The sequence below is a fragment of the Malus domestica genome, chromosome 05 (assembly GCF_042453785.1).
Source record: "Malus domestica chromosome 05, GDT2T_hap1".
NCBI lineage: Eukaryota > Viridiplantae > Streptophyta > Magnoliopsida > Rosales > Rosaceae > Malus > Malus domestica.
Genome location: NC_091665.1, coordinates 14288894 through 14360982, shown reverse-complemented (window position 1 = coordinate 14360982; position 72089 = coordinate 14288894). Strand labels below are relative to the sequence as shown.

General features: G+C 37.6%; 2 protein-coding genes and 1 long non-coding RNA gene across 9 annotated transcripts; 2 read left to right on the top strand and 1 right to left on the bottom strand.

Moving 5' to 3' along the window:
- Nucleotides 1–24035: 24035 nt before the first annotated feature.
- On the top strand, nt 24036–26115 carry LOC114823173 (uncharacterized). The gene is made up of 2 exons (XR_003771278.2): nt 24036–24878; nt 25751–26115. It is a non-coding gene; the product is annotated as an uncharacterized lncRNA (long non-coding RNA).
- A 117-nt stretch (nt 26116–26232) lies between these two features.
- LOC103407615 (cold-regulated 413 plasma membrane protein 1-like) lies at nt 26233–32946 on the bottom strand. Its single transcript, XM_029098583.2, has 4 exons — nt 32621–32946; nt 27094–27201; nt 26910–26980; nt 26233–26692 (listed from the first exon to the last, which is right to left on the bottom strand). Exons 1-4 carry the CDS (start codon nt 32797–32799, stop codon nt 26439–26441), a joined length of 612 nt encoding a protein of 203 aa, XP_028954416.1. The 5' UTR covers nt 32800–32946; the 3' UTR covers nt 26233–26438.
- A 115-nt stretch (nt 32947–33061) lies between these two features.
- LOC114823174 (uncharacterized) lies at nt 33062–64128 on the top strand. 7 transcript variants are annotated; one of them, XM_070822287.1, is made up of 9 exons: nt 33062–33449; nt 34258–34326; nt 34480–34566; nt 54153–54356; nt 59254–59327; nt 61763–61856; nt 62334–62363; nt 62778–62912; nt 63948–64128. In XM_070822287.1, exons 4-6 carry the CDS (start codon nt 54191–54193, stop codon nt 61844–61846), a joined length of 324 nt encoding a protein of 107 aa, XP_070678388.1. In that variant the 5' UTR covers nt 33062–33449; nt 34258–34326; nt 34480–34566; nt 54153–54190; the 3' UTR covers nt 61847–61856; nt 62334–62363; nt 62778–62912; nt 63948–64128. The 7 variants fall into 7 exon arrangements, 6 of the variants coding, with proteins under 6 accessions (XP_070678388.1, XP_070678387.1, XP_070678384.1 ...); XM_070822286.1 differs by having other exon boundaries at nt 62334–62482; nt 62774–62912; XM_070822283.1 differs by having other exon boundaries at nt 62334–62490; nt 62774–62912.
- Nucleotides 64129–72089: the final 7961 nt, after the last annotated feature.

Sequence of the window (72089 nt, the reverse complement as noted above, 5' to 3'; positions counted from 1 at the left end):
AAAGGATTAAAGAAGCAAAGAAGTGCATTTTGGAGCTTTTTGGAGCAACTTTGGGCTTGGAATAAATATCACATGCTTGGAGCTAAAGGAATGGATGAAATTGAAGACTTAAAGATGTATGGATTCCTAATTGAAAGAGGATTCCTAGAAGAATGAGGATTCCTACTTGAAGTAGGAGAGTTAAGCCAAGGTTTCCTATTTTGGTTTGACCTTTCCTAATCCTAAATGTCCCTAAGTTCCAGCAACATTGAAGGTCTCCTATGCACTTTAGGACACAAACCAAAGGGTCCTTGCACCATACAAGGCCTTGCCGCACCTTGTCTCCCTTTCCTCTTCCTTACCGTGCAAGGGAGCCATCTCTTTCCTATTTTCTGCCATAAATCACATTCCCTTTTCAATTAAAAGCCTTTCCCTTTCCTATTTCCCTTCAGCCACACCTCCCTTACCTTTTCCTTAGGATTTTCACTTTAATTCCTATTTCCCTTTATGTTTTGGTTTAATTTCTGTTACCTAAATTATTTCCTAGCCTTAAATACCCTAAAGTCTTTAAATAAACACCCTAGCCGTGTGAATCATTCACCATTCATCATCATCCACTTCCTTACACCCTAGCCGCATCTATACACCATCAGAAACCATACACAACATCCTTGTCGCAGCCTTCCATACATCCAAAACACCACCATACCTTTTCCCATCCATTCCTCCATACAAACCACCACTCAAACCTTCACCCAACCCTTGTGCCGCAACAAAGAGAAGAAGGAGGACCTTTGGACGTGCTTGCCATTCAAGTTGGATTGCTGGAGCATTTTTAGGTGTTTTCATTCTTTGTTTTCAATGTCTAAATTTATGTATCTTTGTTTTGCGATTATGAGGAACTAAGCCCTTCTTTGTTTTGCTTAACCATTTGAAGCTAAAATATAAGGGAGTTTCACCTAATAGTTACAAACTTATATTTCCAAGTAGTGGAGGTTGCTTATAAATGATCGTGTTAAGTGAATTCTTGGTAGGGGTATCATGCTCATCACAGTTACGAATGCCTCTTCAATACTTATAGTTTTCATGAAGCTTAATGATCTTTGATTGTACCTTTATTGTGCTTTTCACGTAGGGGACTTTTGGAGAATGTTTTGAATTGTTGTATATGATTTCCCATCCAATTCAATAACTTAAGGAGAACTTGAAGGTTAAAAAAAGTGCTGTCACGGTTAACCTGGGGTATTGAGTTTCATGGTCTATTGAAAGAAACAATTGGAAATCAATTTGAATGCAAGTGTGTCATGTGTGTAGAAGAACCCTCTAGCTAGCCCATCATCCCCCTAATTCAACCAATTTCGTGCAAATCTGTCTAGTTCTAGTTCTTGCTTTGTTTTACTTTATTTTCGTCCAAAACCAAATCCCCCTTTACTTTGTTGAGTCATATTAGTTAGAACTTGTTTTAGATTGTGTTTTTAAGTGTTTTGAATCAATATAAAACCAAAATTCGTCCAAAAAGTGTGTTAGAGTAAAAAACTGCCTAGTTGATGTTTTTAGGCAGTTTTGAATCTTTTCAGTTTGTTTTGAGTTCTTTGAGTCTAGTTAAGTGTTTTTAACCTAGTTTTATATATTTGAGTCAGTTTAGAGTATTTTAGCAATCCCTCATAATCCCCGGTTTAAGAACGATCCCTACTTATCCATACTACAATTGTCAACAAGAGGGTTTAATTTGCGTGTTAAGCTAATTTTCGCATCAGCATGGAACAGGTTGGATGGACGTTTTTGAAGTTAAAAGAGGCTAGGAATGTGCTACACATCTGGAGAAATTAAATAAAGACTTGGAAGATAAAGAATCAGCTAAGAAGAAGGAAACCTTATCTAACCTTATCTTATCCAACCTTATCTTATCATATCCTAATCTTATCCTACCTTATTTCCAGCTCCAAGGGGGACTCATTTTCATATTAAACCACATGTTATCTGGTTCTAGAAGCCTTAAGATTGTGCTGAACCACCCTATCCATTTCCCCCTAGGAATTTGCCGCACCTAGTCCTTTTCCTTCATGGAGTGGGTTGTGTTGTGCCTATCCTTCTCCTCTACAACTTTGGGCCACGCCAGCCTATATATATGCACGATATATGCCGCACCAAAGGAAGGAGAGAGAGCTTTAGAGAGAAATTCATAATAAAAAAAATATAAAGAGTGCTGCAGCTTTGCAAGGAAGGAAGGAGAATAAGAACTTTGTGCCGTGCCTTCCATACAAGGCCATTGGAGTGCTGGAGCATTGTTGGGTTCTTTCTATCCTTAGTTGATAGGAGCATATTTATGCGACTCAATTAGCTTGTTTCCTTGCATTTACATTGCTAGTACTTAGTAATTTTAGTATTTTAAGCTATTTTCGTGCAATTTCAGGTTTTAAGGACAAAGTATGCAAACATGTGCATTTTGGAGCCTTTTGGAGCAGTTTTGGGCATGGAATGGATAGCTTATGCTTGGAGCAAGGTGGATGGACGAAATTGAAGATCAAAGGAGGCTAGGAATGAATAATGAAATGAAGAAATGAAAATGAAGAACAAAGAGTTCAGAATTGGAAACCAAAGTTTCTATTCTTGGAGGTTTCCATTCTTGAAAGTTTCTATTCTTGGCTTGGAAGTTTCCTAATCCTTCCTCACCTATGTTTCAGCCACAAAAGGGTTTCAAAACATGTTAGGTTGCCTAATTACATATTTCTAGGCATTGCCACACCTTTCTCTCCTTTCTTACCTATTTTCTGACCCAAAATTGCATTCCCTTTTGTTTCAATTCTTGCTGCACAAGGGGAGAGGATTCTTACCTATTTTGTGCCTCAAAACACATTCCTAAATTTGTCCTACACTCTCTTCCAAATTTCCTTTCCTATTCTCTTTAATTCCTGCACCTTTCTTGCCTATTTTCCATTGATTTATGATTCCAAATTTAATAAATTCGTAGCCCTTCCTTTCCCTATAAATAAGACCCCTTTCTGACCATTCTAAGCACTCCACCCTTCACCATAACCAACCTATATCCATTCACCACCACAAATCACCACAAAAACCTTCACCCATCCCTTGTGCCGCAACAAAGAAGAAGGAAGGAGACCCTTGGACGTGCTTGCCATTCAAGACGTTGGATTGTTAGAGCGTTTCTAGGTGTTTTCATTCTTTGTTTTTAATGTCTAAATTTATGTATCTTTGTTTTGTGGACATGAGGAACTAAGCCCTTCTTGGGTAGGGGGCTATTCAAAACCATGATTATATTTGCATTATGAATTGATTACCTTCAGTTGTTATTTCATAAGTTGTGATTCAATTTGCTTAACTGTTTGATTGATAACTTATTCTTGTATGTTTATTAAGAGTGCACACTTAGTTTTCATGCAAGGATTTGAAGCTAAAATATAAGGGAGTTTCACCTAATAGTTACAAACTTATATTTGCAAGTAGTGGAGGTTGCTTATAAACGATCGTGTTAAGTGAATTCTTGGCAAAAGTTTCATGCTTTTCATAGTAACAATTGCCTCGTCAATGTTATAGTTTTCATGAAACTTAATGATCTTTGATTGTACCTTTATTGTGCTTTTCACGTAGGGGACTTTTAGAGGATGCTTTGAGTTGTTGTATGTGCTTTCCCATCCAATTCATTAACTTAAGGAGAACTTGAAGGTTAAAAAAGTGTTGTCACAGTTAACCTGGAGTATTGAGTTTCATGACTTATTGAGAGAAGCAATTGGAAATCAATTTGAATGCAAGTGTGTCATGTGTGGAGAAGAACTCCCTAGTTAACCCATCCCCCATCAATTCACCTAAATTTGTCTAAGAATCTGTTTAAATTGTTTTTGTTTTGCTTTACTTATTTTCGTCCAAAACCAACCCCCACTTTACTTTATTGAGTCATATTAGTTAGAACTTGTTTTAGATTGTGTTTTTAAGCGTTTTGAGTCAAGATATAATCAATTTTCGTCCAAAACTTGTGTTAGTAGCAGAAACTGCCTTAGTGTTGTTTTTAGGCAGTTTTGAGTCTTTTAAGTTTGTTTTAAGTCTTGTTAAGTGTTTTTAAGTTTATTATTGTGTTTCTAAGTCAGTTTAGAGTAGATTAGCAATCCCTCCTAATCCCCGGTCCAGAACGATCCCTACTTATCCATACTACAATTGTCAACAAGAGGGTTTAATTTGTGTGTTAAGTTATTTACGCATCATTAGTTTTAGTTCAATGTTTAAATTAGATTGGTTTCGTTTAATTGCAAACATGCATAACTAAATTTCTTTTTAGCTAGAGGTGAATTTGAAGCCATGATCATATGTTTCGTATGAATTGATTACATCAAGTTATTGTTTCATAAACCGTGAATGCAATTTACTTATCTGTTTTATTAAGAACTTGTTATTTGATGCGAAATAGATAAGCACACAAATTAAACCCTCTTTTTATCAAATTGTAGCAAAGATGTAAGTAGGGATCGTTCTAGACCGGGGATTAGGAGGGATTGCTAAACACTTGGAAACTGACTTAAAAACTCAAAAACAAAGTTTAAAACACTAAACTAGACTCAAAGAATGCAAAACTATAGGTTAAAACACTTAAACAAACCTAAAACTCAAAACAGCAACCTAATGACTCAAAACTGCCTAAAAACCACTTTCTGGGCAGTTTTGAGAACCTAACAAGAACTTGGACGAAATTGGGTGAAAACTTGAATCAAAACACTTAGAAACACAAATCAAAACACTTTCTAACTAATCTAAGACTTCAAAATAAAGGGGGATTTGTTTTGGACGAAAATTGAAAACAAAACAGAGACTTAAAACTAAACAGATTGTAAAACGTTTTTGGATGAAAAGGATGGATAAAAGGCTAGTTAGGAGGTTCTTCTCCACACATGTCACACTTGCACACAAAACGATTTTCAGTTGTTCTTCCAATAAATTATGAATACTCAACACCCCAAATTAACCGTGAATTGCACTAATTAACCCTCAGTTTTTCCACAAGTTATTAGGTTGGATGATTGCATACGACAACCCAAAACATTCCCTACAAGTTCCCTACATGAATTGCATAATAGAGATACAAGCACGAATCATTACGTTCTATGAAAAACATAAGCATTGACGAAGCATTTGTTACTATGAATTGCATGAAACTTATGCTAAGAATTCATTCAACGCGATCGTTTTCAAGCGACCTTCACTACTTGTGATTATAAGATTGTAACTACTAGGTGAAACTCCCTCATAATCTAGCATCATATTCATGCATGAAAACTAAGCGTGCACTCTCAATCAACATACACAAATAAATTATCAATCAAATAGATGAACGAATTAAATCCACAACTTATGAAATAACAACTGAATGTAATCAAATCATATTGCAAGCATGTACATGGTTTCGAATTACCCCCCAACTAAGGGGGTTTAGTTTCTCATACTCACAACACAAAATTTATTGAATTGAAACATCGAAGACATAAGAAAGATTACACCTAAAACGCCCAACAATTCCACTTTGAATTTCTGACTTCAAGCTCCTCTTTCTTCTTCTCCTTGCTGCGGCAGAGAGGGTTTAGGGTGTTTTTGGATGTGATTTTGGTTTTAGAAGGGAGTTAGGATGGTATGGTGGTGCGGCAAGGGGTATGGATGGTGTATGGAGGTGTAGAATGGTGGCTGGAAGGGTAGAATGGTTGCGGCAAGGAGGTATATGGGTGATGGTGGCTGCGGCAAGGTGGGGAAATAAGGTTGGAATAATTTCTGAATTGTGTCTAGAGATGATACCTGCGGCAAGGAGTAAAACACATATATATAGGCACCTAAAACCCTAAAGAAATCAGATTAGACCATGGGCTAGGGTTTAGGTGCGGCAAAGGCTTAAAGTCCATCAGAAACATAGGTTAAACAATCAGAAATTTGGTGAGAAAAAGGGCCTAGGGTGCGGCAAGGAGTGGGCTAGGGTTAGGGCTTCTAGAAAGCCTTGCAAGGCAAGGAAATTGGTGTTCTAGAAGGGGAGAGGTGCGGCCCAAACCCTAGGGGAGATAGAGTAGGCTTTAACTTGGCAGAAATTAAATGAAAAGGGCCTAGGGTGCGGCATAGGCTTAGGATCCACAAGGAATTAGGGTTTAGGTCATCTCAAAGCCCAAAGCCAAGAATAGAAACTCACGAAAATGGAAACCTCCAAGAATAGGAACTTCCAATTTTAGAAACTTTGGTTGCCAATTCCGACTTCTTTGTTCTTCACTTTTATTTCTTCATTTCTTAAGCTCCTTTGACCTTCAAACTTGTCCATTCCTCGTGCTCCATTAGCATACACAACATTTCGGCTCAATTTTGCTCCAAAAAGCTCCAAATTGCATCATTTCATGTAATATGTCCTTTAAACCTGAAAACACATGAAAGTAGATTAAAAGACTACTTTAACGAAGAGAACATAATGAAAATGCATAAAAACTAGCTAACTAAGGCGCATAAATATGCTCCTATCATTATTGTGTGTTTGATTAAGGGTGCACACTTAGTTTGCATGCAGGGATTTGATGCTAGAATATAAGGGAATTTCACCTAATCGTTATGAACTTATATTTACAAGTAGTAAAAGTCACAAGTCATGATTGTGTTAAGTAAATTCCTGGCAGAAGTATCATGCAATTCATAGTTATGAATGCCTTGTCAATGCTTATGATTTTCACAGAACTTAATGATCTTTGATATGTATCTCTATCATGTTGTTCATATAGGGAACTTGATAAGAATAATTTGGTTGCATCGCTGAATCCAATTCAATGAACTTAGGAAAATCTGAGAGTTAATTTGTGCAGTTCACAGTTAATTTAGGGTATTGTCATTCGTGGTTTATAGGAATAATAACTGGAAATCGATTTGTATGCATATGTTTCATGTGTGGAGAAGAATCCTCTAGCTAGCCTTTCACCCCTTAAGTTACCTTAGTTTCGTACCACCCTCACTTTGTTTCTGCAACCTACCTAGTTTTAGTTTAAAATTCGTCCAAACAAATCCCCCTTTAGCATTTCTTGTCAATTTAATTCAATTTTCTTCCAAAACACCCCTTAGTGATTGTTTTGTGTTATTTGAGTCAGTCTAGCTTAGTTTTGTGTATTTGAGTCTAGTTTTCAGTTTTTGAGTCAAGCTAGTGTAGATTAGCATCCCTCCTAATCCCCGGCCTAGAACGATCCCTACTTATGCATACTACAATTATCTAAAAGAGGGTTTAATTTGTGTGTTAATTTTTACCACATCACTAACCATTTGCAGGCAGTCAAAAGAATTCTACGATATCTAAAAGGTTCTTTAGGACAAGGCGTGCTGATGAAAAAGAACGACATAATGAGATTGTTGAATACAATGATGCCAATTGGATGGGTTGTAAAGCAGATAGGAAGTCCACTACTAGATATTGTACATTTGTTGGAGAAAATCTAGTCACTTCGAAGAGTAAGAAACAAAATGCAGTTGCTCGTTCAAGTGCGGAAGCTTAATATAGAGCTATGGTCTATAACCAGTAAGGTAATATGGTTTCGAGCTCTTCTTAATGACTTGGGATTTGGTTCACCACAACCCAAGAAATTATTCCGCGATAATCAAGCTGCCATACACATTGCCTCTACTACTATATTCCAATTGTCATTTTGTTTGGGAAAAAGTTCAAAACAATACCATCCAAACGATGTTTGTTAAAAGTGGGGAGCAACTAGCTGACATCTTAACCAAAGGCCTATTTAAGACTCAATTTCAAAACTTCCTCTTCTAGCTAGTCTACTTCAATATTCTTGCATCAGCTTAAGGGGAAGTGTTGGAATAATTATATTGTTCTTTGAATACATTTATAAGAGCATTTCTAAAGGAGATGTCAAATATAATATGTCAAAACTTTATTTGATGGCTAATGTGACCAATTGAATACAAATGTTAAATCTTCTTCTTTTGTAATGGATGTGTCAAATATTTATTTTATAATTATATTGGGCTCCGTAGTTACATCAACTATTAAAAAATAATTGAAATTGATTTTAAGTTTTTATTCTATTGGCTGTCAATGGGACCCAAAAATTAAGAAAATTTAAATATTTGACTCCTTTTTTTCTGTAAAAAAAATGCTATAAAGTAAGGAGTCAAATGACTTAACTGCCACACCACATATGGCATCTCCTTTGGAGAATACCTAAATGTCTTTAAGTCCTATTTGATATATTTGACATGGGATGTGATATCCACACACCCTATTTTACTTCTCACATACCTTTTTAATTTTCGACCGTCGGATCAAATGAATTAAAGAAGATCAACGGACATAAATTATCAATGGATGTGTGAAAAGTAATATAGGGTGTGTGGATAGCACAGCCCTTTGACATCTCTTTTGGAGATGATCTAAGGTAGTTGCATGGTGTAAATGTGTTGGGTTCCTAAGGGACTTTTCAAATTATGATCAATAAGAATAGCTAATCAACTATACCGTGGATGTAGGCTAATTAGCCGAACCACGTAAACTTGTGTCTTTGTTAGTTCTTACTATTTTTCCACATGAACCATATGTATTTACTCCTAGCCAGTGTATATTTGTTTTATTTCCTTGCTTCCAAGTAAGAATGCATGACTTTGGGAAAGCAATTATCCTCTTTTTTAGCCGAGACAACTAACGCGGACTTGTAACAAAGCAAGATATTAAAGTAATTTATTGCTTTGAATCCAGAGTGGTTAGGTGAGGTTGAATAAAGCAATTCCTCTTAGAAATACCTTATCTCTGATCTCGAAGCCACAAATGCTTGAATCTACATTGCTTAGCGTACAATTAAATGATGTTACCCATTAATTTGTGTAGCGAACTGATAAGAGCATATTTATGCGCCTTAGTTAGTTAGTTCTTATGCATTTATGTTGTGTTTTCTTAGTTAAGTTAGTCTTTTAAGCTAGTTTCATGTGTTTTCAGGTTTTAGAGACAAAGTGAGCAAAAGGATGCAATTTGGAGCATTTTGGAGCAAAATTGGGCTAAAATGGAGTTCATGCACATGAAGCACAAGGGATGGACGAATTTGAGGAATTGGTGAAGCTAGGAAGGCGTTTCAAAGTTGAAGAATTGAAGATACAAAGTTTCTTAGTTGAAGAAGGAAATGACTTGAATGAAGGATTCCTAAATGAATTGGGATTCCTAATCACTAAAGGAGTCCTAATTGAAGATGGATTCCTAGATATATGAAGTTTCCTACTCAAGCAAGGTTTCCTACATGAAGAAGAAGAATTAAAGCCAAAGAATCAGCTCAAGATAAGGAGTATTATCCAAAACCTCATCCATAACCTTATCTTAGCTTATCTTATCCAATCAAACCTTATCCTATCCTATCTTATCCTTATCCTAAACTATCCACATTCCAGCCACTTAGGAGGGTTTCTAATTAGATTAGGATGCTTAAAATGGGATTTCTAGATGACCTTATCTTATCCTATCAAGATGACACCTAAGAACCTTTCTAGAAGCCTAAAAATCTGCCTTGCATTATCCTTCTAGAACCCTAGATCCTTGCCGCACCTAATTCCTATTTCCCTTGGGATTTTTGGTTTCTAGAAGCCTTATCTTTTCACACTCTTTCTGCTGCACATTATCTCCCAATCCCTTTGGGTTTTTGACTTGTTTTCCTTATAGGATTGGATGTTATTATCCTATGCAATTTAGGCCTTTAAAACCTTGTCCTTTGCTACCTAGGAATGTGAATTTTCAGCCTATAAATACAAGGCCTTGCCGCACCTATTCATTCACCACCCTCTACCAGATTTTCACTACACCATTCACCATTCATACCTCTTGTGCCGTGAGTTTGCAAGGAGAAGAAGGAAGACAACTTGGAGCCGTGCATGCCATTCAAGGAGCTTGGATTGTGGAGCGTTTCTAGGTGTTTTCTATCTTTATGTCAATGTTTAAATTTATTTGTCTTTGTGTATTTGCGAACATGAGGAACTAATTTCTTTATAGTTAGAGGGGAATTCAAAGCCATGATCATATGTTTTATATGACTTGATTTCTTCCAATTATGATTTCATGAATCGTGAATGTGGTTTACTTATCTATTTGATTGATAACATGTTTATGTATGTTAATTGAGGGTCGACACTTAGGTTGCATGCATGAATTTGATGCTAGAGTATAAGGGAATTTCACCTAATCGTTATTAACTTATATTCATAAGTAGTAAAAGTCGCTAGTCACGATTGTGTTAAGTAAATCCTAGGCAAGAGTAACATGCGTATCCCATAGTTATGAATGCCTCGTCAATGCTTATGATTTCCATTGAACTTAATGATCTTTGATATGTGTCTCTATCATGCGTATTCCATAGTTAGGGTCCTTGATAAGAATAATTTGGTTGTAATGCGTATCCCATTCAATTCAATGAATCTAGGGAAATCTGAGAGTTAATTGGTCAATCTAGTTAATTTGGGGCATTGTCATTCATGGTTCGTTGAAAGAGTAATTGGAGATCGAGTCGTATGCATATGTTTCATGTGTGGAGAAGTGATAGGAGCATATTTATGCGCCTTAGTTAGCTAGTTCTTATGCATCTTTGTTATGTTTTCTTCGTTAAAGTAGTCTTTTAAGCTACTTTCTTGTGTTTTCAGGTTTAGCGGACGTATTACATGAAATGATGCAGTTTGGAGCTTTTGGAGCAGAAAGTGAGCTTGAAGTAAAAAGGACATGCTTGGAACGCAAGGTTGGGATGAAATTGAAGAGTTGAAGATTTGAGGTTTCCTACTTGAAGTAGGAAAGCTAAGCCTAAAAGTTTCCATTTTGGGTTGATCTTTCCTAAATCGGAATTGGCAACCAAAGTTTCTAAAGTTGGAAGTTTCTATTCTTGGAGGTTTCCATTTTCGTGAGTTTCTATTCTCGGTTTTGGGCTTTTGGATGACCCATCCTTAACTCTTGGACCTATGCCGTACCTAAACCCTAACCCTAGCCCATTGTTTCAGCCGCACCTAGGCCTTGTTCACATGCAAAAATCTGATTGGAAATCCCTAAGCCTATGCCGCACCTTTCCATCCAAAAAGCCCTATTTTACAAACCTTAACCCTAGCCCATTGTTCTAATCTGAATTGCTAGGGTTTTTAAGTGCCTATATATATATATTTCTACACCCTAGCCGCACATCTTCTTCCCTCTCCATAAAAATCAGAAAACCATATCCCTTTCCCCACCTTGCCGCAGCCACCATCACCCAAATCCCTTCCTTGCCGCAGCCATTCATCCATTCCAGCCACCATCCTCCACCTTTAGACACCATTCCACACCTCCATAACTCTTTCCCACACCTTGCCGCACCACCCTACCATCCTAACTCCATTCTAAAAAACCAAAAACACATCCAGAAACTCCATTCACGCCAGAACCTGTCCCTCACCTTTGCCGAGCCCAACCTTCACCCAACTCCATATTTTCTGACCCCAAACCTTCCTAGCCGTGCCCTACACCTATCCTAGACAGTTTTCCACCATTCTCCCTCATCCAAAACCATCCAAAAACCCCCTAACCCTCACTGCCGCAGCAAGGAGAAGAAGAAAGAGGAGCTTTCTGTGCAGATTTCAAAGTGGACTTCCTTGGCATTTTAGGTGTAATCTTTCTTATGTCTTCGATGTTTCAATTCAATAAACTTTGTGTTGTGAGTATGAGGAACTAAACCCCCTTAGTTGGGGGGTGATTCGAAACCATGTACATGCTTGCAATTTGATTCGATTACATTCAGTTGTTATTTCATAAGTTGTGGATTCAATTCGTTCATCTATTTGATTGATACTTATTTATGTATGTTGATTGAGAGTGCACGCTTAGTTTTCATGCATGAATATGATGCTAGATTATGAGGGAGTTTCACCTAATAGTTATAATCTTATAATCACAAGTAGTGAAGATCGCTTGAAAACGATCGCGTTGAATGAATTCTTAGCATAAGTTTCATGCAATTCATAGTAACAAATGCTTCGTCAATGCTTATGTTTTTCATAAAACGTACTGATTCTTGCTTGTATCTCTATTATGCAATTCATGTAGGGAACTTGTAGGGAATGTTTTGAGTTGTCGTATGCAATCATCCAACTTGATAAATTCTGGAAAAACTGAGGGTTAATTAGTGCAATTCACGGTTAACTTGGGGCGTTGAGTATTCATAGTTTATCGGAAGAACAACTGAAAATCGTTTTGTTTGCAAGTGTGACATGTGTGGAGAAGAACCTCCTAACTAGCCTTTTATCCATCCTTTTCACCAAAATCGTTTTTACAATCTGTGTTAATTAAAGTTTCTGTTTTGTTTTCAATTTCTGTCCAAAACTATTCCCCCTTTATTTTGAAGTCTTAGATTAGTTAGAAAGTGTTTTGATTTGTGTTTCTAGGTGTTTTGATTCAAGTTTTCAACCAATTTCGTCCAGATTAGTGTAAGTGCTCAAAACTGCCCAGAAAGTGGTTTTTAGGCAGTTTTGAGCCTTCTAGTTGCTGTTTTAAGTTTTAGGTTTGTTTAAGTGTTTTAACTTTTAGTTTTGCATTCTTTGAGTCTAGTTTAGTGTTTTTAACTTTGTTTTTGAGTGTTTAAGTCAGTTTCCAAGCGTTTAGCAATCCCTCCTAATCCCCGGTCTAGAACGATCCCTACTTACATCTTTACTACAATTTGACAAAAAGAGGGTTTAATTTGTGTGCTTAATATATTTCGCATCAAATTTTTGGCGCCGTTGCCGGGGATTAGCAATTTTGCTAATCCCTTGGATTGTTTTCGTTTCTTTTATTTCACTTTGTTTCTGACTTAATTTAAGTTTCTGACCTAATTTTTGTTTCTTGTTTCTTAGGTACTAATGTATGACTAGAAGCTCTCAACCGATTCGTACAAACATCTTGGATTTTGACGACGATTTTGAGAGGAAGTTAAGGAGAGCTAGGAACCAGCAAGAGCATCATCCAACCAGTTCCGAATCTGACCTTGAAGAAAACGTACAACAAGAGGAGGAGGAAGCCACGGCAGGGATATTTGAAGAAGTCCAAGGCATGGCCATGGACAATCGTACACTCAAGGAGCTTTCCGCCTCGGGTTTGGATAATGCCGCGCCCTTGTGCATTCAATACCCCATGGCTGCCCAAGGTAAGACAGATGAGTTTGAATTAAAGTCAAGTTTACTTCATCATATTCCTAAATACCATGGCTTGTCCATGGAAGATCCTAACAAACATTTGAAAGAATTTGAAGTAGTTTGCTCTAGTATGACTCCCGTCAATGTTGACGGAAATATCTTGAAGATGAAGGCTTTTCCATTCTCTTTGATGGATAAAGCCAAGGATTGGTTATATGAGTTAGCTCCCGGAACTGTCACATCGTGGGAAAGTATGAAGAGAGCGTTCTTGGAGAAGTTCTTTCCAACTTCTCGCATCATCCTCCTCCGCAAAAAGATAAGCGGAATTCAGCAAGAAGAAGGTGAGTCTTTTCCTACATATTATGAACGGTTTAAATCACTTGTTGCTTCTTGTCCACAGCATCAGATGAAGGAGGAGTTACTGTTGCAATACTTCTACGAGGGTCTCCTACCTCTAGAACGTCAAATGCTTGATGCTTCGGCGGGGGGAGCATTGGTGGACAAGACACCCATGGCTGCCAAGGTCTTGATTGCTAATAGAGCGTTGAACGCTCAACAGTACGAAGGTGTAGGCCAAAGAGGACCCCCACGGCACCAAGTACATGAGGTAAGTTCGACTTCCGATCTTCATTCACAATTGGCTAATCTTACTTCTCTTGTGTCTCAGATGGCCGAGGGCATGAAGATGCAAGGAACAACTGTATGTGGCGTATGTTCCATCCAAGGACATGTCTCTGAAAAATGTCCACAGTTGATTGAGAATGGCGGATGGGAGAGTGCGAATGCCATTGGGTTTCAAGGCCAAAATCAGTCAAGGCATGATCCATACTCCAACACGTATAATCCGGGGTGGCGAGACCATCCAAACTTCAAGTGGAGGGATCCCCAGCAACCTCAGAACCAAGGAGGCTTTAGGCAACAACCCCCGGGGTTCTTTCCCAAAACCTACGGCCCACCCCAAAATCAAGCCCAATCCGGCCCAAGTGCCTTAGGTACGTCTCTTGACAATGATGCACTTCTTAAGATACTAACTAAGTTGTCTAATGGGCAGGAAGATCAAGCTAAGGCTATGCAAAACCAAGATAAAAGGGTGGATCAACTTGAGAAACAAATTGGGCAGATTGCCGAGTTTGTAGGTAAGTTTCGAGATCCCGGACAACTCCCTAGTTCCACCATTCCAAATCCGAATGGAGGTTTCGAAAGTGCCAAAGCTATCACCCTAAGAAGTGGTAAGGAAGTTGGGGCAGGTCCTACACCAAAAACAGGTCATAATGAGGATGAACTTTTGGAAATGGAAGAGGAGGCATCAAAGCAGCCCACGGCAAAGGTGGTTCCACCTTTGCCGCAAGTCCCTAATGTCCCAAATCTGCCCAATTCGTCCCACAAAGGTAAGAATGTGTCCAATTCAGTTCATACTAATGTTTTCCCTTCAAATGTGCCTTTTCCTAGTAGGTTCATGCAAACGAAGAAAGAAGAGGCAGAAAAGGATATCCTTGAAACCTTTAGGAAAGTTCAAGTTAACATACCTTTGTTAGATGCAATCAAGCAAGTTCCGAGGTATGCTAAGTTCTTGAAGGAGTTGTGTACCACGAGGAAGAGGATGGCGACCAAGGAAGTGGTCAAGGTAGGTGAGAATGTGTCCGCCATCTTGCAACGCAAATTACCTCCCAAATGTAAAGATCCAGGTAGCTTTACCATTCCTTGTGTTATTGGGAACAATAGGTTTGAATCTGCCATGCTTGATTTAGGTGCTTCTATAAATGTTATGCCATATTCCATTTATGCATCTATGAACTTAGGAGCGTTGAAAAATGATGGGGTAATAATACAATTGGCCGATAGATCTAACGCCTATCCAAAGGGAGTTTTGGAAGATGTTCTTGTGCAGGTTAATCATTTAGTCTTCCCAGCGGATTTCTATGTCCTCGAAATGGATGAGTCGGACCATGCTCCTTCGTTGCCCATTCTACTTGGAAGGCCATTCATGAAGACGGCTCGGACAAAGATTGACGTGTATAGTGGAACTTTGTCCATGGAATTCGATGGGGAAGTTGTTAATTTTAATCTTTCTGATTCCATTAAATACCCTAGTGAGGACCATTCATGCTTTTCTATTGATATAATTGACTCTTTGGCGCAGGGATATCTCGACGATTTAAATAACGATGTGCTTGAAAAAGTCATTACACGAGGCATGGAACTCAAAACAAAGGGGGCAGATTGCATGCATGCTCACGGCATACATGGTTCATCCCATGCCGTGCCCCCTAGTGAGGAATTACTTGAAGTTGTGGCTGCCCTTGAGTCCTTACCTAAGCTTGATGGTAAGTATACTAACCGTGAGTCCATTCCCATTTCGACTAACAAATTGCTTCCATCTATAATTCAGGCACCTATCCTTGAACTCAAGCCTTTGCCAAGCCATCTGAAGTACATTTTCTTGGGAGAAAAGGAAACACTACCTGCCATCATTTCCTCTTCCCTCACGGCACAAGAGGAGGAGAAGTTGCTTCGCGTTTTGAAGGAGTTCAAATCTGCTCTAGGTTGGACATTGGCCGACATCAAAGGTATAAGCCCTACGACTTGTATGCATCACATATTTCTTGAGGAGGGGGCCAAACCAACTAGAGAGGCTCAACGCCGTCTCAACCCTCCGATGATGGAAGTAGTGAAAAAGGAGATCATAAAGCTTCTAGATTGTGGGGTTATCTATCCAATCTCGGATAGTAGGTGGGTTTCGCCGGTTCAATGCGTACCAAAGAAATCAGGAGTGACGGTGGTAGCTAATGCTGAGAATGAGCTTGTCCCTCAACGGATTCAAACCGGTTGGAGGGTGTGCATTGACTATAGGAAGCTAAACACCACAACGAGGAAGGACCACTTCCCATTGCCGTTCATTGACCAAATGCTCGAGAGGTTAGCGGGTTATGCTTTTTATTGTTTTCTTGATGGTTATTCTGGTTATAATCAAATTGTCATTTCACCCGAGGACCAAGAAAAAACCACTTTTACATGCCCGTTTGGTACGTTTGCATATCGTCGCATGCCTTTTGGTTTATGTAATGCACCTGCTACATTTCAAAGATGTATGATGAGCATATTTTCTGATCATGTAGAAAAGATAATTGAAGTGTTTATGGATGATTTTAGCGTATTTGGTGATTCGTTTGATAGTTGCTTGCATAATCTAAGTGTGATCCTAAAACGTTGTGTTGAAACTAACCTTGTACTTAATTGGGAAAAGTGTCATTTTATGGTTAAACAAGGTATCGTTTTAGGTCATATAATCTCTGAAAAGGGTATTGAGGTTGATAAGGCGAAAATAGATCTTGTACGTCACTTACCCTCTCCGACTTCGGTTAGAGAGGTTCGTTCGTTTCTTGGTCATGCAGGATTCTATCGTAGGTTTATCAAAGATTTCTCGAAGATAGCACAACCTCTTTGCCGACTCCTACAAAAAGAAGTGGCTTTTGAATTCACCAAGGAGTGCACTGCATCATTCAACCAACTCAAGGAGTTGTTGACCACGGCACCCATCATTGTTCCACCGGATTGGCGTCTACCTTTTGAGCTCATGTGTGATGCGTCCGACTATGCTCTAGGAGCTGTTTTAGGACAAAGAAAGGACAAGAGGCCGCATGTCATTTACTACGCCTCACGGACGTTGAACGATGCACAATTGAACTACTCCACTACGGAAAAAGAACTTCTTGCCGTTGTCTTTGCTTTAGATAAATTTCGATCATATTTAATTGGAACTAAAGTAATTGTTTTCACTGATCATGCAGCTCTGAAGTACTTGCTCACCAAAAAGGAAGCCAAGCCACGGCTAATTCGATGGATATTATTACTTCAAGAGTTCGACATAGAGATTCGGGACAAGAAGGGAAGTGAGAACGTGGTGGCTGACCACCTAAGCCGAATGGTGCATAATGAGGAGTTGGTGCCGATTTTGGAGACATTCCCCGATGAACAATTGCTGTCCATTAAGGTTAGTGCACCCTGGTATGCCGATATTGTTAATTTTTTGGTGTCAAAACGTATTCCAAGTGAGTTCACTAGGCACCAACGTGATAAACTTAGGCATGATGCACGGTTTTATGTGTGGGATGATCCGTACTTATGGAAATTTTGCCCCGATCAGATTATACGTCGTTGTGTGCACGATTCTGAATGTCATTCAATTTTGAGTTTTTGTCACACATATGCATGTGGAGGGCACTTTGGTACACAACGCACAGCCCTTAAGGTGTTACAATGTGGATTTTATTGGCCGAGTATTTTTAAAGATGCTAAAACTTTTTGCTTAACATGTGATAAATGCCAACGAATGGGTGGTATTAGTGCAAAGGACCAAATGCCGCAGGTTTCTATCCTAAATGTTGAAATTTTTGATGTTTGGGGTATTGATTTTATGGGTCCTTTTCCTTCTTCGTATGGCTTTACATATATTTTGCTTGCGGTTGATTATGTGTCAAAGTGGGTGGAAGCCAAGGCCACCCGGACTAATGATTCTAAGGTGGTTGCAGATTTTATTAGAACTAACATTTTTGCAAGGTTCGGAATGCCACGAGTGATCATTAGTGACGGAGGGTCACACTTTTGCAATCGGACTATTGAAGCGTTATTGAGGAAATACAGTGTCACCCATAAGGTTTCTACACCTTACCATCCTCAAACTAATGGGCAAGCCGAGGTTTCTAACCGTGAGATCAAGCAAATCCTAGAGAAGACCGTGGGGCCAACAAGGAAGGATTGGAGCTTACGGTTAGATGATGCACTTTGGGCGTATCGTACGGCGTACAAAACCCCCATTGGGATGTCCCCCTTCCGACTTGTCTATGGCAAGGCGTGCCATCTTCCTGTTGAATTGGAGCACAAAGCACTTTGGGCCATTAAGAAGTTTAACATGAACCTCGAGGAAGCAGGAAGTCAAAGGAGATTGCAATTGAATGAGCTTGATGAGATACGGCTTGAGGCGTACGATAATGCAAGCATTTACAAGCAAAAGACCAAAGCTTTCCATGACAACATGATCCGTGGGAAATCATTCTCAATTGGGCAGAAAGTGCTATTGTTCAATTCCCGTTTACGTTTGTTTCCCGGTAAGTTACGTTCTAAGTGGATTGGACCGTTTGTTATTACTAACATATCTTCTTATGGTGCCATCCAGATTCAAAGTCTCAAAACAGGTCATGAATTCCAAGTGAACGGACACCGTTTGAAGCCATATTATGAGAACTTTGTTGAACAAACTGTGGAGGATATTTCTTTGGGTGCCGTGGGCACAAATGGAGAATAAAAGGGCTTTTCGTCCGGCTGTACGACGTAAAAGAAAGCGCTACTTGGGAGGCAACCCATGCAATTCAACAAAGGAAGACCAAGGAATTACTTCAATTCCAGATTTGCGTTCCTAAACCCTTCTCTTTGTTGTTTATTTTGAATCTGCCTATTTAGTTGTTTTACTTGCTGTTTTATGTTTCTTTTTGTTTAGTGTGGTTTTATGCTTGAAACATTGAGGACAATGTTTGATTTAAGTGTGGGGGGGGGTAACTAAGTGTTTTAGATACAAATTCGTGGGATTTTATCACCCTAAACTTGAAGACTTGTTCCTTGCTGTTTTTAAGTGTTTTTGAGCAGTTTTGATGTGTTTTAGTGTGTTTTGAAGTAAAAATCCGAAAATTACATAAAAATTTGAAAAATTTGTTTTAAAAACCCAAAAAGAGTTGTTTTTGTGTTTGTTTGTGTCTTAGGGTACCTTCCAACACAATGATGAGGATTTGGTTTTTAAGTGCATGACTGTTAAAGAAAGTGACTAACATGGATGAAAGTTTGATTTACTCTTTGTTATGTTTAGTTGTGGTTATAACTTATGAATTCACATGCAATCATAAAAAAAAAAAAATCAGTTTTTGTAACATGCTTGAAGGAAGGAACTCAAACTAACGCTACAACCTTGTGAGACTTGAGCCTAAACGCTTATTTGGAGAGTTAAAATCTGTGCATTCTTTGTTTTCTAAGTCGTTGCATGATCTCATTATTCCTTGCTTGGTTGCTACTTAGAAGGCGTTTCATCATTTAGTTCCAAATGCTAGAACTCATGCCCATTTCATTCAAAGCATGTTATTGATTTGCATAACACATATTCAAGATGAAGTTGTGTAGTGACCACCACCTTAGCCAAAAAGCCGTGTGCCCTATGTCATTGTGATTTGTAGGTTTTAACCCCATTGAGCCTTGTTAGCCTTCGTTATTTGTTAACCCATGTTTTCCTCACCTAGCCTAGTTTAGGACCATCCAAACCCTTGTTCTTAAAGCATAGTAAAGCATGATTCAAATTGAATTCCTTTTGATTTATGTTGGCAGAAAATAAGTGTGGGGGAAGTGTTTTTCATGAGGAATTGTGTGCCAAAGGCACGGCAAAGAAAAGTTGAAGAAAAAAAATATGAAAAGTTTGAAAAAAAAAAAGAGTTGAAAAATTGAGAAAAAGAGTTCCAAAGTATTGTTTGTTGAAGTAAGGGTCCAAAACAATGAATTCGGCCCTAAGAAGTTGTTTAAGTATCCCCCTTGTGTGTTAAAGTTAATTTCTGCAATCTAAGTGAATTCTAAGTCTCAATTTCATTGCTTTGCTTACTATTGCTTGAAGAACGTTTGTTTTCCCTATCCTTTCTTTGTTAACCAATACCCCAAGCCCCATTACAACCCTTAACTTCTATCTTGAGTGTTATGTGTTTCAATTTGTGGAGTTTGAATTTGGTATGAGCATATGGTGTCACTGGTTCTCGCATCTAAGTAGTAGCATTCCATTCATGAGATCATATCAAAACAGGCTTCTTAACTCTAGAAATTGCGTTCTTTGTGATACATATATGTGAGCATTCGTTTTCATTTCTACATCAATCTTCTCACATATGACTAGTGTAGGGTGTGGAGTTAGAAAATCTGAGTGAAAATAGAGTGTATATCTTGTAAGGAATTGAGGGAATTCTCTAAGGCATGTTACTACATTCAAAGCATTGTTTTGATTGATTACTTGTGAATTAGTAAGTGGTGGCTTTAATTAAGTATGTGCTTGTGTAAAGATGACTCAAATTTGTGGGGATAACAATCTTTAACATGTCATGTGCATTGGAAATCCCTGAGGCAATTGTTGGAAGGTTTAGGTTTTGTTTTGGTTAGTTTGTTTCATTTTGTTTTCTTTCTTTTGTTTGTTTTGCTCGAGGACTAGCAAAAGCTAAGTGTGGGGGAATTTGATAGGAGCATATTTATGCGCCTTAGTTAGCTAGTTCTTATGCATCTTTGTTATGTTTTCTTCGTTAAAGTAGTCTTTTAAGCTACTTTCTTGTGTTTTCAGGTTTAGCGGACGTATTACATGAAATGATGCAGTTTGGAGCTTTTGGAGCAGAAAGTGAGCTTGAAGTAAAAAGGACATGCTTGGAACGCAAGGTTGGGATGAAATTGAAGAGTTGAAGATTTGAGGTTTCCTACTTGAAGTAGGAAAGCTAAGCCTAAAAGTTTCCATTTTGGGTTGATCTTTCCTAAATCGGAATTGGCAACCAAAGTTTCTAAAGTTGGAAGTTTCTATTCTTGGAGGTTTCCATTTTCGTGAGTTTCTATTCTCGGTTTTGGGCTTTTGGATGACCCATCCTTAACTCTTGGACCTATGCCGTACCTAAACCCTAACCCTAGCCCATTGTTTCAGCCGCACCTAGGCCTTGTTCACATGCAAAAATCTGATTGGAAATCCCTAAGCCTATGCCGCACCTTTCCATCCAAAAAGCCCTATTTTACAAACCTTAACCCTAGCCCATTGTTCTAATCTGAATTGCTAGGGTTTTTAAGTGCCTATATATATATATTTCTACACCCTAGCCGCACATCTTCTTCCCTCTCCATAAAAATCAGAAAACCATATCCCTTTCCCCACCTTGCCGCAGCCACCATCACCCAAATCCCTTCCTTGCCGCAGCCATTCATCCATTCCAGCCACCATCCTCCACCTTTAGACACCATTCCACACCTCCATAACTCTTTCCCACACCTTGCCGCACCACCCTACCATCCTAACTCCATTCTAAAAAACCAAAAACACATCTAGAAACTCCATTCACGCCAGAACCTGTCCCTCACCTTTGCCGAGCCCAACCTTCACCCAACTCCATATTTTCTGACCCCAAACCTTCCTAGCCGTGCCCTACACCTATCCTAGACAGTTTTCCACCATTCTCCCTCATCCAAAACCATCCAAAAACCCCCTAACCCTCACTGCCGCAGCAAGGAGAAGAAGAAAGAGGAGCTTTCTGTGCAGATTTCAAAGTGGACTTCCTTGGCATTTTAGGTGTAATCTTTCTTATGTCTTCGATGTTTCAATTCAATAAACTTTGTGTTGTGAGTATGAGGAACTAAACCCCCTTAGTTGGGGGGTGATTCGAAACCATGTACATGCTTGCAATTTGATTCGATTACATTCAGTTGTTATTTCATAAGTTGTGGATTCAATTCGTTCATCTATTTGATTGATACTTATTTATGTATGTTGATTGAGAGTGCACGCTTAGTTTTCATGCATGAATATGATGCTAGATTATGAGGGAGTTTCACCTAATAGTTATAATCTTATAATCACAAGTAGTGAAGATCGCTTGAAAACGATCGCGTTGAATGAATTCTTAGCATAAGTTTCATGCAATTCATAGTAACAAATGCTTCGTCAATGCTTATGTTTTTCATAAAACGTACTGATTCTTGCTTGTATCTCTATTATGCAATTCATGTAGGGAACTTGTAGGGAATGTTTTGAGTTGTCGTATGCAATCATCCAACTTGATAAATTCTGGAAAAACTGAGGGTTAATTAGTGCAATTCACGGTTAACTTGGGGCGTTGAGTATTCATAGTTTATCGGAAGAACAACTGAAAATCGTTTTGTTTGCAAGTGTGACATGTGTGGAGAAGAACCTCCTAACTAGCCTTTTATCCATCCTTTTCACCAAAATCGTTTTTACAATCTGTGTTAATTAAAGTTTCTGTTTTGTTTTCAATTTCTGTCCAAAACTATTCCCCCTTTATTTTGAAGTCTTAGATTAGTTAGAAAGTGTTTTGATTTGTGTTTCTAGGTGTTTTGATTCAAGTTTTCAACCAATTTCGTCCAGATTAGTGTAAGTGCTCAAAACTGCCCAGAAAGTGGTTTTTAGGCAGTTTTGAGCCTTCTAGTTGCTGTTTTAAGTTTTAGGTTTGTTTAAGTGTTTTAACTTTTAGTTTTGCATTCTTTGAGTCTAGTTTAGTGTTTTTAACTTTGTTTTTGAGTGTTTAAGTCAGTTTCCAAGCGTTTAGCAATCCCTCCTAATCCCCGGTCTAGAACGATCCCTACTTACATCTTTACTACAATTTGACAAAAAGAGGGTTTAATTTGTGTGCTTAATATATTTCGCATCAAGAAGGAACCTTCTAACTAGCCTTTCCCCATTCTATTTCATCAAAATCGTTTTCATTAAAGTTTGTTTTTAAAGTTTTTGTTTTAAAAGTTAAATTCGTCCAAAATCAATCCCCATTTACTTAGTTGAGTCATAGTAGTTAGAAATCACTTTAGTTTATGTTTTTAAGTGTCTTAGGTCAAGATAAAACCAATTTTCGTCCAAGATTGAGTCTAGTGTTCAAAACTGCCCAGATTGTGGTTTTAAGGCAGTTTTGAGTGTTTTTGGGCTGTTTTGAGTCTTTTGGTTTGTTTTGGTGTTTTAAAGTTTAGTTTTGCATTCTTTGAGTTTAGTTTAGTGTTTTAAACTTGTTTTTACGTATTTGAGTCTGTTTTCAAGTGATTTTGCAATCCCTCCTAATCCCCGATTTAGAACGATCCCTACTTACATACTTTGCTACAATTGATAAAAAGAGGGTTAATTTGAGTGTCAACATAATTTTCACATCACGAACCAATACGCCTACAACATTTTCTAATTTTGGTCTCGATTTGTCGGTTAATCCATCACCCTCATCGGCATTGTCAGATGCTGCCAGTATTCTCTGTTCTTTCGATTCAATTCATATTGGAGGTGTGGTTCTAATGCTTATGCTATGTATCACACACTATCTACACCGAAATAGACTCGAACAAAAGGATGAGTCGGCTGGAAACTAACTCGAATGACAATCAAGTGCAGTAGTATTCTCCCATCCGCAGAATCTCCCTTTTCCTTTTATTTGCCTTTCTTTTTTCGTAAAGAAAATTAAAAGGTTTACGTAGCATCTATTCCTCTTTCTTTTCTTCTTTTTCTTTTGCTTTATAAGTTAAAGCAATCTATTAATTGGTTCATATTCACTTCTTGTTTTTCTTTGGAAATTAAATGCAAATGTCAATGTATGAGTTTTGCACCATAGTTTTTGCTCAATACATAAAAATTAATGAAATGCCAATAGGGCAAAAATAAAGCAATGTATGAAAAGAAGAAAACAAAAAATAGTCTTGCAATATTCTTTAAAAAATTATATTTTTGAAGGCTAAACGTAGCCTAAGTTATTTAGGTCTCTATGACCGGAGATGACCTAACACCTAGGCTCTCGCATTTGGAAACAACATGAGGATTTGTAGGTTAGAGAAGGGTTGATGATTGTAGTATTGCAAATGAGACAGGAGTCTCATGGCATTACAAGAACACCAATAATGTTCTTTTTTTCGGTCGTGAATAATGATAGATATCATTTGCACACACAAAACTGACCATTTATTAGAGAATGTGAGCAAATGTGTCATTTTGTACAATATCATTGCCCCAAGAACAAATATTAGAACAAAAACTATCTTGCAACAACTAAATTGAGAAATGGCTAGTTTGTAAGAACTAGAAAAATGATGGTTTTGTTTTTGTTAACACAATAGCAACGCTTTCTATTGGTCTGTTAGCCAAAGCTTTTGCATAAATGAATCCCAGCCAAAACCAAAACCAAAATGAAAAACAAAAAGAAATAGGAAAAAGGAAAAAGGAAAAAGGAAAAGTAAAGTAGGCCGACAACTACTTTGGCTAAAGCTAGTAGGTAGGACTGTCCGATCCTTGCCTTGCGAAAGTTAGGTTTACCACCTCCTGGCATGGTTTGGGAGTTTTATTTGTTTAATTTCCTCCCGAGAATGCAAGCCTCTGCCGATGTCAATAAAGTGTGGAGTTATAGAAAGACGAGTGTGCGGGTGCAAAGCCAAGAGCTTGTGCATAGCACTAAAGAGTGCAAACATGTTGAGAGAAGCTCTTCCATCCGATCTGGTGATGACCAACAGAGGGGGAGAGAGAGAGATCAGCGTCGACGCTTCTCAAGCATTTGAGGAGTCGAGGACTTGTATATATCATTGCATTTTCTGAAAAAGTATGCATCCGGAACATGGTGTTTGGATAAACTTGGTAAGATCCTTCAATGTAAAGAATTTTCAAAGAAATGAAAAGTTCGGCAAATTTTTTACAAGGTGAATCGCGGAAGCACAAAAATCAAAAGAAAATTTTGCTACTTCTAAGGGATTCAGCTTGTGAAAAATAGATCAAATCTTTTGTTGCTTTGAATATTATTTACACTAAGGATATTAGCAAGTTCATTCAAACACCATGTTAAGGATGCATAATTTTCACAAAATACAATGATTCAAGTCCTTGACTCCTCAATTGCTTTGAGAAACTTTGATGGTGATATTTCTTTTCCTTTTGGAAGCTCACTATCATCTATGAAGGTTAATCACCTTCTGAACCAAATTGCTATACAGATGGTTTGTAAAGTTGTAGCGTGTATCGCCATGAATAGGTAATCTACTCCATATTGTTTGGTACGGTGGTGGTAACATATTGGTCTCTCTCTCTCTCTCTCTCTCTCTTTCTCTCTCTCTCTCTCTCTCTCTCTCTCTCTCTCTCCAATTCATGGTGATATGATGTATTCCGAGCATACACACACATAAATAGCTGAAAAAGGATTGATGGAACGAAGGCAATTTTGGCTTACCTTGGAACAAAGTTGAAAAAGTTTGAAGGGTGGATTGGTTGTTCCTTTACTTTTTGTTTTACTGGCTTACCTTCATGTATAAGTAGTATTGAGACCCTCCCACACATACATATATGTATCCCTACAACACAACTCTGATACATGTTATCCTATAAATTCATATGGACACAATATATCAGCAGTATTGAGAAAATCTCTTGATAAAAAGAACAAAAACACAATTGATTTCTGAGCAATATTTGAATACTTATGACCCTTTCTTAATTGCAATAGTTAGGCTGCAGCAAAACAGTAATTCGGTTGCTTGATTATGTTGGGAAAAAAAGTTATCAATCCTACGGAAACAGAGAAGTGAGAACAAACTGAACAAGATTCAGAAAAACAGATTAGTAAGTCATAGGCCACAACATAGAAGTTTGCTTGATACCTTTTATTTCCTCGATCATTATGCTGCTGTGTTAATATGTAATATATCTGGATGAAGGAAATTTATTAGAAGTAGAAAGCTGTGATGAAGGCAACTTAGTGTTTCCCAGGCTATTTGGGAGGATGCAGTTTATGAATATCACTGATTTCTATGTGAACCTTGATTGCATGTCCACATTGCAAAAACTTGATCTATCAGGAAGCAACTTTGTTAGCCTTCCCACCTGCAATAACAATTTGTTAACTTGCAGGAACTTTGTTGCGTGACCGCAAGCTGTGGTGCCCATGTAATGCCGGAGGATGAACACACAAAGAAGAGGTATCAGAGATAACGAAGGTGGTGAAGATAATGAAGGCCGACTGGCCGAGGTCCATGAGGATGAAGATTCTGCATTTTGTTATTTTTTTTTTCCAGGAGTGAAGCTTGAAGGTTGCTGTTTGGTTCCACCTTTGTGTTTCTGTTGGCGCTTTGCGTGTTCCCTCATCTAGGAGAGAAGGAAAGAAGAAAATAAGGAGTTGCAATCATGATTGAAGGTTGTAATTAAGTTGGCATTTGTTTCTTCTTTTGGTGGAAAAATAAGTTTCTTTGCAAAATAAATAGAATAGGATTAGACGAGATTATTCTCGATAACAATCAATTTAGGAGGCATAACACCCACCCTTCCCCGAAGAAAGGGGACCAATACTTCCCGGGAAAAAATGACTCAGTTTGATTATCCATAAACAAATATACTTTCGATAAGTGAGAAAGATGAACTGTATCTTCAACAAGGTCTATGCTCACGTTTTGATGATTACAAACCATACGATATGTACGGAAATACAACAAAAATATGAATTGTTGTAGGATTACACGAATGAATGACACAAAAAGGAACTCGTGAAAATGTAGAAACTCAAAAACACTCCACATGAATCATGATGCATGGTAGTAAAAGTCTATAAGATGTAAAGTACAATTGCCCAAACAGGGTAGACGAACAAAATGATTATGCCAACAGTGTTTGATATTCCGCCAGGTTTGGTGAAAGCATCTCTGAACCCACCGGCTGCCCGGATGTGTTCTTGAAGCAAATAACCTGCGATGAGAAGACATATTACAACACCAATCCAGTCGCCCCTCACAGTGTCCGCATATAAGCTAGGAGCAACCACTATAAGAAGAATCAACACAGCCGGCAATTCCAGCCACTCTGGAGGTTATCATCATAGTTTGTGACCACAATCAGTAAACAGAATGGGATTAGGATAATGTAACAACCATTTTGCTCACCAGCATTATCACTGTATTAATTGCCGTTGGACGAGTTTAAATTTAAAAATTTGCCTAAGCAGACTGATTAAATCAGTCATCCAACCGCGATGAAAGTGGTGGTAATGCTCACATTAGGAATTAAAACAATATTTCGCCTGGGAATCGTTTAGGGAAGAAAAGCCGTAAGACAACACCAACGAAAGCAATCCATTTTCCTACCTCTCCCCTGAGAAAATACAGATTTTTTAGCTATAGTCAGGGAGGGTTTAGGGAATAAAACGGACCGAAAACACAGATAACAGGAAATATGTAACTGCTGCACACAGTGTAGAAAGTCACCTGAAGATGTCGAACAATATCGAAGGAAGGGTGAAGAAAATGTAAGGGATCAATAGCCCTGTAAGAATGTTCGATTTCCAGTTTGTTCGATCCAAGATCAACAGATAGCTACAGCAATCACAGAAACAAATAGTTAAGCTTATGTATATTTTCTCGAATCAGTACAAGTGAAATTAAAATGCCACACAAAGAACAATTAACAAAATACAGAACAAACTAAATTAACATAATTTACATGAAAAAAATGAACATAAAATTGCTAAAATAAAAAAAATAAAAAATAAAAAAAGAGATCTAAATTATTGAAAACCAAAAAGAAAAAAAAAGGGGGTTCAATACAGGATCTGGAAACCCTGTTAGAGTTCTATGGAATTGCATAGTACAAAAAAAAACAAGAAGAAATCAATAAGATTTTGATTTCTATCAAGAACACAAAAGAAAAATGGAGATGCCAGGAAGATGAAGAGCTCTGTGTATTTTCTGATTTCATTCAGCTATGACTGAAATGATTAATTAGCTACAAACATAGAGTGGGGAAGATATATCCGTTTGAAGGCACACTACCACACCCATTACACAAACTCACGTGTATTTCACATGCTCACATATGAGTGAGATGTTATACCATGAGACACACATATATTTGGCCTATTAGCTTTGATTTAATCTCAGCCTTACATTTCAAAACTAAGAGAAAAAAGACTTTGAATCACAATGAACCAGAACACAACAAACACAAGGCAGCTGCAAGGCTTAAACATCAACACTCTCCTCTAAGCTGGCAGCTGACTTTACTCCTAGCATTTCTCTGAAATAGTTGAACTTCTCCTTTGGTAGTGCCTTTGTCAGGATATCTGCCATTTGTTCTTCAGATTTGCAATAAATAAGTTCAATCTCATTCTCTTGTATTGCATCTCTGATGAAATGAAATTTCCTGCTAATGTGTCTTGTTTTCTGATGAAACACAGGATTCTTGGCAATAGCTATTGCTGAAGTGTTATCACACATTAGCACAGTAGGTTCAACTTGTTCTTCTCCGAAGTCTTCCAACACAAATCTTAACCATTTGGCCTGAGATGTTGCTTCAGCAGCACTTACATATTCTGCTTCTGCAGTGGATAATGCCACTGTGTTTTGTTTAATTGATGCCCAAGAGAACACACCTGAGCCAAGATTGAAAGCATACCCTGATGTACTTTTCATGTCATCAATACTCCCAGCCCAGTCACTGTCACAATATCCAATAAGAACTGCTGACTTCCCTTTTACATATTCAATGCCAAAATCCATAGTACCTTGAATGTATCTCAGTACTCTTCTTGCTGTTCCCATATGTTTCTTAGTTGGACCATGCATGAATCTTGCCAAGAGACTAGTACCAAACATTATATCTGGTCTAGTGGCAGTAAGATACAGAAGACTTCCCACCAATTTCCTGTATTCAGACTCATCTGCAGCTTCACTCCCATCATTCTTGCATAACCTTTCATTTGCTGCCAGTGGTGTTACCACAGACTTACAACCTTGTAGTCCAAATTTCTCCAGCAGTTTCATTGCATATTTCTTTTGATGTATGAAGATGCTTTTCTTGGTTTGAACAATTCCCATACCAAGAAAATGATGTAGCAATCCCAAATCAGTCATCTCATAATGCTGCATCATGTCGTTTTTAAATCTGTCAAGCATTGTGTCACTACTTCCAGTGTACACAATATCATCAACATAGACAGAAACTATGAGAATCCCTGACCTTTCAACCTTAGTATATAAGGTGGCTTCATTAGGACTTCTTTTAAAACCTGCCTTGGTGAAGTAAGAATCAATTTCATCATACCAAGCTCTTGGAGCTTGTTTAAGGCCATATAATGCCTTACTTAACTTATACACTTTATCCTCATTGCCTTGTATGACAAATCCTTGAGGCTGATCAACATAAACTTCCTCTTTGAGTACACCATTAAGGAATGCAGATTTTACATCTAACTGGAATAGTTGCCATTCTTTCTGAGCTGCAAGTGCAATCAAAGTTCTTATGGTGTCAAGTCTAGCAACTGGTGCAAAGGTCTCATTAAAGTCAATGCCTGGCTTCTGTGAATAACCTTTTGCAACCAGTCTAGCTTTGTTTTTCTGAATGCTTCCATCAAGGTTCAGTTTTGTTTTGTATACCCACTTCACACCTATCACAGGTTTGCTAGATGGTCTATCTACCAGCATCCATGTATTATTCCTCTCAATCATGTCTAGCTCAGCTTGCATAGCTTTCATCCAAGACAAATCTAGGGCAGCCTCTTCATAATTCTCGGGTTCCATAATGCATACATTACACTGTGCAATGACTTCATTTAAGGATCTCCATTTCTTTGGAGTAGAATCATAGCTCTGTGATAGATCAATGTTTGAGCTTGGATCATCAGCATTAGTATTCAAATCATCTAGTGAAGTATCAGAAATAACTTCAGGGAATACACTGCCATCTTGAACATTTGATCCTTGAGTTAGATCAGATTCTGCCATATCAGTAGTGATCGATACACTGGACTGTTTTCCAGAGCTGTAATCCCAATCCCATCTAGCACTCTCATCAAATACTACATCTTTAGACAATATAATCTTACTAGTGATAGGATCAAATAATCTGTATCCTTTCTCACTGGTTCCATAACCCACAAACACACATTTGTGACTGTTGCACTCAAGTTTGTGTCTTAAATTCATGGGAACATGAACATAGCATACTGACCCAAAAATCTTCCAGTGTGCAATTCCAGGTTTTCTTCCACTATAGGATTCAAAAGGAGTCTTTTTATCCAAAGCCTTAGTGGGACATCTATTGAGGAGATACACTGCAGTGTGCACAGCTTCTGCCCAAAAATGGTATGGCATGCCCTTTTCATGTAACATAGATTTTGCCATCTCCACCACAGTTCTATTCTTTCTTTCTGACACACCATTCTGTTGTGGTGTGTATGACATGGTTAGTTGCCTTTGAATCCCAGAAACATTGCAATAGTCACTGAATTCAGAAGACAAGAACTCACCACCTCTATCACTTCTTAGATACTTGATTTTGTACCCACACTGCAATTCTGTCATTGCTTTGAACCTTTTGAAATACTCCAATGCCTCGGATTTGTACCTCAGAAAGTAGACCCATGTCATTCTCGTACAATCATCAGTGAACAGAATGAAGTACTTGTTTCCAGCATTTGAGGCAATTTGCATTGGACCACAGATATCAGTATGTATCAATTCAAGTGGAAATTTAGCTCTCCAAGCAGATTCTCTTGGAAACTCATCTCTATGTTGCTTGCCAAGCATACACCCTTCACAGACATTCTTGGAATTTTCCAAGTGAGGTAGCCCATGAACCATTTCTTGCTCCCTGAGTTGCAGCAAACTCCTTGTGTTTAAGTGCTCTAACCTCTTGTGCCAAATCTGAATGCAATGAGATACACTAGCTTTTAATGCTAGTGGTGTGGCAGGCATCATTGTTAAAGGAAAGCATCTGTTGCTAGTCATTTGAACCTTAGCAACCAGTCCATTCAAGTTCCAGCTATCAAAAATACAAACTGCATTACCACCAAATAGCAGATAGTAACCATGTTCCAACATTTGCCCCACACTTAGAAGATTTTCGTCCAAACCAGGCACTAGCATTACTTCTTGTATGTGCTTTCTTCCCATCTTGGTTTCAATGACTAGTGTGCCTATTCCTGCTACACTCACAACTTCACCAGTTCCCATTTTTACTTTTGCATTCAGATTTCTACTCACATTCACCAGCAAGCTTTCATTTCCTGTCATGTGGTTGCTACAACCACTGTCAATATACCAAGTGTTATTGACCTTCACCTGAGACACAGAGTTGCAAGCAAAAAATAATGTTCCCATATCATCAACCTGATTTGCATAGTTAGCCTTCTGCACCACTTTGTTCCCATTACAGTTTCTGACTTCATGACCAAATTTATTGCAATTTGTGCATTTAGATTTTCCTTCAAACCAGCACTTTCCATAGTGCAGTTTATCACAATGTTTGCAAGCTGTTTTGTTCGAATCATGAGAATTATTCTGCTTAGAGATAAAATTAGGCTTAGTATCCCACTTTTTCCCTTTGTTCTTCCAACTTTTCCCTGATTTCTGAGTACCAGAGAACCCACTGGGTTTTTGAAACTTAGACCCAACATTTAGGCTAGCAAATGCCTTTTCAGTGGAATGATCAGTATGCATATCAAGCCTTTGTTCATAACCCTTCAGAGAAGCAACCACTTCTTGGATTTCAAGTGTTTCAATATCCTTTGAGTGTTCAATCACAGCACAGATAGAGTCATAACTTCTAGGCAAGCTTATAAGTAATTTTTGAACAACCCTCTCCCTAGATAGTTCTTCACCATAACTCCTCATTTGATTCATGATGTCAAACAGTTTAGTAAGATATGCAGACAAAGATTCATCATCTCTCATCCTAGTATACTCAAACTCTCTGCGTAAACCTTGTAATTTCACATTTCTAACCTGTTTATCACCTCTGAATTCTTGCTGTAGGATATCCCAAGCTCCTTTGGAGGTTTCTTCATTAGAAATCCTGGGAAAAATTTGATCAGACACAGCTCCTTGAATCAACCCAAGGGCCTTAGCATCCTTCATTATGATCTCCGCAACGTTTGTTGACATTTGAGTAGCTGCATCCTTCTCCTTCTTTTCATCAGCTATCTCAACCACAGTCGATGACTCTGGGATAGTAAACCCAGTCTCTACAAGATCCCAAAGTCCATGAGACCTGAGAATGGTTCGCATTCTGATATTCCAGAATTCATAGTTCTCGCCATTGAAAATGGGAGTACGAAGTTCAGAACTCATTGATCCAGCCATGTTAGACACAGATCTTCGATTTGAAGATTTAAGAAACTCGATTCTTCAGCGATTCACTGAAGAACCCAGAAAACACAGATTCACGCCCAGATTAAAACGATGAACCAGGCTCTGAGGCCATGTTAGAGTTCTATGGAATTGCATAGTACAAAAAAAAACAAGAAGAAATCAATAAGATTTTGATTTCTATCAAGAACACAAAAGAAAAATGGAGATGCCAGGAAGATGAAGAGCTCTGTGTATTTTCTGATTTCATTCAGCTATGACTGAAATGATTAATTAGCTACAAACATAGAGTGGGGAAGATATATCCGTTTGAAGGCACACTACCACACCCATTACACAAACTCACGTGTATTTCACATGCTCACATATGAGTGAGATGTTATACCATGAGACACACATATATTTGGCCTATTAGCTTTGATTTAATCTCAGCCTTACATTTCAAAACTAAGAGAAAAAAGACTTTGAATCACAATGAACCAGAACACAACAAACACAAGGCAGCTGCAAGGCTTAAACATCAACAAACCCTACATCTCCAATAACTCACAATTACCCAGAAACATATTAGTTACCGTGAATTATGATAACTCCAAAACAAACCATAAACCATAACGTCCAATCCAAAACAAGGAGAGAGATGACATACATTGCAGCAAAAGAAGCAACCCATTTGAGAAAAGAAGTTCCAAATCCCAAGCTGCCGAGGCGGACGGCGTGGCCGGCAAGCTTCTTAGCAGCAGCACCGAGCACTTTGAAATCGTTGCTGATCAAATCGGCCGCGTCCGATTCAGTCATCATCTTCAAGTAACTCTGATTTATTGCCATCACCAAAACAGAGACAGAGACAGAGACGGAAAAAGAGTTTACTAGAAAAAGGCAGAGACAGTGTTAGGGACAATTGGATTTGACCTTATGTTACTGTATTTGTAAAGATCTAAAAATTCAATCTATACCAAAAGAGAAAAACGCCTGAATCACTGTTCATAAGCACAATGGATTTTTGATTTTGCCCCCGGTTATTTTGCTGTTATTTCGATTTTTCCAGTTTGCTTTGCTGTCAAACGGACAACAAAATGAGACACGTGAGTTTTCGCTATTTCTTCCCTCTCTCTCCTCGACTCGTTGTTCATCCTTTCCACGGCTTCAATCTTGCTCTCATGGTTTTAATCCCTTTTAATTTTCTTCTCTCGCGGTTTCGTTGCTTCCTTTCCACTGCTTCAATCTTTCTCCAACTGGCTGCAGACTCCATCAAACCCTAGAACGAGAAATCTTAAATCCACAACCCAAAACTCAGTCATATTTACCCAACGAAGGTAGATTAATAGAAGAAAGATTGCTCCATCAGAGCAGGCAAGATGGCTAGATGAGTATAATCCATTTAACTTGGTCAGACGACTGCTTTGACAAACATATGTTTGTGGATGAGATAGTCTACAAAAAGAGTAGGGAGGGCAACCCAGGAGGATGAATTAGAGGTAAATTGTACTAAAGTAGGTTACCCTCTTCATCTCCTCAAATAAATTTGATTATCTATCAATTTCCTTGAAATTATTTTTGGTTTCAAATTTATATCAATTGCTATGGTTTTGGAAGGGTGTATGGATTTGGGTAATTTTCATATTGTTTTGGGAGTTTGCCCACTTGAGGTAGAGCTTTTGTATACAGATTTGGGCTTTAGGCCAGAGTTAATCCAAATTGTTGAAGAGGAATTGGGGATTGATATCTGAAGGGGATGAATCTCTTCATTTTCCATTGCTCTCAACCTCCGACTGCAGAAGAAGCTCAAGTTCCTCCTCACTGACCCTCCACCTACCTCCATTGCTGCAAGCAAAGACTGTAACAAAAATCACAAACGCATAAGACGAAAAGAGAGAGCGAAAGCATGTCTAAACGTTAGGCCAACCTCGATCTCCTTCTTTCTTTTCAAAACGGGGTTTTGGAAACCCCTCTTGGTTCTCCTTCCCATTCGCCAGGTGTATATAAACCTCCCTAATTATTTGGGTTGCTCATTTTCTCTATCAATCTTGAAAAATCGACATGGGTATCTCTCAAGTCGAAAAGTTAATGGGTATCTCCCAAATCGTTGAAATGTTTGTTTAATGGGTATCTCTCAATTTCAGACTCACTAGGATAGTTTAGTTCTTGAGATCATGACTTTATACATGATTTAGATATCTTCTAATTTCTTGGTTTTGAATTAAATACACGTTCTTAAGTATATTTAAGTTACATGTTGCTAACCCAGTTAATTTTTTTATGCTCTATTTGCCTTCTCTATAACAGGTCTTGGATATTGATAAAGAACAAATGGTTGATTTACTGAGAAAAATAATAAATGAACAAAAACTAAAGGTATGAACCTCAGAGTGTTGTTTTTGGTAATTAGTTCTTGAATAATATGTAGTAACAATCTTAGTCGTTGAGTTTCATGTATGCAAATTTAGCCCTTTGTTTGAAATTTGGATTGTATGATTCAAATTTTATCGTATTTTGTTCAATTTCCAGCTTTGAACTCAGAGAAAGAGGTGGCTGTCATCGTTCAAATTCAATTTGAAATCATATTTCTTAGCATGTTGTTATATCACTGATCAGGTAAGGCTCAATTCTTTCGACATTGTCTTAATTATGGATTGCATCTATTGAATAATATTTGAGGCTAAGCTTAATACTAATCAATGTAGCTTCAAATTATTTTATTTTCAGTCTTCAAATTAAGACTAAAGATTTAACATCCTACAAGGTTCTTTGAATCATGTTGGTATTGGTTTTTGATGCGAAAATTAACTTAACACACAAATTAAACCCTTTTGTTGTCAAATTGTAGTATAAATGCAAGTAGGGATCGTTCTAAACTGGGGATTAGGAGGGCTTGCTAATAACCTCTAAACAGACTTAAAATATATAAATAAAGTTAAAAACACTAAACTAGACTCAAAGAATTCAAAACAAACTCAAAGAACTCAAAACAACTTAATAACACTCAAAACTGCCTAAAAACACAAATTGGGCAGATTTGGACTCTAAAACAACTTTGGAGGAATTTAGTGTTTTGACTTGAATCAAACCACTCAAAAACACAAACAAAACAGGAATTTAACACTTTGAAACAAGAAAGTAAAAGGGGGTTTTGTTTTTGTCTAATTTGAAGCAAAACAAGTAAACTAAAAACTCAAACAGAAAGTTGCACGAATTTGGTAAATTGGATGGTTGATGGGCTAGCTAGAGAGTCCTTCTCCACACATGACACACTTGCATACAAATTAATGTTCAGTTGTTTTTTCGATAAACTATAAATCTCAATGCCCCAGATTAACTGTGAATTGCACTAATTAACCCTCAGATTTTCCTATTTTCATTGAATTGGATGATTGCATGCGACAACCCAAATTATTCCTCACAAGTTCCCTACATGAATTGCATAATAGAGATATGAGCAAAGATCATTAAGTTCTATGAAAATCATAAGCATTGATGAGGCACTTGTAACTATGAATTGCATGAAACTTATGCCAAGAATTTACTTAACGCGATTGTGCACTACTTGTGAATATAAGTTCATAACGATTAGGTGAAACTCCCTTATATTCTAGCATCAAATTCATGCATACCAACTAAGTGTCGACCCTCAATTAACATACAAGAATAAGTTTTGAATCAAACAGTTTAAGTAAATTGCATTCACAATTTATGAAATCACAACTGAAAGTAATCAATTCATATTGCAAATATAGTCATGGTTTTGAAATTCCCCCTAACTAAATAGGGGTTTAGCCACTCATAGTTGCAACAAAATCAGAAAATAACAAAGTAGACATTAAAAGCAAGAATGAAGTACACCTAAAACGCTCCAATCTTCCAAGCTTGAAACGCCAAGGACCTTTGTTTTCACCACCTTGTTGTAGCACAAATGTCTCGGATGTGTATGGATATGTGGGAATGAATGGATGAAGATGGTATTTGTGTTTGTGAAGGTAGCTCTTTTTTGATGGATCAAGATTGTTCTTAGGAAGGGGAATGGTGGATGTATTTATAGGCTAAGGAGAGGACCACTTTAATTCCTTGCATGTGCAGTTTGTATGGGTGTGTGATGTCCATGTTTCCCTTTACATTTGCACACACATGACCTCCATCATTTCAACCACAAATCAACCCATTTTTCTGCCCATGTGTGTGTCTTTCCTTTGCCCATGTGTGTGTGTTTCCTTTGCATTTGCACACATGTTCTTCATTATTTTAGCCAACAATCCACCTATTTTCTGCTCATGCCAAGCCCTTCATGCTGTGCAGTTTGCATGTGTGTAGCTGTCCATGTTTCTCTTTTGCATGTGCCATGCCTTCTCTTTCTAGTTGTGCATTTCCACTTGCTCTAAAGCCAAATGAGTGCAATCATAACCCCATTTGCTGCTGAGTGTTGATGACAAAGCAAAACACCAAACAAGTGCCTTTACTTTCTCATTTTATTAGCCAAATCTACTTAGCCATTTTCTGAACCTTTTAGTTTTACAATGCCCACAACTTCTTCTAGAAAAATGATATTAACAATCCGTGAATTGCTCCAGAAAATAGACATCCGTAGCTTACCAAGAATATAAGGCTCATTTTCTCATTCATTCTGAGCTGTTCGTAACATGCTTCCAAAGTCAGCTAATCTGCACAGGCAGTTTTGATGAATTTGTTACTTAATATCTCACTTGTGCTACTTTTCTTTTCTTTGCTTGATAAATCACACAAAACACAAAAACATAATAAATAGCTCAAAAATATAAGGAACTAACTAAGAAAAGACAAGTGAATTTTATGTAAAATATATATAAATATGAGCTTAGCAAATACCTCCACACTTAGCTTTTGCTAGTCCTCGAGCAAAATAAAGAAAACAAAACACAACCTAAACCTTCCAATGTTTGCCTCAGGGATTTCCAACGCACATGACAAGTTAAAAATCATCATTCCCACAGATTTTAGTGAACTTAACACTTAAGCACATACTTAATCACAATCACCACTTACTAGTTCACATTTAACCAATTAAAACGATGTTTTGAATGTAGTAACATGCCTTAGAGAATTTACTCAATTCCTTACAAGATATTCTCTATTTTCACACACATTTTCTGACTACACACCCTACACTAGTTATATGTGAGAAGATTGATGTAAACATGAAAACAAACACTCACATATATGTATAACAAAGAGGGCAATTTTCTGGAGTTATTCAGCATGTTTAGATATGATCTCATGAATGGAACGCTACTACTTAGATGCGAGAATCAGTGACACCATATGCTCATACCAATTTCAAACTCCACAAATTGAAACACATAACACTCAAGATAGAAGTCAAGGGTTGTAACGGGGCTTGGGGTATTGGCTAATAAAGAAAGGATAGGAAAAACAAATGTTCTTAAAGCGATAGCAAGCAAAGTGATGCGAAAATTACTTGACACACAAATTAAACCCTCTTTTTGTCAATTGTAGTATAAGTATAAGTAGGGTATCGTTCTAGGCCGGGGATTAGGAGGGCTTGCTAAAACCTCTTAAAAACATAAAAAACAAAGTTAAAAATATTAAACAAGACTCAAGGACACAAAACTAGGCTAAAAACTCTAATAATTCGAAACACACTTAAAATGACTCAAAATAATAAAAACAATCAAAATAGACACTAGGAATTGAAATGGACGGAAATTGAATTAAAAGACTAAAAACAATGAAAACTAACTAAATAATATAATTTAATAATGGGGGTGATTGGTTTTGACGAGAAGTAAATTAAACTTAAATAAATTACAGAATTGACAAAAACATAAAAGTAAGGTAAAATGATAAATGACAGACTAGCTAGAGGGTTCTTCTCCACACATGACACATATGCAACCTAAATTGATTTTCAGTTGTTCTTTCAATAAATTGTAAATCTCAACGCCCCAAATTAACCGTGAATTGCACTAATTAACCCTCAGTTTTTCCACAAGTTATTGGGTTGGATGATTGCATACGACAACCCAAAACATTCCCTACAAGTTCCCTACATGAATTGCATAATAGAGATACAAGCAAGAATCATTAAGTTCTATGAAAAACATAAGCATTGACGAGGCACTCGTTACTATGATTTGCATGAAACTTATGCCAAGAATTTACTTAACACGATTGTGGATAACAACCTTCACTACTTGTGAATATAAGTTCATAACGATTAGGTGAAATTCACTTATATTCTAGCATCAAATTCATGCATGTAAATTAAGCATGCATTCTTAATCGACATACAAAAATAAGTTATCAATCAAGCAGTTAAGCAAATTAAATCACAACTTATAAATCACAACTGAAGGTAATCAATTCACATTACAAATATATTCATGGTTTTGAATTAACCTCTAGCCAAAATAAATTTAGTTACACATTATTATCAAATTAAACCAAAAGTAAAACATAAGTTGGAAAGATTTAACCGAGAGAGAAGGGTATTTCTGTCCGTGCCTTTGAACCCCTGCGAGCTGCTCTCTGTTCTCTGTCCTCCTCAGTCTCTCTGTGTTTCTGTTTCCTCTCTCTCCCGCCTATTTCTGCGCGCCCTCTGTCTCTCCAAGCAGCCTTCCCGAGCAGCAAAGCAGCTTTCTGTTTTTCGCTCTATCTCCAGCTCACGCTGCCCAAAGGCAGCTCTTTCCGTCTGCACTAAATCACGCTGCCAAGAGCAGCCAGAGCTCTTGGTTTCCCCCTTTTGTGCTGCGCAGGCAGCGTTTTATTTATTTTTCTTTTCCGCTGCACTAAGCAGCTTTTCTCCCCGTCAGTGCTCACCAACCCTATTCCATTTCAACATCCCATTATAAATATAAATATATATATTATATTTATATATTATATTTATATATATATATCTATATATTATAAATGTATATATATTATATATATATATATATATATATATATATATATATATATATATATTTTATGCTCTCCATTATTTTTCTCGTGGTCCACCCGTGTTCCACAATTTTCTGTTTACTATTTAAAACTAATTTGTGCCATTTTTATTTTCTTTGCATAACAAATCCTATAAACACGAAAATAACGTAAATAGCTCGAAAATATAAGAAACTAACTAAGAAAAGACGAGTGAATTTGAAGTAAAAATATATGTAAATATGATCCGATCAAATACCCCCACACTTAGCTTTTGCTAGTCCTCGAGCAAAACAAAGAAAACATGAAAAAGTACTAACATGAAAAACATTAGTTTCCCCCGATGTGACCCTCATAGAATTTCATTTGAGAACATAAATCATCAAGAACCATAGCTAGCACCAAAGAAGTTAATCCAAGTTCATCTTCCTTATTCAAATATTAGCAGTAATCTTTAAATCATCCTTGAAGTGTAGTGTGTGAGATAGCCATGCTAATGCAATTTCAAGTTTTATTTTTAAAATCATCATATGCAAACTAGCGACCTTCTCACTGGATATGCACTCAATCACACATGTGTTTAGTTTTAATGTGTTTCGCTCAAAGAAACAAATGTGAAATTTCTACCATAAGCTTGCATAAAGATCACTTCTCCACAGTCATAATTGCAAAACTTAAATCAAGAGGACTTTTATTGGATGTAATGAGGCTTAGGGATAGGGTTATTGAAACGAAAGAATAGGAAAACACAAATTCCAAGCTACATTGCAAGCAATTCTTTTGTTTAAATTTATAATAACTCAAGCTTTCCAACGATTCTTCTGAAACCTCCAATCACACCCTTAAACTGAAACTTTAAAAACATTCTTTTTTTTTTTTTTTTTTTTCTTTTCTTTTCTTTTCTTCGTATACAATCTTTCTTTTTCTTCTTCTTTTCTCTTTTTTTTTATACAAACATGAAATACCCCCACACTTATTTTTTTGCCAAACACCTTCAAAGTACTTTACAAACATTTCTCATAAGACAATCTCGCATTGCTCGCTTGGAAAGGGTAAGGAAAAAATGTTTCAGGTATAAGGGTAGACATATCTGGTGATAAGAAATAAAAGGTTCAACATACACGGCTCAAATTGGCAATCTAATGATATCATTTTTCTTTGGGAAACATGGTTATTTGGGCCATGGTGGTAAACCTAATGCCTCTATCATTTCCAAGTTCATGCAATCAATGATAAACATTTCGAAAGATCGTTACGCAAGTTCTAGAGATATATCTCACATAAGTTCATCACACATGAAAGAATAGGAGTGTATGAAAAATGCACACACTTTCAATAGGCTCAAAAACTCACATGGGATGTATATGGTCACTAAATTCACATATGAAGCTTTAAGTCATGCTTTAGTTTCACATCAACAAGGCTATGTGCATTTGGTTTTTCAAAGATGATCAAACATATACAAAACTAACAAGAGAATTAGGAACTTCATAAAACATATGTTAACTAAGTTCTTGATGATCATGGTTCAAATTTTATCCAGTTATATCATTGGGTCGGGAAACTAACAAAAATCTAATTCAAAACAATAAGGAAAACAAGACAATATTTTTTTTGATTTTTAAATTTTCCGATTTTTTTTTTTTTTTTTTTATAGAGAAAACAAAACTAAAAAATAAAAAGCAACAACACAGAAACAAATGAAACCAGTTCGAAGTTGAAGGTACAAAAAAAATTTCAATTTGGTCATTTTTACCCTTTACCCCCATACTTAAACTGGACATTGTCCCCAATGTCAGAAAACACAATAATGCAAAAATAAATAAAATAAACAAAATAATAAAAAACAAAATAAAGCAATTGGACTGAAAACTTCCCTAATTTGCAGTAAAATTAAGCGATGACCCCCCAAGCTAAAATTCTGCAATCAACTTCAAGGGTGGAAATAACCAAAAGTTCCTGCAAAGAAAAGAAATAATTCAGTTAAGGACGCAAGAAAATGTAGAAAAATGCAAACGAAAAATTGAAAATGAAAATAAAAGATAATGAATAGAACTAATAGGTGATCATTGGTTGCTTGTTGACTTTCCACAGCTTTCCTCTTGAACTGATTTGGAATTCTGAGCGAGGATTGCACAGTCTGCATTCTTCTCTGCTTGTTTCCTCTGCATGGCGGGCAGGCACAAGGTAGCTGTTTTGGTCTGATTCTTTCTTCAATCTTTCCAAGTGCCCACCTCTTGCTTTCTTTCTCCTTGTCCCTAGCTGAATTGTCTCCACATGCTTCGAGGTATCATTTTCACTTCCCTTACTGTCCCCCAGGCAGATGTGGTAGACGAAGAGAAAACACAAAATGATGAAGATGAGTACTCGAGAGCAAGGCTAGGTAAGCAATCAGGAAGGGGTTCCAGGCAGTTGGCTCCAGATCGAAAGATTTAAACCAAGTGCTGGCTGATTGCTTGCTTTCTCCTTGTCGGAAAACAAAGACAAGGAGAAGGACATGGAGAAAGCATGATATGAGATACTCTTGCTTTCAACCTTTATGATATGAAATACTTTTGCTCTGGATGGGTTGTTTGCAGGGGTATCCCAGGGAATGAGGAATACAGAGTGACTCGAGAGGGTTCTTTGGGAATGCATTCTCGGAGATGAAGAAGTGCTGAGAGGGTGTGCCTTTGCTGTGGAAGGCGAAGGTAAATACTTATAGGACTTTTCTTCACAACCGGAACTGTTCTCTCACTCATTGTCGGCAGCCGGTGGATGGATGAATAGTACAAATTACGCGCTTTCTGACAAAGCTGCCCGTAATTTCCGCAAAGCTGCCAGTTGCATGTGACAAGTGCTGACTAGGCTGAGAGAGACAGATGGTTGGAATCGGCACTTCGACAGACTGCCCGTGATTTTCGCAAAGCAATTTACGTGTGACAAGTGACGACACGTCTGGACAAATTGATCTTTTGAAATCCGGGGTTCGGCTCGTGGTTGCTGAGCAAGCCCAGCCTTTAAGAAATGAAACGCCTCTTTTGAGAAAAGAATCCGGCTTTTGAGAAAGGAGCCCCGACTCTTCGATTTGCGAGAGGACGCTTCTCTGAGGAGCGCCTCTCCGATTTCTTCTTTTTATAGAGGCGCTAATTGTGTTCCACAACGCACTTGAGCTCCCTCCAGTAAACACTCCCTTCTTGCACTTCCGAAATCTTAACCTGTCCGATCTCTTCTTTCTCAACACTTTCAGAAAATGTCTGGCCCTTCCGATCGCCGTTTTGACTTGAACCGTGGTGAAGAGGCAGCCCCGCCTTCACCAGACAACATATGGCGCCCATCCTTCATATCCCCTACCGGTCCCCTTACCGTGGGGGATTCGGTGATAAAAAATGACATGACCGCTGCGGTGGTGGCCCGGAACCTTGTCACCCCCAGAGATAACAGACTGCTCGCTAGACGGTCTGATGAATTGGCGGTTAAGGAGTCTCTGGCTCTTAGCGTGCAATGTGCTGGTTCCGTATCCAACATGGCCCAACGCCTATATGCCCGAACCCGTCACGTTGAATCCTTGGTGGCTGAAATACAGAGTCTCAAGCAAGAGATTAAAGGGCTCAAGCATGAGAATAAGGAATTGCACAAGCTCGCACACAGCTATGCCACCAGCATGAAGAGGAAGATTGACCAGATGCAGGACACCGATGGTCAAATTTTACTTGATCATCGGAGGTTTGTGGGTTTGTTCCAACAACATCTGCCTTCGTCTTCTGGAGCGGCACCGCGTAGTGAAGCTCCAACTGATCAACCTCTGCCGCCTCCTCATTCTGTGGCCCCGCCGACTGCTGAAGCCCCTCCGACTACTGAAGCACTACCCGACCAATGAATACTATTAGTTTACATCATTGTAAAATATTTGTACTTTTATGTTTTTTTTTTTTTTTTTTTTTTTTTTTTTTTTTATCATTAATTTTAAATTTTATCTTTTTTTTTTTTTTTTTTTTATTATTATTATTTTTTTTTATATATGTAAATTAATGTAAAGAGACTTTATCTACCCTAAACAAGATTCACACGCAAGTAAACTAACAGTTAATGAACTTAAACAAGGTAAAATAAATGCAGTAAAGAGAAGGGTTTAGGAATGCAAATCTGATCGGAAAAAGATTTGTTGAGCAATTTCAAAGTCTCCCTTCGTTGAATGCTTGGGTTGCCTCCCAAGAAGCGCTTGATTTAACGTCTTTAGCCGGACGAATCTTTCCTTTAAACTCCCCTCGGCTCCAAAGCATGGAATTTATCTTTTAATGGGAGGTGATACTTGAAATGATTCGGCAATGGTTTGAATTCACGAGTGGGTGCCTGAATCATCAAAATCAGAAAAATGTTAGTATAAATAAAAATTAAAATTGGAGAAGATGGCTTACTTTCTTTTTCCGGCACAAACTCAATGACAAACACCACATTTTTGAACATTTCCGGGACTTTGAACTTGGCCAGGTTTACTATGATGGTTGTGGCTTGTCCCGGGTCATCAAACTCAACGGCTTTGGGCTTGATTGTCTCATGCACAGCCCCTTGGATGTATTCTTGACATGCTTCCACCACTTCATTCTCTTGAATCATTTTTCTTGGGAAACAAAGGCCTTTGAAATATTCAACACGATCTAGGACCTGCTTTGTTGCACCAAGAATAGGAATATCATTAGAATGAAATGAAATGGGAACTTCCTCACCTGAGTTGGATGACATATGGACTTCCGGAGTTTGCCGCAAGAATTCTTCTAAACTGCCCAGGTCGTCCTCCTCATCTTCTGCTTGCAGCAGTAATTCATCCCTGTTCGGGCTGTGTTTGGATGGTTCTGGGACAACTTCATCCTCCATGTCACCTTCCAAAGTGATGGCTTCATCGATTTTAACTTCTGCCTTTGAATTTGCAATGGTTGAATTGGAGACATCACTTTGCTCTTGAATCTGTGCCATGAATTCCATAATCTGCCCAACATGCATATCCAATTCGTCCACTCTTCTGACTCGGTCTTGCATCTCCTGGTTTTGATTTTCTACTCCCTGATTCAAAGAGGTGAGTAAATTATTAAGTGTATCATTAACCAAGGATGTACCTGAATTAAATTGGGTTGAATGTTGTGGTGGCTGTGACGGTTCATATGGCCGCTGATAGAACTCTTCCGATGGCGGCAATTGTTCTTCTTTTTGTGAACCCTGTACCGAAGAAATTAATTCTTCAAGCATTTGATTATAATCCACGGGCATACTTTGATTCGATTGGAATTGTTGTGGGGGATGCTGTGGTGGCTGCATAGGTCTTGAATAGAACGCGTCTTCTTGCTGCCAATATCCACCTTGTTGGAATTGTTGAGGTTCTCCCCACATGTAATCTGAATTACCTCTCCAATCAGAATTGTAAGCATTGGAAAACATGTTGCCCCTTGATTGGTTATGACCTTGATATCCCCAAACATCTTCATTGGCAGAAAATTGAGGACCTTGATATCCTTGCCCATAGGGCACATCAAATGTAGGGACACTTGGCATTGTGGTCCGTTCGGCATTATGAGTTAATTGAGCAGTGAGCTGTGCCAATAGATCTTGAAAGCTAGTAGAATCCAGGTCTTGCTCCATTTGTACCTCAATTCAAAGAAAGAAAAATAAATCAAATATCAAAAGTAACATACACAAACACAAATAAACATAAGCAAAAACAAAAATAAAAGGATTAGCAAAGTTGCTAATCCCCGGCAACGGCGCCAAAATTTGATGCGAAAATTACTTGACACACAAATTAAACCCTCTTTTTGTCAATTGTAGTATAAGTATAAGTAGGGTATCGTTCTAGGCCGGGGATTAGGAGGGCTTGCTAAAACCTCTTAAAAACATAAAAAACAAAGTTAAAAATATTAAACAAGACTCAAGGACACAAAACTAGGCTAAAAACTCTAATAATTCGAAACACACTTAAAATGACTCAAAATAATAAAAACAATCAAAATAGACACTAGGAATTGAAATGGACGGAAATTGAATTAAAAGACTAAAAACAATGAAAACTAACTAAATAATATAATTTAATAATGGGGGTGATTGGTTTTGACGAGAAGTAAATTAAACTTAAATAAATTACAGAATTGACAAAAACATAAAAGTAAGGTAAAATGATAAATGACAGACTAGCTAGAGGGTTCTTCTCCACACATGACACATATGCAACCTAAATTGATTTTCAGTTGTTCTTTCAATAAATTGTAAATCTCAACGCCCCAAATTAACCGTGAATTGCACTAATTAACCCTCAGTTTTTCCACAAGTTATTGGGTTGGATGATTGCATACGACAACCCAAAACATTCCCTACAAGTTCCCTACATGAATTGCATAATAGAGATACAAGCAAGAATCATTAAGTTCTATGAAAAACATAAGCATTGACGAGGCACTCGTTACTATGATTTGCATGAAACTTATGCCAAGAATTTACTTAACACGATTGTGGATAACAACCTTCACTACTTGTGAATATAAGTTCATAACGATTAGGTGAAATTCACTTATATTCTAGCATCAAATTCATGCATGTAAATTAAGCATGCATTCTTAATCGACATACAAAAATAAGTTATCAATCAAGCAGTTAAGCAAATTAAATCACAACTTATAAATCACAACTGAAGGTAATCAATTCACATTACAAATATATTCATGGTTTTGAATTAACCTCTAGCCAAAATAAATTTAGTTACACATTATTATCAAATTAAACCAAAAGTAAAACATAAGTTGGAAAGATTTAACCGAGAGAGAAGGGTATTTCTGTCCGTGCCTTTGAACCCCTGCGAGCTGCTCTCTGTTCTCTGTCCTCCTCAGTCTCTCTGTGTTTCTGTTTCCTCTCTCTCCCGCCTATTTCTGCGCGCCCTCTGTCTCTCCAAGCAGCCTTCCCGAGCAGCAAAGCAGCTTTCTGTTTTTCGCTCTATCTCCAGCTCACGCTGCCCAAAGGCAGCTCTTTCCGTCTGCACTAAATCACGCTGCCAAGAGCAGCCAGAGCTCTTGGTTTCCCCCTTTTGTGCTGCGCAGGCAGCGTTTTATTTATTTTTCTTTTCCGCTGCACTAAGCAGCTTTTCTCCCCGTCAGTGCTCACCAACCCTATTCCATTTCAACATCCCATTATAAATATAAATATATATATTATATTTATATATTATATTTATATATATATATCTATATATTATAAATGTATATATATTATATATATATATATATATATATATATATATATATATTTTATGCTCTCCATTATTTTTCTCGTGGTCCACCCGTGTTCCACAATTTTCTGTTTACTATTTAAAACTAATTTGTGCCATTTTTATTTTCTTTGCATAACAAATCCTATAAACACGAAAATAACGTAAATAGCTCGAAAATATAAGAAACTAACTAAGAAAAGACGAGTGAATTTGAAGTAAAAATATATGTAAATATGATCCGATCACAAAGCAATGAAATAGACACTTTGGAATTCACTTTAGAATGCAGAATCAACTTTTAAATACAAAGGAAAGATTCATGCAACACTTAGGGCTCTTTTTCACAACTTTTCTTTTTTTCATTCTATTTTCCACGAATGTTTTTTTTTTCCTTTTTCTTTTCTACCCGTGCCTTATTAAGGACTTTGGCACACACACACACACAAGAATCACTTCCCCCACACTTGTTTTTTTTCAAAAGTTCAACAAAAGAAATTCCTTCTAAATTATGTTTTACTATGCTTCAAGAACAAGGGTATGGATGGTCCTAATCTAGGCTAGGTGAGGATATTGTGGGTTAACAAAGAACATAGGCTACACAAGGCTCAATGGGGTTAAACTTAAACACATAATGAAATAGGGCACGACAATTTGGCTGTGGTGGTCACTACACAACTTCATCTTGAATATGTATTATGCAAATCAATAACATGCTTTGAATGAAATAGGCATGAGTTCTAGCATTTGGAACTAACTGATGAAATGCCTTCTAAGTAGCAACCAAGCAAAGAATAATGAGATCATGCAACGACTTTAGAAAACAATGATGCACAGATTATTAACTCTCCAAATAAACGTTTAGGCTCAAGTCTCACAAGGTTGTAGCGTACATTTGAGTTCCTTCTTTCAAGCATGTTACAAAACTGATTTTTCCTTTATGATTGCATGTGAATTCATAAATTATAACCACAACCAAGCATACACCAAAGAGTAAATCAAATCCTCATCATTGTGTTGGAAGGTACCCTAAGACACAAATAAATATACAAAAACAACTATTTTTAGGTTTTTCAAAACAATTTTTCAAATTTTTATGAGATTTTCGGATTTTTATGTCAAAACACACTGAAACACTCCAAAACAGCTTAAAAACACTTAAAACAGCAAGGAACAACACTAGAAGTAATGGGTGATAAACTCCTACGAATTTCATGCAAAGAATTTCATGCAAAACAATGGTTACCCCCCCCCCCCCACACTTAAATCAAGCATTGTCTTCAATGTTTCAAGCATAAACTCACACAAACAAACAACGAATAAACATGACAAGTATGGCAAAGTAAAAATTAGACAGAGTAGAGTTTAAGAACGCAAATCTGGTTTTGGAGATAGATGATCTTGTTATCTTTCCACAGCTTTGATCTCGAACTGGTTTGGAATTCTGAGCGAGGAATATGAGAGTTCCTTGGTTTCAAATCAGACTCCTTCTGCTGGGTTGATTTGGTTGTGCAGTCTGCATTTTTCTCTGCTTGTTTCTTCTGCACGGCGGGCAGGCACGAGGTAGAGGTGTTGGTCTATTTCTTTCTTCAATCTTTCCAAGTGCCCACCTCTTGCTTTCTTTCTCCTTGTCCCTAGTTGAGGATGAATTAGTACCTTGTCTCCACATGCTTCGAGGTATCATTTTCACTTCCCTTATCTGTTCCCCAGGCAGATGTGGTAGACGAAGAGGAAGCATAAGATGTTGAAGATGAGTACTCGAGAGCAGGGCTAGGTAAGCAATCAGGAAGGGGTTCCAGGCAGTCGATTCCAGATCGGAAGATTGATACCAAGTGCTGGCTGATTGCTCTCTTTCTCCTTGTCCTGCAAATGAAAACAACGACAAGGAGAAGGACAGGGAGAAAGCATGATATGAGATACTCTTGCTTTCAACCTTCATGATATGAAATACTTTTGCTTTGGATTAGTTGTTTGCAAAGGTACCCCAAGGAATAAGGAACACTGAGTGACTCGAGAGGCTTTGTTGGGAAGACATTCTCGGAGATGACGGAATGTTATGTATGTCTGCCTTGCTATGGAGGGTGAAGGCCGACATTTATAGGAAATAATAACCGGTACTATTTTTTCACTCTTGTCGGCAACCGTTGGATGATTGAACAGTAAACTTCACGTGCTTTCTACTTCACCAGAAATATTCGACAGAGTGCTCGTGATTTCAGTAAAGCTGAGCGTGCATATGACAGATGTTGACACGTCTGGATAAAGCAGATGCCTCTTCGATATCTGGAATCGGCGCTTCGACAAACTGCATGTGATTTTCGCAAAGCTGAGCATGCATGTGAGAGATACTAACACGTCTGGAAAAGCAGATGGCTCTCTGATTTTTGAGCTTGCCTCTTCGAGTTTTGAGCTTGCCTCTTCGAGTTCTGAGCTCCGTCGAGTGCAGAGGTTGCATGTGACGAGTGCGGACAAATCTAGAACAGAGGATGGCCCGTGGTTTTTGGGCAAGCCTAACTTTTGAGAAAGCTAGCGCCTCTTCGATTTTTGAATTGGCCTCTTTGAATTCTGAGCTCGCCTCTTCGATATCTGAAATCCCGTTGAGTGTTGATTTTTATGGAAGCACGCAATTCATTTCAAAGCACACTTGAATTTGCGCTTGTATAAACTCCCTTCTTGCACTTCTAATATCTTGACTTGTCCGACCTCTTCTTTCTTCAACACCTTTGAAAATGTCTGGCCCTTCCGACCGTCGTTTTAACTTGAACCTTGGTGAAGAGGCTGCCATGCCTTCTCCAGACAATATATGGCGCCCATCCTTCATATCCCCTACCGGTCCTCTTACCGTTGGGGATTCGGTGATGAAGAATGACATGACTGCTGCGGTGGTGGCCCGGAACCTTGTCACTCCTAAAGATAACAGACTGCTTTCCAAACGGTCTGATGAGCTAGCTGTTAAGGATTCTCTGGCTCTCAGTGTGCAGTGTGCCGGTTCTGTGTCCAATATGGCCCAACGCCTATTTGCTCGAACCTGTCAAGTTGAATCATTGGCGGCTGAAGTGATGAGTCTCAAACAGGAGATTAGAGGGCTCAAGCATGAGAATAAATAGTTGCATAAGCTCGCACACAACTATGCCATAAACATGAAGAGGAAAATTGACCAGATGCAGGAATCTGATGGTCAGATTTTACTTGATCATCAGAGATTTGTGGGGTTGTTCCAACAACATTTGCCTTCGTCTTCTGGGGCTGTAACGTGTAATGAAGCTCCAAATGATCAACCTCTGATGCCTCCTCCTTCTAGGGCTCCGCCGACTACTGAGACTTCTCCTAAGCAGCCTTTGTGAAGGCTCCCTCTTCTATTTATTTGCTTAATGTTCATTTTTTTTTTATGAATGTAAAAATACCTTGCATAACTGTCAGTGTTTCAAAAATAAACCCACACCAAAAACAATTAAACAAGCAACAAATAAAAATGACAATCATGGCAAAATAAAACTACAGACAAGGGAAGGTTTGTAGAAACGCAAAACTGATTGTGGAGCAATTCAAAAATCTTCCTTATTTGAATACATAAGTTGCCTCCCAAGAAGCGCTCGCTTTAATGTCTTCCAGCCGAACGATACCTCCATTTAAGCTTGTACAGGGCCCACGGCATGGACGGGTACATTCTCCACGACATGCTCCTCAAAGTGTGATGTGAAAATTAACTTGACACACAAATTAAACCCTATGGATGACAATTGTAGTATATGAGCAAATAGGGATCGTTCTAGACCGGGGATTAACTAGGGATGCTAATCAATGTGAAACTGACTCAAGAACATAAAAACATAATGTAGAACACTAAACTAGACTCAATTAATGCAAAACTAGAGTTTAAAACACCTAAACAAACCAAAAACTCAAAACAGCAACTAAAAGACTCAAAACTGCCTCAAAACCACTTTCTGGGCAGTTTTGAGTACCTAACACTAATTTGGACGAAATTGGACTAAAACTTGACTCAAGACACTTAAAAACACAAACTAAATTGATTTCTAACTAATCTAACACTTTAAAATAAATGGGGGATTGATTTGGACGAAATTAAAACTTTAAAACTTAACCTTGAAAACAAATGTAAAGCAAAACAGATTGTGATGAAATAGAATGATGAGAAACTAGTTAGAGGGTTCCTTATTCACACATGAACATATGCATATAATTTGATTCCCAGTTATGACTTCAACAAACAATGAATGACAATGCTTCAAGTTAATTAGGTTCGCTTAAATTAACTTTCAGATTTCCCTAGATTCATTGGATTGAATGGGATACGCATTACAACCAAATTATTCCTCATCAAAGCCCCTAACTATGGAATACGCATGATAGAGACATTCAACAAAGATCATTAAGTTCAACGGAAATCAAAAACATCGACTAGGCATTCATAACTATGGAATACGCATGTTAATCCAACCTAGGGTTTACTTAAACACAATCGTGACTAGCGATCTTTACTACTCATGAATATAAGTTCATAACGATTAGGTGAAATTCCCTTATATCCTAGCATCAAGTTTAGGCATGCAAATTAAGTGTCGACCCTCAACCCACATACATAAACAAGTTCTTAATCAAAACAGAAAAGTAAACCACATATAAAGTTCATGAATTCATAACTGGAGTAAATCAAATCATAACCAACATATGTCCATGGCTTCAAATTCGCCTCTAACTAAAAAGAAATTAGTTCCACATAAACATGAAAACAGAAACAAGAGAAGAAAGAACTCCAAACACTCCACTAATGGCAGATTGCATGTGCAAGGTTTCTCCCTCCTTTGGACTGCACGGCACTACTTCTTTCTCCTTCAATGGTGGCTGCACGAGGTGGTAATGGTGGTGGAAAGGTGCGGCTAGGGTTGTAGAAGTCTGAAATATGGGAGTTTGGGGGTGGAAGGCTGCGGCAATGACTTAAAACTAGGGAGAATGATGTTGGTGGTTGCGGCCAAGGCTTAGGGTAAATTTCTGGAGTGAATAGTTGATATGGGAGGTGGTAGGTTCGGCCAAAAGCTTTAAATGAGTATATATAGGCACTTAAAAACCCTAGCAATCAGATTAGGGTTTCTAGAAACCCAAATCCAACAGAAAATAGGTTAAAACAATCAGATTTTGTATGGGAAAAGGCCTAGGGTTCGGCTGGTTTAGTGGGCTAGGGTTAAGGCTTCTAGAATGCCTTGCAAGGCAAGGAAATCAAGTATTCTAGAACCCTAGGTGAGGCAAAGATTAGGGAGATCAGATTAGGCAATGGGCTAGGGTTTAGGTGCGGCAAAGGGTCCAAATCTGAAAGGGATTGGGCTTATGGTGCGGCATTGTCCAAGAAGGTAAGGAGGATAGGTCATCTAGAAGCTCAAAGCCAAGAATAGAAACTCTCACAAATGGAAACCTCCAAGAATAGAAACTTCCAACTTTAGAAACTTTGGTTTCTAATTCTGAATTCTTACACTTCACTTTCATTTATTCATTTCTTAAGCTCCTATGACCTTTAAACTCGTCCATTCCTTGTGCTCCAAGCATGTACTTTCCAATCTAAGCTCCATTTTGCTCCAAAAGGCTCCAATTTGCATCCTTTTATGTCATATGCCCTTTAAGCCTGAAAACACATGAAAGTAGCTCAAAAGACTACTTTAACGAAGAAAACATAACGAAAATGCATAAGAACTAGCTAACTAAGGCGCATAAATATGCTCCTATCAAAGTGCTCACACATTGAATCCTTGTACGGAACGGGATAGTAGTCCTTTGATAGGAGCATATTTATGCACCTTAGTTAGCTAGTTTTTATGCATTTTCGTTATGTTTTCTTAGTTTAAGTAGCCTTTTAAGCTAGTTTCATGTGTTTTCAGGTTTTAAGGGTATATTACATAAAAATATGCAATTTGGAGCTTTTTGGAGCAAAAGTGAGCTTAGAGTGAAGAGCACATGCTTGGAACAAAAGGTTTGGACGAAATTGAAGATTTGAAAATTTGAGGATTCCTAGTCCAAGAATGAGTCCTAATTGAAGAAGGATTCCTAATCAATGAAGGAGTCCTAATTGAAAAAGGATTCCTAATCAACGAGGGATTCCTAGTTGAAGATGGATTCCTAGAAGAATGAAGATTCCTACTCAAACAAGGTTTCCTACTTGAAGTAGGAAAGTTAAGCCTAAAAGTTTCTACTTTGGGTTGATCTTTCCTAAACCAAAATGGCCTTGAGTTTCAGCAGCATTAGAAGGTTCCTAAGTGTTGGAAGACACAAAGAAGGGTTTTAGAATATTTCCTCATCCTTGCCGTGGGTTAGGGCCTATTTCCTCTTGGTTTTGGGTTTCTGGAAGCCCTAACCACATTCCCTAAATCTGCCGCACCTATCCCCTTTCTAGAACTTGTTTTCCTTGCCTTGCAAGGCTTTCTAGAAGCCCTATATCACCGTATCCATACCTGCCGCACCTTGTGGACCTTTTCCCCTTTTAATTCTGATTTCTAGGCCTTTTTCCTTGTGGATTTGGGTTATTCAAGTCCATATCTGATTTATCTAGGGTTTTAAATGCCTATATATACTCATAAACCCCCTTGGCCGAATTGACCACCTCCCATATTCATTCTACACGCCAGAAACCCTAGTTCTAAATCTGCCGCAGCCATCCCCATCCATTCTCCATATTTTCTAACCCTAAACACCATTGCCGCAACTTCCCCTCCATCCTAAACACTACTACCTTATTCCATACCCATTCATCCATATACCTAAGTCCCTAAATCTGTCCCTAGACCCTTTGCCGCAGCAAGAAGGAGGAGGAGGAGAAGCCTTGGAATGTTCATGCCATTCAAGTCTGAGTTGCTGGAAGTTTTAGGTGTTTCCTTTCCTTTGATTTCAATGTTTAATTTCTATACTCTTTGTTTTGTGCGTATGAGGAACTAAACCCCCCCTTGGCTAGGGGGGATTCGAAACCATGTTTATGCTTGCTATATGATTTGATTACTTCTAATTGCGTTTCATAAGTTGTGAATTCAATTTGCTTATCTACAAGAATTAAAACTGATTTGTGTATGTTGGTTGAGAGTGCACGCTTAATTTTCATGCATAAGTTTGATGCTAGGATATAAGGGAATTTCACCTAATCGTTATGAACTTATATTCACAAGTAGTAAAGGTTGTTGATCACAATTGCATTAAGTAAATTCTTGGCATAAGTTTCATGCGCTTTCATAGTTACGAGTGCCTCATCAATACTTATGATTTCCATTGAACGTAATGATCTTTGATTGTATCTTTATCATGCGCTTTCATGTAAAGAACTTTTGAGGAATAATTTGATTGCGATGCGCTTTTTCCGTCCAATTCATTGACATAAGGGAAATCTGAAAGTTAATTTAAGCGGACCTAATTAACTTGGAGTGTTGAGTATTCAGGGTTTATTGAATTGCAATTAGAAATCGTTTTGTATGCAAGTGTGACATGTGTGGAGAAGAACCCCTTAGCTAGCTTTCCATCCATTCAGTTTTATTAATTTCGTTTTACAATCTGTTTGGTTTGCTTGGTTTCTGTTTTGTCTTAATTTTCGTCAAAATCAATTCCCCATTTATTTTAAAGTGTTAGATTAGTTAGAAATCAATTTAGTTTGTGTGTTTTAAGTGTCTTGAGTCAAAGTATAGTCTAATTTCGTCCAAATTAGTGTTAGGTGCTCAAAACTGCCCAGTAAGTGTTTTTAAGGCAGTTTGGAGTGTTTATTTGTTGTTTTGAGTCTTTTGGTTTATTTTGGTGTTTTAGAGTTTAGTTTTGCATTCTTTGAGTCTAGTTTAGTGTTTTAAACTTTGTTTTTATGTTTTTGAGTCTGTTTTAAGTGATTTAGCAATCCCTCATAATCCTCGGCCTAGAACGATCCCTACTTACATTCCATACTACAATTGATAAAAAGAGGGTTTAATTTGTGTGCTTATATATTTCGCATCATCCTTCCTGATTTTGGTGTGTTGCTTCCAACAATCGATGTAACCTTCCCTACTACCTTGCATTCGATTAGGTACCTGCACCATAGAAGGTAACAACCTATTAGTTGAAATGGGAATAGAAATTGGGTTAGGTGACGTACCAATGTGCCGCAATGAAGTGGCAGCACTATCAACAAATGCACAAGGATTGCTCTCGGTCAGAATTGGGGTTTTGAAAGGTGTGGTTGTGCACTCCTTGTTGTTCACTCCAATTTCCTCCTTGATGGTGGTTCGAGGTACTTTCTTTTTTATTAGTGTTGAACGTTTCTGCCCTATATTTTCAATCACATCTATGGCACAACAAAAACGAACATCATTAGTATTCTCAACAGATTCAGGAATATTAAAGCTAATCATATCACCACCAAATGCCATAGTTACTGATCCTTTGGCTACATCAATCTTGGTTTTAGCCGTTTTCATGAATGGCCGTCCAAGGAGGATGGGCAATGTAGGGGAGTGGTCCGACTCGTCCATTTCAAGCACGTAGAAATCCGCCGGAAAGATTAAGTGATTGACCTGCACTAAAACATCTTCCAAAACTCCCTTTGGATAGGCATTAGAACGATCGGCCAATTGTATAATCACACCATCATTTTTTAATTCGCCTAAGTGCATAGATTGAATAAGGCATGATATTTTTAGATGCACCTAAGTCTAACATGCCCGATTCAAAACGAGTATTACCAATTACACAAGGAATGGTAAAACTTCCCGGATCCTTGCATTTAGTGGGCAATTTATGTTGTAAAACAGCTGAGACATTTTCACTTACCTTGACAACTTCCTTGCTCGAAATTCTCTTCCTAGTTGTGCAAAGTTCTTTTAAAAACTTGGCATACCTTGGAACTTGCTTAATTGCATCCAAAAGTGGTATATTAACTTGAACTTTTCTAAACGTTTCCAAAATATCATTTTCAGCCTCCTCCTTCTTTGATTGCATAAACCTACGAGGAAAGGGTACATTTGGAGGAACAACATTAGAATTAATCAAAATTGGAACTTCCTTACCTTTGTTGGCCGAATTGGATGGTTTAGGAGCTTTTGGGGCCTGCGGCAAAGGTGTTTCCACCCTTTCTGTTGGGGTGCTTTGCTCCTCCTCTTCAATTATCAACTCTTCAACCTCATTGGAACGTGTGAATTGGACGGTTAGGGATCAGATTCAACTTGTTTTCCACTTTGCAAACTTATGGCTTTTGCAGATTCGAATCCTCCTTTCGGGTTGACAACGGTTGAATTAGGCAACTTACCTTGCTCTCTGAATTGTCCTACAAACTCCGCAATCTGCCCAATTTGCTTCTCCATTTGGTGCACCCTTTTTTCTTAGTTTTGCATTGCTTTGGCTTCATTTTCTTGCCCCTGAGACAAATTGGTGAGTAACTTAAGAAGTGTCTCATTATCTAAAGATGTACCTGAGGTATTTTGGGCAGGTTGTTGTGGGACTTGTGTTGGTGTGTATTGCTTGGTATAGAAGCCCGGAGGTTGCTGCCTAAAGCCTCCTTGTTGTTGGGGTTGTTGGGGCTCCCTCCACCTGAAATTTGGATGGTCTCTCCAACCTGGATTGTACGTATTAGAATATAGATCATTCCTTGGCTGGTTTTGGCCTTGAAATCCAATTGCATTGGCACTTTCCCATCCACCATTTTCAATCAATTGCGGGCACTTTTCAGAGGCATGTCCTTGGATAGAACACACACCACATACATTTGGTTCTTTCATCCTCATTTCTTCGGCCATCTGAGACACAATGGAAGTAAGATTAGCTAATTGCAATTGAATGTCTGATGTGAAACTTACCTCATTCACATGTTGTCGTGGGGTGTCCCTTTGACCAACGCCTTTATATTGTTGAGCATTCAATGCTCGGTTAGCAATTAAAGTCTTGGCAGCCATGGGTGTTTTGTCCACCAAAGCTCCTCCCGCTGAGGCGTCTAGCATTTGGCGTTCAATTGGTAGAAGCACTTCGTAGAAATATTGAAGAAGAAGCTCCTCTTTCATCTGGTGTTGTGGACATGAAGCAACAAGGGTTTTAAAACGCTCATAGTAAGTGGGAAATGATTCACCTTGGTTTTGCTGAATGCCACTAATCCTTTTACGTAGTAAAATGACTCGAGAGGTTGGGAAAAACTTCTCCAAAAATGCCCGTTTCATACTCTCCCATGATGTGATAGTTCCGGGGGCTAGCTCATACAACCAATCTTTAGCCTTTTCTAAGAGAGAAAATGGAAAAGCCTTCATTTTAGAATGCTCCCATCAACGTTCACAGGGGTCATGCTCGAGCAAACAACCTCAAACTCCTTCAAGTGTTTATTAGGATCTTCCATGGACATCCCGTGGAACTTAGGAATGTGATGCAACAAACTTGATTTCAATTCGAACTCGTCCATCTTCCCTAGGGCAGCCATGGGGTATTGGATGCATAGGGGAGCGACATTGTCCAATCATGAAGCAGAAAGCTCCATGATTGTTCGATTGTCTGCTGCCATGTTGGGATCTTCCTCTACAACTTATGTCGTGGGCTCCTCTTGCTTTTCCACTTTGTCTTCTCCAATATCTGGTGCATATTGAGATGGTTGGGGTTCTTGTTGATTCCTTGCTCGTCTCAAAGTTCGTTCAAAATCGTCGTCAAAGTCACGGATGTGCTTATGAATAGGTTGAGAACTTCGAGTCATAAACCACCTAAAACAAGAAAACAAGTAAAGTCATTAACTAGGAACAAAAACACATGAAAATAAACAAAAAGAAATAACAAGGGATTAGCAAAATTGCTAATCCCCGGCAACGGCGCCAAAAATTTGATGCGAAAATTAACTTAACACACAAATTAAACCCTTTTGTTGTCAAATTGTAGTGTAAATGCAAGTAGGGATCATTCTAAACCGGGGATTAGGAGGGCTTGCTAATAACCTCTAAACTGACTTAAAAATATATAAAGAAAGTTAAAAACACTAAACTAGACTCAAAGAATTCAAAACAAACTCAAAGAACTCAAAACAACTTAATAACACTCAAAACTGCCTAAAAACACAAATTGGGCAGATTTGGACTCTAAAACAACTTTGGACGAATTTAGTGTTTTGACTTGAATCAAAACACTCAAAAACACAAACAAAACAGGAATTTAACACTTTGAAACAAGAAAGTAAAAGGGGGTTTTGTTTTTATCTAATTTGAAGCAAAACAAGTAAACTAAAAACTCAAACAGAAAGTTGCACAAATTTGGTAAATTGGATGGTTGATGGGCTAGCTAGAGAGTCATTCTCCACACATGACACACTTGCATACAAATTGATGTTCAGTTGTTCTTTCGATAAACCATAAATCTCAATGCCCCAGATTAACTGTGAATTGCACTAATTAACCCTCAGATTTTCTTATTTTCATTGAATTGGATGATTGCATGCGACAACCCAAATTATTCCTCACAAGTTCCCTACATGAATTGCATAATAGAGATACGAGCAAAGATCATTAAGTTCTATGAAAATCATAAGCATTGACGAGGCACTTGTAACTATGAATTGCATGAAACTTATGCCAAGAATTTACTTAACGCGATTGTGACTAGCAACCTTCACTACTTGTGAATATAAGTTCATAACGATTAGGTGAAACTCTCTTATATTTTAGCATCAAATTCATGCATGCCAACTAAGTGTTGACCCTCAATTAACATACAAGAATAAGTTTTGAATCAAACAGTTTAAGTAAATTGCATTCACAATTTATGAAATCACAACTAAAAGTAATCAATTCATATTGCAAATATAGTCATGGTTTTGAAATACCCCCTAACTAAATAGGGGTTTAGCCACTCATAGTTGCAACAAAATCAGAAAATAACAAAGTAGACATTAAAAGAAAGAATGAAGTACACCTAAAACGCTCAAATCTTCCAAGCTTGAAACGCCAAGGACCTTTGTTTTCACCACCTTGTTGTAGCACAAATGTCTAGGATGTGTATGGATATGTGGGAATGAATGGATGAAGATGGTATTTGTGTTTGTGAATGTAGCTCTTTTTTTATGGATCAAGATTGTTCTTAGGAAGGGAAATGGTGGATGTATTTATAGGCTAAGGAGAGGACCACTTCAATTCCTTGCAAGTGCAGTTTGTATGGGTGTGTGATGTCCATGTTTCCCTTTACATTTGCACACACATGACCTCCATCATTTCAGCCACAAATCAACCCATTTTTTGCCCATGTGTGTGTCTTTCCTTAGCCCATGTGTGTGTGTTTCCTTTGCATTTGCACACACATGTTCTTCATTATTTCAGCCAACAATCCACCCATTTTCTGCCCATGCCAAGCCCTCCATGTTGTGTAGTTTGCATGTGTGTAGTTGTTCATGTTTCTCTTTTGCATGTGCCATGCCTTCTCTTTCTAGCTGTGCATTTCCACTTGCTCCAAAGCCAAATGAGTGCAATCATAACCCCATTTGCTGCTGAGTGTTGATGACAAAACAAAACACCAAACAAGTGCCTTTACTTTCTAATTTTATTAGCCAAATCTGCTTAGCTCTTTTCTGAACCCTTCAGTGTTACAATGCCCATAACTTCTTCTAGAAACATGATATTAACAATCTGTGAATTGCTCCAGAAAGTAGACATTCGTAGCTTTCCAAGCATATAAGGCTCATTTTCTCATTCATTCTGAGCTGTTCGTAACATGCTTCCAAAGTCAGCGAATCTGCACAGGCAGTTTTGACGAATTTCTTACTTAATATCTCACTTGTGCTACTTTTATTTTCTTTGCTTGATAAATCACACAAAACACAAAAACATAGTAAATAGCTCAAAAATATAAGGAACTAACTAAGAAAAGACAAGTGAATTTTATGTAAAATATATATAAATATGAGCTTATCAGTTTTTGGTATTGAATTTTAGTTTTGAATGTGATTTTTATGAAAGAGAATAAAACTAGCCATTCCATCATTAATAATTTGTATCAAACTCGCCATTTCATAAGACTCGAACCTCAGAACTGTATGAAAAAAGAATAAAACTATACCATACCATTTTATTTATGTTTGATTAAATTGGTTATTATTACTAATAGTTATGTTTTGTCCATATTGTATCTTTCATTTTAACTTCCCTAAACTTTCTTCTACTTTCCCTTTCTTACAGGGTTTTATTTAAGACAAAATTATACATCCCAACACAAAGGGAGAGAGGAGGCAAAGGTTGGCATTGTTGATAATGTAAGTGAGTTTGAAAATAGGATTTCTAATAGTTTGTGATGCGAAATATATAAGCACACAAATTAAACCCTCTTTTTACCAATTGTAGCAAAGTATGTAAGTAGGGATCGTTCTAAACCGGGGATTAGGAGGGATTGCTAAACACTTGAAAACTGACTTAAAAACGTAAAAACAAAGTTTAAAACACTAAATTAGACTCAAAGAATGCAAAACTAAAATTTAAAACACTAAAACAAACCAAAAGACTCAAAATAGCAACCAAAAGACTCAAAACTGCCTTAAAAACACTTTCTGGGCAGTTTTGAACTCTAACACAAATCTGAACGAAATTGGGTTATAACTTGTATCCAAACATTTAAAAACACAAACCAAAACACTTTCTAACTAATCTAGGCCTTCAAAATAAAGGAGAGATTGGTTTTGACGAAATTGAAAACAAAACAAAAACTTTGTAATTAAAACAGATTGTAAGACGAATTGGAAGTTTAAATGGATGATGGATTAGTTAGAGGCTCTTTCTCCACACATGACACGTATTCAAACGACTCGATTTCCAGTTATTCCTTCATAGAATTATGAACGACATTGCCCCAAATTAACCGTGACATCACTAGCTAACTCTCAAATTTCCCTTGTATTATTGGATTGGATGGCATCATTCGACAACCCAAAGCATTCTTCAAAGGTCCCCTACATGACATCATAATAGAGATACGATCAAAGATCATTACGTTCAATGAAAACCATAAGCAATGACAAAGCACTTGCAACTATGACATCATGTCACTCATGCTAGGAATTGAACTTAACACGATTGTGACTAGCAACCTTCACTACATTTGAATATAAGTTTGTAACGATTATGTGAAACATCCTTATACTCTAGCATCAGATTTATGCATGCCAATTAAGTGTCGACCCCTAATTAACAAACACAAATAAGTTATTAATCAAATAGTTAAGCCAATTGTATTCACGATTCAAGAATTCATAACTGAAATTTATCAAATCAAATTGCACACATAGTCATGGCTTTGAAATCACCCCTAACCAATAGGGGTTTTAGCCACTCATGTTCATAGCAAAACGAAAGGGAAAGAAATTACACATTGAAATCATAAAACGAATTACACCTAGAATGCACCAACAATGAAGCTCGGACATCCAAGGATCCTTCCTTCTTCCTTCTTGCTGTAACACACAAGTGGGTGACTGTATGGATTGTGTTTAGGGTCAGAAGTTATGGAGATTCGTGAAGAATGGGCACGGCAAAGGGAGGTTGGATGGTTTCTTCGTGAATGGGAGTGAATGAATTGTTGTGGATGGATATAGGTTGGTTATGGTGAAGGGTGGAGTGCTTAGAATGGTCAGAAATGGGTCTTATTTATAGGGAAAGGAAGGGCTACGAATTTATTAAATTTGGAATCATAAATCAATGGGAAATAGGCAAGAAAGGTGCAGAAATTAAAGAGAATAGGAAAGGAAATTCGGAAGAGAGTGTAGGACAGATTTAGGAATGTGTTTTGAGGCACAAAATAGGTAAGAATCCTCTCCCCTTGTGCAGCAAGAATTGAAACAAAAGGGAATGTAATTTTGGGTCAGAAATAGGTAAGAAAGAATCAGAAATTAAAGAGAAATAGGTAACAAAGATGTGGCACAATATAGGAAAGGTACTTAAGGTCAGAAATTAAAAGGGAAAGAGGATGTATGGTGCGGTAAGGGACAAGGGAGAAAGGGAAAGGTGTTTTTGGTTCAGAAATTAGGGAAACATGGCAAGGGAAATTGTTGCACAAGAGGAGACAAGGAGGAAACACAAAGGGGACAAGGTGCCACCTTTGTAGGAGGTGCTGAAATTGTGTCTTCTAAGCTTCCAAACTGACTTCTAACATCCTTTAGGCCTTCAATTTCGTCAATCAATATTACTCCAAGCATAAGCTATTCAATTCATGCCCAAAACTGCTCCAAAAGGCTCCACAATGCATCTTTTTGCATACTTTGTCCTTAGAACCTGAAATTGCACGAAAATAGCTTAAAATACTAAAATTACCAAGTACTAGCAACGTAAATGCAAGGAAACAAGCTAATTAAGTCGCATAAATATGCTCCTATCAGTTTGCTAGCTGTAAAGTTATTTTTTCGTCTCCCATAAGGTTCAACTTTTTATATACACATTCACGCTTTCTCCATTTCTCTTTTCAACTACTGAAGCAAAGAGATATTTTATGTCTACCAAATTCATAAAATCAATAATGTTTTACACAATTCTTTCAAACGGTTAATTGTTGTGCTATATCAAATTAGTCGGAGAGTTGAAGATAGAAAATTTAACCGTGTCAATAATTCATCGTGTTCAATTTTCATGCTTTGCCATTCTTATCCACTTTATTACTTCTTTTGATGTAATCTGAATTATATTTTTTTTTCATCTTCATCAGGCACTTCTCTTTGGAAAGAAGCATGTTTGGTATTCAATCCACCATTTAAATGGGAAAGAGGAAGTTCCCCCGTCACATGGTTAAAGCTGTAGAGGTAAATGATTGTTTTTTCTTGGATTAAGTTTTTGGTACTTTATCTTATGTCTAATGGCTTTTGTTGCTGTTTGTTTGCGTTAACTAATATTTTTGAATCCCTGGTAGTATTTTTATATTCTTTTGGAAAGAGATAATGCTATTGCATCCTGTGTTTTTTTCTCAAATAAATCCATGCTTTGTTAATTGTTAGCTTTCCTTTGGTCACTAAAATATGCCACCTTAATTAATTAAGGTCTCTTGCTGCTGTTTTTGTGATAATATTACCATGTTTATTTCATCTTCTTTTTTTTTTCATTACACTTTGACTTCATGTTACTTTTTACAATTGGTCCTTACTTGACTAAGCCATAGTAAATTGTCCATAATTCACCTATATACACTCTCGACTTTGATGATTACTCAAAAGAAATTTGTGATTAATTTTATTTAATTGTTTTTATTTAATTTAATCTGTAATTTTTTTTAAAATATGCAGGGGGAGTTGAAAGTCAAGAGGAGGGGGAAAACACATATTAAGTTTCTGATTGTTTGATTTCAGATGCTGATTGTCTTTCTCTTTTCCTTTTCCTTTTGTTTATAAAGAATCAAATTGTTTCAGTTGCTAACAGTGTGGATCAAGTTGTGGTAAAAAGGTCATCCGCTTATATCATGATTTAATATGTGAACAATTTAGATATTCCGTTAATTGACATTTCAATTGAATTTTACTTTCATATAATTTGCTTCACATAATGTAAAAACTATTTTAATGGTTTCAATAGGATGATATAGAACAACTATATTCATTTTTTATTTTTTTTTTGCAGCTCATGAAATACTTTCTCGAGCCTTGAACCAATAAAAAAGTGAAACACAGAAGTTCTATATTACATGTTAGTTTTAATCCATTACTAAAAATCTTTTTTTTTTTTTCAGGAAATAAACTTTATTAAGATAAAGAGGACTTAACAATGACATGAAAAGCTAAGAATGAACAGTCGAATATTGAGTTGAATCCACTGCTACCACCCAACAAATCCAAGTGTTGAAATTTCAATTATTGTTCTTCGAGGAGGTAAAGTTGCTATCTTTCTATACAATATGTTGGATTTTTTATTTGCAGTATTTTTTTTTCTCTGTTGGAAACATTGGTATTTCTGTTAGTTGTTGATGGGTAGCTTGAATTTTGTTCAAGTCGTAGTAATTTCCATACAAGTTTACATTTTTGTGTGGAATTGGTGCTACTTTTGGTGTTTGTGCGGTGTTATTTTGATTGGTTGTTGGCTGAAACTTGGTTCCTTTGATTTTGTTATGGTGAAATTGTTTCCCTCTCTTTGCTTGATAAAATCATGTGTTTTGGATTATGGTGCTTATTTTGGTTCTTATCTTTGACTGTTGGTGATATAACATTATAAGCTTTAGGTAGGAGGTCATGTATTCTAAAAGATAACCGAGTACATCCTAAGAGCTGCATCCCTTGGTTTATGAATTTGTTGCTTGATTACTGAGGTTTATTTTTCAGTGCTCTTTGCTTGGTTCTCACATTTGAATCATCTCACCAAATCATTATATAGATTTTCGCTTGAAATTTTAGCTTTGGAATAGGTAGGTAGCGATCTCTGCTTGACTTTGTCAATTGAGTCACATCACCTAATCATTGGAGACTTCTTTTCCTTTGATCGGAAAAATCATTGGAGAGTAGTATTTGCTATTGAAATTAGCTTTGGAATGTAGTGCTGCTCTGCATTTGTAATAGGTGAAAACTGACGAGTGCCAAGTAGGATTGTGTAAACTTGGATAAGTTTTAGAGTTATGTCATACCACATATCGAATGAGTAGTATGTGCTGGTGAATTTATTATGTTAAAAGCTTAAAATTTTCCATTCTAGCCTAATTGAATTTTCTTCTATTTTAAATTCGATATAAATGCTTAAGACCACTCCAGTTTCATGTGTTTCGTCTAAATTATGATTATTATTATGACTTTCTACATGATTTAGCTATCTTCTAATTTCTTGCTTTTAAATTTATTATACTTTCTTAACTAAATTTAAGTTACGTGTTGGTAGCCCCATTGACATTTATACTCCATTTGCCTTCTCCATAACAGGCCTTGGACATTGGTAAAGAACAAATGGTTGATTTGCTGAGGAAGTATGAATCACTAGAACTAAAGACATGAGCCTCAGTGTTGTAATATATTGTACAAACATGTATCTTTTGTTTTTTTAATTGATTATAAAGATGTAAATATGTTTTGATATAGAAGTAAATATATTTTATACGTTTAACATGGTTTTAGACCCGCGGCATCGCGCGGGCTAAGTTGCTTGTAAAGAACTAAAACACTGTTGGTGCCACGTGGTCGAGCAGCTGCACCAATAATATATATATATATGTTTTTTGGTGAACTGGATACTTCATTACCAGGGTAAAGATGACGAAATTACAGAGAAAACCTGCACAGAGGCAAGCAAACAACTTAAACCAAATAAAATCGAGTAGTGTAAGGAGGTACAAGAATACTCGACGCCGCATCTAATACTAACAACGTCACCTATACGCTACCAAAATAAGACCTAAGGGGGGCAAGGTAGCCCATCATTACATAGGACATGAGCAAGGGAGGATGGAGGTCGATTGATCCAAATGAAGTCGCACATCTCCCTACATCGATGCGACGCCAATTGGTCAGCTCCGCCATATTGGCTGATCTTGGGATCCTAGACCAGCGATAGTCTTGGAAAGACTCCCATTTTTGTTAGCGTATTTCTAAGGCAAGAAATTAATTCTGACAAGTCGGACTCAATGATAATTGAAGTCCATCCTAAGGAGATACCCAACTCACATCCATGTAGAATAACCAATGCCTCAACCATTGCCGCACATGGAGCCTTGATGTTGTATTTGCAAGCTGCCAGGAACCTTCCATTCGAATCTCGTGCCACCACACCTGCAAAACCAGATGTCGTTGTCGCCACCCTACTGGCGTCCCACGTTGATTTTTACGAACTCCGGGCAAGGTTGATGCGTAAAATAACTAAACACACAAATTAAACCCTCTTTTGTCAAATTGTAGTAAAGATGTAAGTAGGGATCGTTCTAAACCGGGGATTAGGAGGGATTGCTAAACTCTTGAAAACTAACTCAATAATGTAAAAACAAAGTTTAAAACACTAAACTAGACTCAAAGAATGTAAAATTAAAAGTTAAAACACCAAAACAAAGCAAAGGAACCAAAACAGCAAATAAACACTCAAAACTGCCTTAGAAGCACAATCTGGGCAGTTTTGAGTACTAACACAAATTTGGACGAATATATGTTATAACTTGACTCAAAACACTTAAAAACACAAATCAAAACACTTTCTAACTAATCTAAGACTTCAAAATAAAGGGGGATTAGTTTTGGACGAAAATTGAAAACAAAACAGAAACTTTAAAACAAAACAGATTGTAAAACGTTTCGGATGAAAAGGATGGATAAAAGGCTAGTTAGGAGGTTCTTCTCCACACATGACACACTTGCAAACAAAACGATTTTCAGTTGTTCTTCCAATAAATTATGAAACTCAACACCCCAAGTTAATTAGATACGCTTAAATTAACCTTCAAGTTCTCCTTAAGTTAATGAATTGGATGGGTGATAGGAGCATATTTATGCGCCTTAGTTAGCTAGTTCTTATGCATTTTAGTTATGTTTTCTTAGTTTAAAGTAGTCTTTTAAGTTAGTTTCATGTGTTTTCAGGTTTTAAGAGCATATTACATAAAATGATGCAATTTGGAGCATTTGAGAGCAAAATTGAGCTGGAATGGAGTGTATGCTTATGAAGCACAAGGAATGGACGAGTTTGAAGGTCAAAGGAGCTTAAGAAATGAAGAAATGAAAGTGAAGAACAAAGAAGTCGGAATTGGCAACCAAAGTTTCTAAAGTTGGAAGTTTCTATTCTTAGAGGTTTCCATTTTCGAGAGTTTCTATTCTTGGTTTTGGGCTTTCTAGAAGCCCTATCTACAAACCCTAACCCTAGCCCACTAATCAGCCGCACCTAGCCTTCTAGAACACCTATTTCCTTGCCTTGCAAGGCATTCTAGAAGGCCCATCTCTAACCCTAGCCGCACCTAAACCCTAGCCCATTGTCTAACCTGATTTCTTTAGGGTTTGTGGTGCCTATATATATGTGTTTTAAGCCTAAATTCGTCACCACCCCTTCACACCATTCAAACACACCTTGCCGCAACCCTAATCACCATTCTACATCACAAAATCCCATCCTACATCCATACACATCTCTGCCGCACCTTTTGGAGAAGAAGGAGAGCCTTGTCGTGCATTCCGTTGATGAATGAGGGCCTTGTGCGCAAGCCATCTGCATCTTTGGGAGTTTTAAGAGTTTTTTCTTCTCTTGTTTTTGTTTTCATGTTTAATTTAAATTGCTTTTCAATTATGTTAGACATGTGGAACTAATTTCTTTTTAGTTAGAGGCGAATTTGAAGCCATGATCATATGTTTTATATGACTTGATTTCTTCCAATTATGATTTCATAAATCGTGAATGTGGTTTACTTATCTATTTGATTGATAACTTGTTTATGTATGTGGGTTGAGGGTCGACACTTAATTTGCATGTCTAAACTTGATGCTAGAGTATAAGGGAATTTCACCTAATCGTTATTAACTTATATTCATAAGTAGTAAAAGTCCCTAGTCACGATTGCGTTAAGTAAATCCTAGGCAAGAGTAACATGCGTATCCCATAGTTATGAATGCCTCGTCAATGCTTATGATTTCCATTGAACTTAATGATCTTTGATATGTGTCTCTATCATGCGTATTCCATAGTTAGGGTCCTTGATAAGAATAATTTGGTTGTAATGCGTATTCCATTCAATTCAATGAATCTAGGGAAATCTGAGAATTAATTGGTGCAATCTAGTTAATTTGGGGCATTGTCATTCATGGTTTGTTGAAAGAGTAATTGGAGATCGAGTTGTATGCATATGTTCATGTGCGGATAAGGAACCCTCTAACTAGTTTCTCATCATTCTATTTCATCACAATCTGTTTTGCTTTAAGTTTGTTTTCAAAGTTTAAGTTTTAAAGTTTTAAGTTCGTCAAAATCAATCCCCCATTTATTTTAAAGTGTTAGATTAGTTAGAAATCAATTTAGTTGTGTTTTTAAGTGTCTTGAGTCAAGTTATAGTCCAATTTCGTCCAAATTAGTGTTAGGTACTCAAAACTGCCCAGAAAGTGGTTTTAAGGCAGTTTTGAGTCTTTTAGTTGCTGTTTTGAGTTTTTGGTTGATTTAAGTGTTTTAAACTCTAGTTTTGCATTAATTGAGTCTAGTTTAGTGTTCTACATTATGTTTTTATGTTCTTGAGTCAGTTTCACATTGATTAGCATCCCTAGTTAATCCCCGGTTTAGAACGATCCCTATTTGCTCATATACTACAATTGTCATCCATAGGGTTTAATTTGTGTGTCAAGTTAATTTTCACATCAAATTTTGGCGCCGTTGCCGGAGATTAGCAAAATTGCTAATCCCTTGTGTTTTGCCGTGTGTCTTTAGTATAATTTACCTAGTTTTCCTATTTTGTTTTGTTTTCTTGGTTTAGGTACTAGTGCATGACGCGGAGTTCTTGATGCGAAATAGATAAGCACACAAATTAAACCCTCTTTTTGTCAAATTGTAGTAAAGATGTAAGTAGGGATCGTTCTAGACCGGGGATTAGGAGGGATTGCTAAACACTTGAAAACTGACTTAAAAACATAAAAACAAAGTTTAAAACACTAAACTAGACTCAAAGAATGCAAAACTAAAGTTTAAAACACTTGAACAAACACAAAACTCAAACAGCAACCTAATGACTCAAAACTGCCTAAAACCACTTTCTGGGCAGTTTTGAGAACCTAACAAGAACTTGGACGAAATTGGGTGAAGACTTGAATCAAAACACTTAGAAACACAAATCAAAACATATTCTAACTAATCTAAGACTTCAAAATAAAGGGGGACTTGTTTTGGACGAAAATTGAAAACAAAACAGAAACTTTAAAACAAAACAGATTGTAAAACGTTTTTGGATGAAAAGGATGGATAAAAGGCTAGTTAGGAGGTTCTTCTCCACACATGTCACACTTGCAAACAAAACGATTTTCAGTTGTTCTTCCAATAAATTATGAATACTCAACGCCCCAAATTAACCGTGAATTGCACTAATTAACCCTCAGTTTTTCCACGAGTTATTGAGTTGGATGATTGCATACGACAACCCAAAGCATTCCCTACGAGTTCCCTACATGAATTGCATAATAGAGATACAAGCAAGAATCATTAAGTTCTATGAAAAACATAAGCATTGACGAAGCATTCGTTACTATGAATTGCATGAAACTTATGCCAAGAATTCATTCAACGCGATCGTTTTCAAGCGACCTTCACTACTTGTGATTATAAGATTGTAACTATTAGGTGAAACTCCCTCATAATCTAGCATCATATTCATGCATGAAAACTAAGCGTGCACTCTCAATCAACATACACAAATAAGTTATCAATCAAATAGATGAACGAATTGAATCCACAACTTATGAAATAACAACTGAATGTAATCAAATCATATTGCAAGCATGTACATGGTTTCGAATCACCCCCTAACTAAGAGGGGTTTAGTTCCTCATACTCGCAAAGCAAAGATACATAAATTTAGAAATTAAAACCCAAAGAAAGAAAACACCTAGAAGACTCCAACTTGGCAGCAAGATCATCAATGATTTCCCTTTCCTCCTTGCTGCGGCAGAGAAGTTTAGAACAGGTTTTGGGTGGTATTTAGGGTGTAGAATGGATGGGGAATGGTAGGGAAAGGTTTAGGGTTGATGGGGGTACGGCTAGGGATGATTTTTGGGCAGAATTTTGGGACTTTGGTGATGGGAAGGTGCGGCAGAATGCAAGGGCAGATTTCTGGCGTGAATGATTGTGTATGAGAGGTGGTGATCTGATCTAGGGGTTATAATGAGTATATATAGGCATCCAAAACCCTAGGGTAATCAGATTAGGGTTTCTAGAAGCCCAAATCCACCAGAAATTAGGTTAAAACAATCAGATTTTTAGTGGGAATAAGGCCTAAAGTGCGGCTAGGGTTAGGGTTTAGAGATGGGCCTATGGTGCGGCAATGTCCAAGAATGTAAGGATGGGTCATCTAGAAGCCCAAAGCCAAGAATAGAAACTCTCACAAATGGAAACCTCCAAGAATAGAAACTTCCAACTTTAGAAACTTCGGGTTCTAATTCTGAATTCTTTGTTCTTCACTTTCATTTCTTCATTTCTTAAGCTCCCTTTGACCTTCAACTCGTCCATTTCATCCCAACCTTGTGTTCCAAGCATGTCCTTTTCAATCCAAGCTCACTTTTTGCTCCAAAAGCTCCAAATTGCATCATTTCATGTAATATGTCCTTTAAACCTGAAAACACATGAAAGTAGCTTAAAAGACTACTTTAACGAAGAAAACATAATGAAAATGCATAAGAACTAGCTAACTAAGGCGCATAAATATGCTCCTATCAGTTCTCAAACTGTGCATGCACACATCTTGGATTTCAATGACGATTTTGAACGTGATTTGAGAAGAAAGAGGAAGCATCCCGAACCTAGTGAACCTAGTTCAAGTTCAGAGGCCGAATCTGAGTTTGAAGAAGTGGAAGAAGAAGTTATGGCAGCGGACAATCGGACCATTAAAGAGCTTTCGGCCTCGGGGTTGACCAATGCCGCACCATTATGTATTCAATACCCCGCGGCTGCCCAAGGCAAGACCGATGAATTCGAGCTGAAGTCAAGCTTGTTGCACCACATTCCGAAATACCATGGGCTTTCCATGGAAGATCCCAACAAGCATCTCAAGGAGTTCGAGGTTGTTTGTTCGAGCATGACACCCATAAATGTCGACGGGAACATTCTGATGATGAAGGCTTTTCCATTCTCACTTTTGGAAAAGGCAAAGGATTGGCTTTACGAGTTAGCACCCGGAACGGTTACATCTTGGGATAGTATGAAAAGAGCTTTCTCTTGAGGAAACGGATTAGTGGCATCCTGATAGGAGCATATTTATGCGCCTTAGTTAGCTAGTTCTTATGCATCTTTGTTATGTTTTCTTCGTTAAAGTAGTCTTTTAAGCTACTTTCATGTGTTTTCAGGTTTAAAGGACATATTACATGAAATGATGCAAGTTGGAGCTTTTGGAGCAAAATATGAGCTTGGATTGAAAAGGACATGCTTGGAACACAAGGTTGGGATGGAATTGAAGAGTTGAAGATTTGAGGTTTCCTACTTGAAGTAGGAAAGCTAAGCCTAAAAGTTTCCATTTTGGGTTGATCTTTCCTAAATTGGAATTGGCAACCAAAGTTTCTAAAGTTGGAAGTTTCTATTCTTGGAGGTTTCCATTTTCGTGAGTTTCTATTCTCGGCTTTGGGCTTTTGGATGACCCATCCTTACTTCTTGGACCTATGTCGCACCTAAACCCTAACCCTAGCCACTTAACCAGCCGCACCTAGGCCTTGTTCACATGCGAAAATCTGATTATTTACCCTAAGCCCATGCCGCACCTTTCCATCCTAGAAGCCCTATTTTACAAACCTTAACCCTAGCCCATTGTTTCAATCTGATTTCATTAGAGGTTTTAGGTGCCTATATATATGTGTTTTACTCCTTTGGCCGAGGATCTCCCATTCTACAAATCAGAAATCGTCTAAACCCTATTCCCACACCTTGCCGCAGCCTTCATCCATTCCAGCCACACCCATACACCTTGCCGCAGCCATCCCTCTACTCCAGCCACCATTCTCCATCTCCATACACCACCTCTCCTACACAATCATTCACGCCAGAAATCTGCCCTTGCATTCTGCCGCACCTTCCCATCACCAAAGTCCCAAAATTCTGCCCAAAAATCATCCCTAGCCGTATCCCCATCAACCCTAAACCTTTCCCTACCATTCCCCATCCATTCTACACCCTAAATACCACCCAAAACCTGTTCTAAACTTCTCTGCCGCAGCAAGGAGGAAAGGGAAATCATTGATGATCTTGCTGCCAAGTTGGAGCCTTCTAGGTGTTTTCTTTCTTTGGGTTTTAATTTCTAAATTTATGTATCTTTGCTTTGCGAGTATGAGGAACTAAACCCCTCTTAGTTAGAGGGTGATTCGAAACCATGTACATGCTTGCAATATGATTTGATTACATTCAGTTGTTATTTCATAAGTTGTGGATTCAATTCGTTCATCTACTTGATTGATAACTTATTTGTGTATGTTGATTGAGAGTGCACGCTTAGTTTTCATGCATGAATATGATGCTAGATTATGAGGGAGTTTCACCTAATAGTTACAATCTTATAATCACAAGTAGTGAAGGTCGCTTGAAAACGATCGCGTTGAATGAATTCTTGGCATAAGTTTCATGCAATTCATAGTAACAAATGCTTCGTCAATGCTTATGTTTTTCATAGAACTTAATGATTCTTGCTTGTATCTCTATTATGCAATTCATGTAGGGAACTTGTAGGGAATGCTTTGGGTTGTCGTATGCAATCATCCAACTCAATAACTCGTGGAAAAACTGAGGGTTAATTAGTGCAATTCACGGTTAATTTGGGGCGTTGAGTATTCATAATTTATTGGAAGAACAATTGAAAATCGTTTTGTTTGCAAGTGTGACATGTGTGGAGAAGAACCTCCTAACTAGCATTTTATCCATCCTTTCCATCCAAAAACGTTTTACAATCTGTTTAGTTTTAAGTTTCTGTTTTGTTTTCAATTTTCGTCCAAAACAAATCCCCCTTTACTTTGAAGTCTTAGATTAGTTATAAAGTGTTTTGATTTGTGTTTCTAAGTGTTTTGATTCAAGTTTTCACTCAAATTCGTCCAAGTTCTTGTTAGGTTCTCAAAACTGTCCAGAAAGTGGTTTTTAGGCAGTTTTGAGTCATTAGGTTGCTGTTTTGAGTTTTAGGTTTGTTTAAGTGTTTTAACCTTTAGTTTTGCATTCTTTGAGTCTAGTCTAGTGTTTTAAACTTTGTTTTTATGTTCTTAAGTCAGTTTCCAAGTGTTTAGCAATCCCTCCTAATCCCCGGTTTAGAACGATCCCTACTTACATCTTTACTACAATTTGACAAAAAGAGGGTTTAATTTGTGTGCTTATCTATTTCGCATCACATCCAACAAAATCAAGGTGAATCGTTTCCTTCTTATTATGAACGTTTTAAA

Bases quoted from the DNA above. Each gene is read 5' to 3' on its own strand.
- LOC114823174 (XM_070822288.1), top strand. From the start codon at position 54,191: ATGGGAATAGAAATTGGGTTAGGTGACGTACCAATGTGCCGCAATGAA. The intron at 54,357-59,253 runs GTACTTTCTTTT...CCTTTCTTACAG, and splicing joins CTCCTTGATGGTGGTTCGAG to GGTTTTATTTAAGACAAAAT. The intron at 59,328-61,762 runs GTAAGTGAGTTT...CATCTTCATCAG, and splicing joins AGGTTGGCATTGTTGATAAT to GCACTTCTCTTTGGAAAGAA.
- LOC103407615 (XM_029098583.2), bottom strand. From the start codon at position 32,799: ATGGCAATAAATCAGAGTTACTTGAAGATGATGACTGAATCGGACGCG. The intron at 26,981-27,093 runs GTGACTTTCTAC...GTATTTTCTCAG, and splicing joins ATATTGTTCGACATCTTCAG to GGGAGAGGTAGGAAAATGGA. The intron at 26,693-26,909 runs GCGAAATATTGT...GATAACCTCCAG, and splicing joins CTTCCCTAAACGATTCCCAG to AGTGGCTGGAATTGCCGGCT.